Here is a 60948-nt window from a genome sequence, read left to right as displayed (position 1 = left end):
TATGTGATTCGTTCACTTTAATTTTTTTTTTAAAAAGTTTATTATTATCTAACAATAGCATATGAAAATACCTACTTTAAACAAAAAGTCAAACTTCTCTTATTTTTAGAACAACATATCTTGTCTTGTGTCTTTAGCTCTTAAAAGTGACCATATTAGCCGAATCATATTCATTCATAATTTCAAGTATGAATCACTTCAATGCCACGTTCACTAATATCATCCAAAATAGGTAAATTAATTACATAACAAAAAGTTATTAACTTTTTATTTATAAGTTAAAACCAAGAAGTTACATTAACCTTTATTTATTTACTATTTATTTATTCTAATTATTAATAATATTTACTAATATTCATCGACCGGATAAGGAGAAGGAGCATGAGAACAAATGAAGTCGACCACACTGGAAACCAACTCATCAACACTCACAGAAGCAGTCGTATCCACAACGATCCTAGGCACATCACCCACGTCGTAGTCCGTACAACCCGCATACCCATCCAATAGCTTCTCCATATCTCGCCACGTGGACGGCTTGTGCCAGCAGCTGGCTCCCTCGGCTTCTCCGCGCCGCTCGAGCCGCCGGCGCCACTCGACCTCGTCCTTGGGCTTACACTCGACAATCACCACCCGAGCCGCGTGAGACGAGGCCAGTTCAAGGAGGCGATCGAGGTGGGCGCGGCGGGAGAGAGGCGAGACTATGACGACGCCGCCGAGGCCGAGGCGGAGCTGGGTGGACGCGACCTGCCAGGTGGCGCAATAGGAGAGGTCGTTGAGGAGGGAAGAGACGGCGGAGGAGGAGGAGGTGTGAGGTGAGAGAGAGCGTTCGAGAGAGAAAGTGCAGTCTCTGATGTCATCTTTGTCTAAGAGAGGAAGTTTCAGAGCTGAAGCTATGGACTCACCCAAGGTGCTCTTCCCTGTTCCCGGATGACCTTTCATTGCTATTATTATTCCCATTTTCTTCTTGTTTTTGATGAATTTCAATCCATTTTTTTTAATGCAGAATTTATAGTTCTTGAACTAGGACCCACGTGTCAATCTCATCCCAAGATTTTTTTTAGTGGGGATAATAGTATAATTTTTTAGATAAGGTTTTGGCTTTATACTAAAAATTATTTCAGATATTTTGTTCCTTAAATGATACTTGCGAGTGAGGATATAAGAACATGCACATTATCTATATATAAGACAATTTTTTCTCCCAATATATAAGTTGAATAAGCATTGAAGAGTTTTTTTTTTAATTTTTTTTTTAAATTTAGAAGTATTGGGCCAAAAGAGCTCCCCCAAATTTCCCCCACCAACCTATATCCATATGGTGAGTACACATATTTCCAGCATAGCCTAATTTGGCTCATTCTATTGGTATACAGCAAATGTCAAATGGAGACTTTAAAGAACGAGATCTTTAACCGGCACCATTCCGTTGCCGGTACTTATGTGAATCTCCCTTTGAACCATTTGATGATGATTCATGAGGGTTTGTAGGTGCACCACGCCTACCCACAATAGAGCTACCATTAGGTGTGTTGGTCAAGCTTCTTTCGTTGCTCGAATTAAAAAATGAGACCCCATATAGACCATCGGAAGATAGAGTGCAAGCTATGGCATATACTGAGGCCTGAAGAATTGGAGGCAGCATTGTTTTTGGGTTTTTAACCTACATAGTTAAAGATTGCACAGATTAGTAAACATGAAACGAAACTAGTTCAAGTCAATAGCTGAAAACTTAAAGACACAATAATAAGCTAATCAATTATAGATTAATCATAGCACCTTGAATAGAATTGCTGCAGATAATCGCTCCCTCAGCAAGTATATCTGAGCAACATCAAGTGCTGTAGACTTAAAATAAAGCCACCGATCCGCTATGACTACAACTGAATTTTCAGGCGATGACATAACTTTGTCTTCATCTTTGTCGCTTTCATCTTCACTCTCATTGTCACTTCCAAAATCATCGTTATCATCATCATCAACTCCGTCATCTAAGAAAGGAGCAACAGCAATTTCTGTTGAAAGAAATAACAATGGCAATGGTCCAACAACGGTACAGTTCCTGATGAACATACCACCATCTCCTCGAGTGATCTCATCATACATAACTAGAGGACTATCAGTCTCTTTGAAAGATAATGTGGAGTTAACGGATTGAGGGTGCAAACGAACTTTATCATTACTGGCAGTGTTTACAAATAACCTATTATTTGACTGATAAGGTGGAAGCAATCTCCCCACCATAGGATACAAACCAGCCACAAGTACAGCATGGAGTATACCTGGGTTACGGGCATTCAGGCTGCAACTTGAGATATTCTCAGGAATAAGCCCATTTCGGATAAGTTCGTTTTGGAGCTGTTTCCGCATACCAGCCAACATAGACATGGTGCTTGACGAGACAAAATTCTGAGCGCAAAATTGTGCCTCTTGGTGCCTATCCTTTGCAGTCTTCCAGCACTCAAATGCAGCTACGACTGCTAGCTGATCACTATGGCCTCCATACATTGAAGCAAACTTAGATTTAGCATCATTAGCTTTTTTCTTTTCATGAGGTAACATGGGAAGAGTAAATGGGTCTTTGTAATCAGCAGCACATGCCAGAGTCAACGCAGGGTCCAGGCAGTTCATCAATACCGCAAAGAAAAGCATCTTGCATGTTACTGGATGAACAGGGAGGGAACCTAGCTTTGCTCCAAGTTCAGTAAGTTTCTCTTCAGGCGACAAAGCTCCAATGTCTTGAAGAATAATAATAGCATTTCGTATGGTCTCGAAAACTGGAGGATCCAATGTCTTCTGTAAGAAATCATCTATCTTACAATCTGAATCAAGCAGCTTCACCTGTAAGTAAGAAACAAAAATTCAAGTTACATATTTAAATTTTACAGTAGTAGACTTAGAACACACCAAACTGCAGTTCATTACAATTTATGTGTGCGTATACAAAGTGGGAGGAAATAAAACAACACAATGTAAGAATTAATAAATGCTTTCACAGTTTCTCTGTTTTTCCTTTGGGTGAGATGTGGAACCGGAATCTCTATGCTACTTCATATCATCTAATAAGTGGTGATACTCAGTCCAGTAAGTTACTCTTAACTAAAAGATAAGGATAACCAAGAATCTTCAAATATGATTTTATCACAAGCAAAGGCATTTCAAATAATACAAGCAACTCAAAAACCTTTTTTTCCCTGAGTCAGAGATTTAACAATATGAAAAGTACTTCTCAGTTTAATTTCCTCCGTTCGTGAATGGTACTCCATCATTTAATCAAATATATATCAGAGAATGGGAAAGTTTTTTTGGAAATATGCGCATGTTGAGGGGATATCTTTCCCAGACCTTAGCAGAAAACGGAAAAGTTTTTTGGTATTAGAATGGTTTAGATTTGAGCTAAGATGTTACTTTGTTTTGTTTTTGTCTGACAGTGGTTGTTACGAGATCATTTCTGATCCTACTTCTTAGTATTAAGCCCTCCTCATAATTGGTTTCATTATTTAATGAAATTAAATTTGCACCTATCACCAAGCCCACATAATAAACAATTAGTAGAAAAAAAAAACAATCTTGTTCGGCCACTATTTTTCGTTGCTCCTTCACGCTTAAGATCGTGTCCCTCTTACTGATACTCAGTAAAAAATAAATAAAACACACACAATCAATCACATCCAAACAAATCTAGTTTAGAAATTCAATAAGTACACACACAATCAGGTTTGCTAAGATACAAAAAGAAAATAAGTACCTGCAAACAAAGTTCCTCAATTGGCATCCTCCTAATTTCAGGAACTTGAAAATCTGGTAAACTTGCTGCTCGAATCTTAGAATAAAGATGATAACATATCCCAGGCTGACAGCGACCTGCACGTCCCTCTCTCTGCCTGGCACTGGCTTTTGAAACCCAAGAAGATTGAAGGGTCGATACATTATTATATGGATCGTAACTTTTTTCTTTCATCCTACCACTGTCTATAACATACACAACATCATCAATAGTTATGGCAGTTTCAGCAATATTGGTTGAAAGAACAATTTTACGGCAACCAGGAGGTGAGCGCTTGAAAACCTTCTTTTGCTCATGGGATGGAATCATTGAGTGAAGAGATAATATATTAAATTTGGAAGTATCCTTGAATAAAGGGTTCATAAGTAATATGTCGCGGGTTTTATTTATATCATCCCACCCTGGGAGAAACACAAGAATAGCTCCATCTTCTGAATCAGTACAAATTTTCATCAACAATTTCCCAATGAGAACAACATCAGTGTGTTCTGAGTTGATTTGTGCAAAATAATTGTCAACCAACTGTTTTTCTTCCAAGGAGCTAGAAAGAGAATTTTGCATATGCTGTTTTAGTATCGCAGCAGTTTCTCGTTGGTCTTCTTTTTCAGCCAATTCGAGTGCAGTTGTTCCATCCTTGCCTCGTAGATGGCAGTCTGCACCAAAAGATAGGAGCATGCAGACATCTCCAACTCTACCCTTTCCAGCAAACACCATTAATGCAGTCAGACCATTCACAGAATGCTGGTAATTATACACTTTTTGGGTTCCCTCAGAAGAAACCAATTCTAGAAGGGGATCAAACTCATCATTTAACCAAGCCAAATTAATAGCATCATCTAAAACAAGCTTATCTTCCTCTATTAACTCAGATTCTATACGTGTAGCACATAATATACTATTATCAAGGTGATTATTGCCTTCCGCTTGAAGGATAGAAAGTACATCCTCCAAATAGTAAGTTTTGACCTAAACAAGAAGAAATATATAAGATATTGAATCTGAAATCAATATAATTTTTTTTAAAACAAAAAAGAAAAGAAAAAAGGAATTAGTCTTATAAGTTTTTACAGGATAAGTGAACCCAGGAACACGAATTATTGGGCAACCACCAAAATATTGTGAAAACCGATCAGCATCAAGAGTTGCACTCATCAGTATCTGTAGGGTGCAAAAGCATACAATAGAGTCAATTTTTTATATTAAACTCACCAAAGCTAGTAATAAAAAAAATCTAAGAAAGATCATCAGGGTCTAAATTTCATAAATGATAGAACTAGAGGACAAGGATTTGAACAAACCAGACGCAGATGGGGGTATGAGGGAAGCACATCTCTGCAATTGAGCACAAAAATAAGAGAAAATATTCTAAAATCAGATTATCAATTAACACCTCCACTCAAGAAAATATTACATTCACTCCTTAATAACAATAACTAGTTTCTCATAAGAGAAATGAGGTGACAAAATTTACACTCAAATTTAGACATAATGATGTGGCATATTTTGTAACCAATCAAGCTTTTCCAAAGTCGCATCGCACTATATTTATGAATAGTTAGAAAAAATGCCACATTAAAGAGTAACGCTTGGGTGTAATTTTGTGTGTCTCTAGCATAGCTTTCCTATTTACAATAATAAGCTTCTACCATTAAGAATCATATGCACACCCATAGTTAATTAAATAAAGCAATAAATTGAAAACTAAAGGTCATTTACCAAGTATTTTATACCTCATAATAGCAAGCATGAAATCAGAGTAGCGATCCCGTTCATGAATTTCATCCTAGCAAAGGGAAGTTTAGATTAATACCACATTAATCCTTATATATTTAACCAGACCATAAGCAAGTAAAATATGGAGACCATCCAATAATACACTGAAAATCTCATCCAATAAACAAGTAAAATTTAAAAGTTGGATACAAATATGGAGACCATATACAGGTTCTTACAAATAGTTAGCATATCATAATAGATAATACCCTCACCTCACCACCACCTACACAAACAGATATTGATAATTCTGAACCCTTATAGAACCCTCAATATTTTCATCTTACCTTCAACATATCAGAAATTAATAGGTTGCCTTACTAGTCACATCAAACTAATTCTACAGATATTTTCCTGAAATTTAATAAAAATGAACCTTAACATAGATCAGGGAAAGTCATTGAAAGAAAGAATCTACACATTAAGCACGAATAGTACCACAATAATGTGAGTAATCTCAGAGATCTCTTGGTTTTTACGTCCCATTGTTGCTTGGGTGTTGACACCATTAGAAACTAGAATCCTCGATAAAATCCCATTTGTGCAGAATACAATTGACGAGTGCCTCCCACCTTTACTTTCTAATCGTATCTAACAATGCCAGAAAGATACATATCAGTAAGACAGTAAGAGCACTATGCATATATGTTTAGCAACTAGTACATATTAAGAAATACGGAAAATTAAGGAATTGATTAATTTGTAATCTAAAAATATAATTTTCTGGATAGCGTGCATTGGAAATAAGAATTCATAATTACTAGTTGAAAATAAATTTTGAAAAATGTGACTCGTAACACTTAATGATAAAAAAAACTTTAGGGAATTATTTTTAACACTTATTTGGATGGATTTTAACTAATTAAGATATTATTTTCCTTGATAAAATCTATATTTCACTATCTATTAATAATATATTTTTTGTTAGCTAATTAGTTTAGGGGTCATTTCTCACAAACCCATCCATCACTTTCCCAAATCCCCATTCACATCGTTATCGTGGCCTCATTTTACACCAAAATCATGGTAAGGTCCTGGCTCATTCTTGTCAATAAGATACAAAACCTCATGAATGTACTTTTTTTACCTAAAGAAGAAAAAATAAAAAAAGTACATTCACTCAACATCAGTGATGGACCAGTCTGTGAGAAACGTTGAGTAATGAGTGAGCTTGTTGGGTATCAAGTCCTTGAAGGTGGAAGAAGACAGCAATTGATCTTGATAAAAAATTATTTTTGTGTTTTGGTCCAAAGATGGTTGGGCAGAGAGAAAATTATATTTTGACATTTTCATTTTTAGATGCTATTTAAGGATTTGGGTTTCAAAATATAAGTAACCAATCAAGAATTCATATAATGCATTTATATTTATACATATATATATATATTTGTGATAATATATGTATCCGTGCACAGAAAAAAAAAATATATATATATATATATATGCACCTGATGAAGTGGCCCTACATACTAGAGAAAAGTGTATTGTCATTTACCAAAAGTGATCATTTATTGGTGATGACTCCCAATCTCAAACTTTACTGTTCCTTCTCATATATCAGATTTTTTGGGTGCATAGTAAAAAAAATTTATAAAGCTTCTTATAAAAGATCCTCTAGTTTTAATATTAACCACGATTTCTTTCCAATAGTTTTCTTCAATTTGCGACTAAGAAAGAGCAAACTAGTCCATCAAGACAATCACAAACACTATTACCTTGTATCCAATATCCTCGCCAATATTTTGTCCTCTTTCGGAAGAGATTCTCTCAGCAACTAGATATAAAAAAAATATAAAAAAGCTCAGAACATTGTACAGCTGAAAATGTAAAAGAAAAGAGGAAAAAATCTTAACACTAACTAGAAAGTATAGGTAATAAAGTTGAAAAATAAACCTGACATGGCAGAGATACGTCGAGGTTGTGTACACACTATTTTACAAGCTTCACCCTTGCCCCACATATAGTCCAAAAGAAATTGGGGAACCTATACAATAAAAGAAAATAAAGATTTTAAAAAACTTGACTATAGACAGCAATATATCCGACAAGGGCATACTTGAGTATAGTCAGATTCAAATTCAGGCGAATTAAAATGAGCAGCCTCATCTTTGACTAAAAAGAAAGGTGAAATTTGGGTTTATATCAATGACGAATGAGCCTGATAACAGAAAAGCAAACCCCACAATTCCAAAATCCCATACACCTTTTTCCAAACTACAACTCTTTACAGCCACTTTGCATAATCATTGTTGCACTAACTAGATAAAATGCGATGCAAGTAGAATTATAAACAAAATACCAATCTCTTATTAAAAAAAAAAACAAAACAAAACAATAACATAAACAGTAATCTAACATCCAACAAAAACAAGGGTTCGAATTTTGCGGTAGCTTCGTAAGCAAGAACTTGAACGAATAATGACAACACAAAAGCCCAAAGTGTATGCAAAGTTTAGAACAAAGGAAAAGGCAGCCTAACTAATTTGCTGAAGCATCAGTAGGTTTCTCTTCTAACAAGCAACTTTGGTTTAGTTCAGAACATAAATGCCAAAGGGTTTGACAAGTTTTTGCAGCCTTATTTTCATCATTACAATAGCATTATTCCACATATATATTCATATACCTGTCCTACTTAACAACAAAAAGACAAATATGTCTTAATTACTGAAAATTCTTATTTACATCATTACATCAATATTAATGAATACTACAACGATAATCAATGGTTTATATCAAGTATTTAATGAGATCAATGGTTTTTTTTAATATAGGTCAAAAGCATGTTAAGAAAAAAAAATCAAAGCAGTGAAATCAGAACCTGCGTAGTCTTCCCACACCCTGTCTCACCAGATACAAGAACTACCTGCTTGAAAAGAGAGAATAAACGGAAAATCACATGTACTGTAATGAAAATGCATAAATCTAAATCACAGCACTTGCCCTAAAAAGAAGAAGACAATAATGAGTTTTGGTAATGAGCGCAAAACTCACCATAAGAATGATCCTTTTTTTATGCAGCATACAAAGAAACATGTGTTATATTGTGCCTAACTAATATTCTGGACTACTAACTTAAAATGCATGAAACTGCAATCTATAATGAGGGAATGAGTAGACAGTTCTGCTGCAATCTATAATGAGGGAATGAGTAGACAGTTCTGCTGCAATCTATAACGAGGGAATGAGTAGACAGTTCTGCTGCAATCTATAATGAGGGAATGAGTAGACAGTTCAGCTGCAATCTATAATGAGGGAATGAGAAGAAAAAAAAGAGTACAAAGTAAATCACAAGGACGCAAGTATAACCTGGTGAGATTCAATCGTTGTTGTAATCATATCTTTAAAAGAAGCAATTGGAAGTTTGAACCTTTCTTTAGTAAGCTGCACGGATGAAATTACAGAATCCTTAACACAAAGTACCCAAAACTTTAATCTACATATATGTAAGAATGATAATAAAGGTAGAAAATCTGATAAGTCATTAAAACCTGTGCCAACGCTGCAACATTCTTTATTCTAGAAGCAAGTGATTCAACCTTCTGTGCAAAATCCGCCTTGCTCACTGATGGCCTACGGAAAATATCATCCGCCTTACGACGCGACTTGCCAACTTTTTCACTAGTTCTCCCAATCAATTCTTTCCCCTCTTCCCCATCAACAGGTGGATACCGCATAAAAAGATCTTGCAATGCTTCTTTTGATTCCTCAGAAAATTTCACAACAGTGAGACTCTGAACCTTCGCATCATTCTTCTTTTTAGCTTTGTAAACAGAAATGCGGCGTTGAGCCCCACTCCTACCCAAGATTCATATGCATTTATATTAGGAGAGGATAGAGGTATTGAGCTTATAGATAAGAAAGCATATAATTGTTCTCTTTAAATTCATATATATAACAACTTGCTACACGTCTACCAAGCCAAGTATAGTCAGCACTCACCCAGTACTCTTGGATTTCATGCCCATTTTTCTGCATGATTCGTGCACTAGAGCTCGTTCGTGGTTTGACAGCTGAGGCTCAAATGTATATACTGCATAAAAATTCACAGATTAATATATACATTTTAAAAGAAAGAAAAAACGAAGAAGAAAAGGGAGTATGAGAAATGCAGTTCATTCATCAGTCCAAAGCATAATCAAATGAATGGTCTTTTATCAGTTCAATAAACCTAAACAAGAATAACAAGAAAAGAGAACCAGTCCTTCACCAATCCAAGAAAATATTCTGTTATTATTCTCGAGAATGGATTGGCAATTTCCTACACAGTTTAAAAAGCAGTTCATATCATTCCTATTCTAGTGCCAAGCCAACATGAAGATACCAAATTCCAAATCCGAATTCAAAGCACAACCAAAAAAGAAACCTTACACAAATAACAATAGCACACATATAGTGAAAAGCAAAATATAAAGTTTCTGTCTACTGTTTTCAGTTTTCTCAGCAACCAAACAAAAAATCACAATACGTTTCCCTCCCCACTTAATCAAAAAAACGTTCACCTGTGGCTTTGGAGGATTGGAAGTCGTGTAATGCCCGCATTAGCCGGATCCTAGTTTCTTCAGCAATGGGAGATTTTTTCTTGTTCCTCCCCGTACTTGTGGCTTTATCCTTATTCTTATTCTTCCCCATTTCCCACTCCTGTCTTCTTCTTCTTCTAGGGTTGTCCTCAGTTCAGTGCTCTGTAGTTCTTGTGTTTGAAGAGAGTTCGTTCTACTCTTTAAGCTTCTTTCTTTTTCTTCCTTTTCTCTCTCCCTCCTTAACCTATACAATAACCATACACCTCCGTCTCTCTGCGATTTATATTTTGGGGAAATATTTTCCTTCAATTTTAAACGACATGTCGTTTTGAATTCTGAAAGCTTGCTGTCGTTTCCTCAACTGTATGTCGTTTATGATCGAGAATACCTTCTTGTTTGTTTGTAAGTATATTTAATCCATCGAAGGACCTAAAACTTGCTACCCAAGTCGATTGTACCATACCCCACATGCCTTTCTTGTTGAGAAAGATGTGAAAATAAAAATATATACAAGTAGAAGATATTGTATGATTAATTAATTGATGTGATAATTACATCTATCCCGATGAATATAATTATGTATTTGATAAATTATATTTAAATTTTATATTTTTAATTAAGGATGAAAATTTTCCCTATAGGAAAACGGCGTGATTCGCTTTTAATAGGGTGGAGATTCTTTGCCTAAATAAAGAACGGAGCAGGAACGTCATTTTTTATCCATAATTGTTAAATAAGGCAGGAATGTGATAGCACTCCTTGCCCTGGAGGCCCATTTATCTTTTTTATTTATTTTGTATGTTTCTTTATGTAATTCTATAGCATATTAGTAATTTTTAAAAGATTTTAATTTTATTTTGGACAATATTAAATATTTTGACTGATTAATATGATGTAATATAAATTAATTTTAGCTAATTTATTTTCTTTTAAATAAATAAGTATTTGTAAGGATTCCCCACCTCAATGAGAATTACTCGCCCCGTCCCGCTCTAATCGGAAATATGTGGGAATGTGAAAGGGAACGAGATTAAAATTATTAGTGGAGATGGGGTATGAGCCAATTTCCCACCCTCTTTCCATCCCTATGTCCAATATTCTTATCTTGAAAAAAAATTATTTTCTCAAATTAACTTTTTATTTTCTTAAGTCATATCTACTTGAGAAAAGAAAAGTGGCAATTGGTAGCAACGGGTATTTGGAGAATAAAGCATCTTATGGTAAAAAAAGCTTTCGATTGATAGTCATCCTTCTTGTAAGGGAAAGAATAATTCCCTTACAAAGCATATCCTAAATTTCAAGCTCTTTTTGACTATTTCTGATGTGATGTCATCCGACCCGCTTGTGACTTGGGTTGGGCTTGGAACGAAAGAGCCTACAGCCCAATAAGATCTAAAGGCCCGAAGATTAAAAAAAGCCCAGCCCAACTGAAAGCCCAATTACAAGAAATCACAGAGAAATAGAAGAGATAGAGAGAGAAACCCATCTGAACATCTCCTCCTCCCTCAACAATCTACATAACCCCACACTGAGTTGGTTTCCTCCACGCAAAGAGAACTCACTTAGTTGTGTTGTGCTGTTCTACCCACAAAGGTATTCCAAATGCTCTTCTTCATTCCTTTGGATACTAATTGATTATATAGTAGGACTCCTATACCATATTATTATTATTATTATTATTATTATTTATAAATAATTATTTTTCATTTCCTTAATTTTTTCACTTTTTTTTTAATCATCTAATCTGGTGTCTGCTCACCTTTATTACTTCCCATGTGCCCACAATAAAGCCCTTACCTCTTGGTCCAAATCCTTTTGTTCATCTTGACCATTGTTGATTGTTCGATTCTCCATCTTTTTTGTTCTTGGAGTTCTTCTTGCCTTTTGATCGGACTCGTTTCCCAAAACACAATCGCTTTCTGGGTATCATTTTATTTTATTTATTTTATTGCAACTACTGAAAAATGGGTTGATTTGATTATTTTCTTTATTTGTTTGATTTGCTTTACTTTTTGCTGAACACATTATAATTTTGGGGTTTCCGTTTTCTTTTCATTTTAAAGTACCTTTTTATGTGTTCTTGCAACTTAACATAGATTTTTACTCCAGATTTAATGTTCTGATTGGATTTTTTTTTTGTCTGTTTTATGCTAAATTATTGGTTTTTAATTGCTTGATTAGCTGGATTCTTTATTTATTGTTTGTTTCTGATGTGGGTTTTAGTTAATTGTTTGTTTAGGATTGTGTACTATTGTTATTAAAAATAATTTATCTTTGTTGCTTCCTCTCTATGATTTAATATGTATATGTGTGTTGGTATATTTACCCTTATGTGGCATAGCTGTTAATGTTGATTGTCACTAATGTTAATGAATTGTGTAAGTTTCTTAGGTTTCATGTGTAAATTGCTTGTTAATTCATGTACTGATGATGTACATTATGCTTCATAGAGTGCAGATCATTCATCTAAGTAGTAATTGTTTCTCATGATTTGGAATCTGAATAGGTTTTTGTGGGATAGGTTTAGTTGACTCCAGAATTAGGAATATGATGTGCTGAAATCGCACCCAAGTTTGTTGTTTGACTTGAGTAGCCTGTCTATACTTGTTTTTGATTGCAACTTCTCTTAAAGAGTTTGTGAATTGCATGAGTTAATGCTTATGAGTTCTGTCTTGGCACGCACTCGAGTTTTTTCTTCCACAATTTGTTCATGCTGGAATGTTTGTTGTCTTTATGTCTGTTGTTTTAGATAACCAAATCAAGTTTTCATTTATATATGATTTTGCTTGTGAACGAAGATCAGAAAGTGTTGGTTACTGTTCAAGCTACCTCTTCGTTGGCCTCTCTAGAAAACTGGGAACTTTATGATCATTCCATTCTATTATTTTTTTCAGGGTGTCTTTCTGTTCTGATTTCATAGCCATTTCTGAAATATCATCCTTCCACTCTTCCTGTTTCTACCCATTTAGTAATATATGGGCTGAGGGGCGCATTTCATGGGAGGTGTAGAGGATGAAGAACCAGCGACAAAACGCGTGAAATTATCCTTTGGAGAACGGAGAAGTCTTTCCAACGGCACATCTCTTATAGACCCCATAGCTGGCTCTTCAAGAGACATGATGGCTCGGCCCCTACCATCTGCAGGGGACGATGAGGTTGTTGGTTCCAAAGGTGTCATTAAGAGGGTGGAATTTGTCCGGATAATAGCCAAGGCCTTATATTCTCTTGGTTACAAGAAAAGTGGTGCTCACTTAGAGGAAGAGTCTGGAATATCTTTGCATTCTGCTGTTGTAAATCTGTTTATGCAGCAAGTCCTTGATGGAAATTGGAATGGAAGTGTGAATACATTGCACAAAATTAGTGAACTGGAAGAAAGAATCATTAAATCAGCCTCCTTTCTGATTCTGGAGCAAAAGTTTTTTGAACTTTTGGAGGAGGACAAATTCATGGATGCATTGAGGACATTGAGGACTGAGATTGCACCTCTTTGCACTAATGGCCGTAGAGTTCATGAGCTTTCTTCGTGCTTAGTTGCTCCTTCATTTTCAGGTTCTCATGCTCAAGATAATGTTAGGCTCAAGTCTCGAACAAAGCTTCTAGAAGAATTGCAGGAACTGCTTCCCCCAACAATTATGATACCTGAAAGGCGATTGGAACATCTTGTTGAACAGGCTCTTGTTTTGCAAAAAGATGCTTGCTTTTTTCACAATTCAGTGAATGAACAAATGTCGTTGTATACTGATCATAGGTGTGGGATCGATCAAATTCCTTCTCGAACTCTACAGGTTAGAAAAGTTTACTGATTTTTTATTGTTATCTTTGCACCTACAAATATGTAGTGTTTGTTAATGTTGTCTGGAATTTCTAAACGGGGAACTATCAGTATTAGGACCAAATAAGATTTGAGATTTGACAATGTTGCACTTAAAAAGTTAACTGTATGATCTTAGTTGACCTGCTTTTCCTCCCCCTCTCTCTGTTGATTTCCATTTAATCATTCTTTATTTGATCCCTTTTCTTCTCTTTTTGGTGCAATGGTTTTGAGATACTTTATCATGTTTCTGCTACTCATTAATTTGTTTCATTTCAATTATTCTTATTATTCAGAGTTTAATTATCTCACGCATTCTTCCATTTATTAAGATTGGAATTTGGTTTTAAATATCACTGGAATAGTCGGTTCAGATATCTTATGCTGCTTGCGTTGAAACAGATATTACAAGCACACAGTGATGAAGTGTGGTTTCTACAATTTTCGCATAATGGGAAATACTTAGCCTCATCATCGAATGATCGATCTGCTATCATTTGGGAGGTAAAGAGTCAGTATAAAACTTTTTGCAATCAACTTCCTCTTGCCTTCTAGTGTTGTTTTTTCTTCTTTGTTATTGATAAGAACTTTGAGTGTATGTATCATTGTATTTGACTACTCGGAACAAATATTATATGAATGTTCATAAAGTGAGGAAAATGAAGAACTATTGCTTGAAAGAATGGCATCTTTGAGAGAGAGAGAGAGAGAATGGTAAGATCCTTTAATGTTTTTTTTCCTTTTTCCTCTCTCATAATAGGATTTATGCTAATTTCGATTCCGTGAATGTTTTATTTGCTAATGGTTTGTGATTCCGTGAATGTATCTCTATTATTTGCTAATAGTGATGTATCTCTTGTCATTAACTTTACCTTCCCTCAGTGTTTAAGTAATTCTTATATGATACATTATATATATATATCTGATTTGGAAGCTTAAATATCTACTTATGGATTAAGTTCAGACCTTTATGTTTCTTTTTAGGTTGATGTGAATGGTGGACTTTCATTAAAGCATAAATTGTCCGGTCACCAGAAACCTGTGTCCTCGGTTTCATGGAGCCCCGATAACTGTCAGCTGCTCACGTGTGGTGTGGAGGAAGCTGTCAGGCGTTGGGATGTTGCTTCTGGTGAATGCCTCCATGTTTATGAAAAACCTGGTCTTGGCCTAGTGTCTTGTGGATGGTTTCCAGATGGAAAATGGATATTCTCTGGTGTCAATGACAAGAGTATCTGCATGTGGGGATTAGATGGGAAGGAACTGGAGTGTTGGAAAGGGCAAAGAACTCTAAGGATCTCTGATCTGGAAATAACAAGTGATGGGAAGCAGGTTATTAGTATTAGTAAAGAAAATGAAATACTACTTCTTGACAGGGAGGCTAAAGTTGAGAGATGGATTGAAGAAGATCAAACTATAACCTCGTTTTCATTATCGAAGGACAATAAACATTTGTTGGTTAATCTTCTGAACCAAGAAATCCATCTTTGGAACATACAAGGAGATGTAAAGCTTGTTGCCAAGTATACAGGTCATAAACGCAGTCGGTTTATTATTAGGTCTTGTTTCGGTGGAATCGAGCAAGCTTTTATTGCTAGTGGTAGTGAGGATTCACAGGTAGTTAATTGGTTTTCCTCATCTTTCTGTGTTCAAATTTCTTACTTATATATATTTGTCCTTTTGAGCCTGAGGCAAACCATTTCACCTATGAATCAACTCGTTTGCATGCATTTTCTTATGCATGGTGTCAAGTATTATAGGCACCTTGGCTATTACACTTTCTGTAACCCTTTTCTTTGAGAGCAGAAACTTTTTCTAGCTGCAGCAGAATCAGATCATCCATGTTAACTACTTTCTTAAATCACATAGACAATAACACAATGCAAAACTTTGGCATTAAAGATTGTTTGGCCACATGCTAATAGATTGTTCTTGCAGGTTTATATCTGGCACAGAGTAACAAGAGAGCTCATAGAGGCATTACCTGGCCATTCTGGAGCTGTTAACTGTGTAAGTTGGAATCCTGTAAATCCTCACATGTTAGCCTCGGCTAGTGATGACCGCACAATCCGGATATGGGGCGGCTTAAACGCTCAAAATGTGAAGCGTGGTGGTGGTGGTGCTGCTGCTACTACTGCTGCACACAGCAATGGTGTCCATTATAGCAACGGAAAAACTTGAATTGAGGTCTAAGAAAAGCATATATTTGGTTACTATTTCTTTCTCTGACCATTGCTTTCTTTCTTCCTTTTTATGTAAATACTTTTATCATTGTCAAAAGAAAAAAAACTGAAAATCAGACATTCATATCAAACAAGCTTTGTGGGCTATGTAGCAATTTAATGATAATAAGTTTACTCTTTTAATTTTCAATTTTTCTTTCCTCGTGAAACACTTGAATTTCAGAGGCACCTTTAAAATGCCTATTCTTATTCATAATATATATTTTAAAATTTATATATATAAAAAAAATTATTGGAAGACAAAATATAAATTATTTGTCAGTTAGCTTCAATGAATTCTAGAATCTAGCATGCATCTAGACTTCTCCAATGTATCACCAATTTTCCAGAAAGGTAAAATCATATTTATTGCCAAACTGTTAACTTATTTATCAATCACTGCAGTGCTAAGGAACATGCCCATGCCATTCATATATTATTCATAATCCTGCTCTTCCAACATACATATCATGCCTCCAACTCTAGCATGAAAATATTACATTTATATATATTCATGGAGCAGGTAATCATATAATCACATTCATATATGTTCATGGAGCATTTAATCATATAGTCAAGAACTAGGCTCTATCAGAATCTCATGCTCCTTAATACAATGTGCAGGTAAAGTATTTATATTTTATTTAAGCAGTTAAGCACATAACTACATAAATAGTTACCATTCACTGAGTAAAACTATCTTCAGTGATGAGTGTACATGCCCAGCTTGTCTTCAGGAACCCATAAACCTTGACTCGCTCTAATACCAAATTGTAACGCCCTAAACTCCAGGGACCGTTACGGTGTGCATTTTAAACAGTGCTAAACTCGCTAATCGAGTCATTTAGCCATAATCGAGTAACTAAGTATGATTAGCAGTTTAGGGATTAAAATTTTTGGTTAAGATATAACATTTCACTAAAACGTTTACCGTATACATTGGGATCCAAAAAATATAATTTAAAGGTTTATTATAAGAAAATATTTACAACCAGCCGATCTAAGCAGCAAAATAGGGTTTAATCATAGTTCCTCTTTCAACCATTGGTCGTGGTGGTTGAGCAGCTGCATATGTATACATCGTCACGCAAGCTTTCCAACTCAAGGATGGTCCAACTTTCTTTTGCCTTTACCTGCACCACATAGCACCCGTGAGCCGAAGCCCAACAAGAAAACTCAATATGCTCATGAATAGTAATAACATGTCATCAAGTCATAACGTGCATGCCTAGCAATAATAGCCTTAACCACGCATACAAATAAGTTCTGATAATGATGGGTATCCAGGATAAGGAATCCTGCCCTCCTGAATGGATGACTATCAAGTCTATCCTAATCAGATAAGTGATTTGACATTGGTGGTTCCGGTAACCATGCTGGGCTTATAGCCCTAAATAGAAGAGTGACAAGTGTAAAAGTCACTAAGGTAAGTTCCGTTCCCACTAACCCCATGACGATACGGTCACCTGGGCTTTACAAATAAGTGATCCTTTCAGTAGCTTAAACAAGATAGGTATTTGATGAAATAGTCACCAACATAAACCTACCGAGTGACCATAGAGTCACTACTGTAGGTACCGCTCCCTTAGCCATGTGACAAAACAGTCACCTAGGCCTTTGGCCCTGACTCTGAGTAACTAGTCATAGACTAGACAAGCGATTATAATTTTCATCGAACTTAGGGTCGGTCTGGCATTAATGCTCTGTATGAGTCATTCAATGTCGATGTTCATCGAACTTAGGGTTGGTCCAGCATTAATCTTTTATCGGCTCTGCGTTCATGACACTTATGTCGCTTCTGAATCTTAGGTCAGTAACACGCACAAGTAAGAAATGCTACCAGGCATATATCATATGTCAAATATCCAAATACAGGGCATTCAACATGCTTACTTAACAATTGCTAGCATAATTAGAATCATGCACAAATACAGAGAATCAAGCTCTGATCAATCTCACATTTAACATTCATGGTATGTCCTAACCACATGTTTCTCATGTATCACATGCATCACATTTAAACACTCGACATGCCTCAATAACAACCACGCATGTCATATATATAGGGTGCAGTTTTCTTACCTTTGGTCCAAGCACAGGTTACCAATAAACGAGCCACAAGCACAATCCTGATTCCAAGCCTCTAGTGATAACTTAGTCACAACCATAATATAAAACCTCATCAAAATGAGTAAATAAATACTTCCAAACCCAAACCTAGCCTCTGGGAAGTCGAATCCTACTCAACAGGGTAGTAGGAACGATCCTAGGCCCTTAGAGTTAAGTTCCCACGACTAAAAACCAAATATGGGAAAAAATGCCCTTTAACGCCGCGGCCCGCCTCCAAACAGAGGCAGAACCCTTCTCTGCCTGAACTTAGCGCTGCGGCGCGCCACCTAGCGTCGCGGCTCTAACAGCCCATCAGCAACCTCCACCTTCTTCATTGAGCCTGGGCCGCAGCCCAACCACAAACCAGCCATTTTCCCTCGTTTTCTCCATTTAAAAACCTTCCAAAAACCTATCCAAACATCCCCAAATCCCAAAATCAAAGTTCCCAAACATCCCCATGATCCAAAACCAACAAAACCCAAGCTTCAATTCATTCAAAAACTCATCAAAACACAAAATCTAATTCAAGCTTAAAACTTTAAAAACTTAGAACTTAAAACTTGGATTACCTCTGATTGAGTTGTTTCCCAACTAAATCCTCTGGCTAATAAGCTTCTAATCTTCCCTAGAATCGCTATGCCTCGACCCTCGCTTGAATCCGAGTCCTAGAACTCAAGCTTCCTTCAAAAATGAGATCGGGAGACGAAAATGGAACTTTGAGGGAGAGAGAATGTTTTGAACGTTCTTTCTATTTCTTAATAGGTTACTTCAAGCTTAAGTAACCTCAAACAAATCCTAACGCTCGGGGTCCCGAAAACGTCCCCGGGGCAAAATAGTCAAAACTTCCAGAATTTCTCCCTGATCTTATTAACTCCCAATTTATCATCAAATATTGATTCTCATTATCCAACAACCTGGTAATGCTAAATACCCCTTGACTCACTCTGAGTTAAGAATAAATCCTGTTGTGACTTTCCCACTAGGTTACCTCCTAGGATCGTCTCGTGCTGAGTAACCCTAGTGTTGACTATGTTTTTAGCCAACGACGTGAGAACGTCAAAAACGATAAACCTTTAAGAGAATTTAAACAACACAGACAGTTTAATCAAGAAAAGTAAATAACACAGAAGATTTTATAGTGGTTCAGCCCCGATCAATCGGTAATAGCCTAATCCACTTAGAGTTGTGATTATAGATCTGTACTCAAGATCAGATGAACTGAGCCAACTGAGTTTCTTCAGTACAGATTGCAAAAATACAAGAATTCTTTCAAATGCCAGCACTTTCTCTCTCTAGAATATTCAGACCCAAATTTTCCCAAAAGTCCAAAAAGAAGAAGAAGAACTCCCTCTCTAATCCCATAAGCCCTCTATTTATAGACTTAGGGTCATACATCTGATATCCCCTAGAATCGGGATATTTTATTATATTTATTACATTTAAATTACAAAAAACATTCAAAATGTAACAAAACCCCCAATTTGTGGGAAGAATGAGAGATTCTCGCGCGCCAAGACCGGTTCTTGTTGAAGCTGTTTCTGGGAATCTTGACTGAGTCCTCCTCTAGCTAGTTGATCCACCTCACCTCCACTCTGGTTGATCATACACTTGCTGGTCGGACATACACTTGCTGGTAGGACATGCAAGTGCTGGTCGGACACATGCATGCTGGTCATATGCAAGTGCTAGGACATGCACTTCTCTCCTCTAACATGACACTCTCCTCTAGCATGCCTGTAATGCCCCAAATTCTCCGATGTGTTTAACGGTGTGAATAGTAGGCCGGGAGGGCCATACTTGCTTAATTATGTTATTAATTGATAAAATGCATGTATATGTTGATTATATTATAATATGATGTGAAATGCATGCATGTGAGTCCATATTTTTAATTACAGGGGTGTGATGGTAATTTGGCCCGTTGAGGGTAAATTGTTTGTTTGGATGCATGTTGATGATATGTTTTAAGGCCACATTATAATGTGGATTTGTTCGAGCTATTCGGCATGAGACGATCTTTAAGTGTTTAAGTAGCGGTTTAGTCATAACGGGAATAAGTTCGAGGCTCGGGGTGAGTCTCGGGATGTTTTAATGATTAGAACGTTGCCGGGAGTAAAAAGGGTAACGGGACATAAATTATTGGTGTTTGGGAATCTTGAGAATAGCGGGAATTGGGAAGCGTTAATTATGATTAACGATATAGGTTCGGAAGTACCAACTTTGCCCTTGGGAAGGCTTTAGAAACTTTTAAAGACCTAGGGGTATTTTAGTCATTTGGGTTTGGATTTATATGGCTTTGGATGGCTGTAGAAACAGAACAGAAAAACAGAGCAAGAATTACCCTTCCCGTACATCCATTTCTCTCTTTCTTCCTTTGAAGTTTTTGGTCCCAATTTGAAGATACAAGCTAGGAAATCAAAGTTTGGAAGTTGTAGACTCGGTTCATCCATTGAAAAGGACTTTAATTCCATTTGAGGTAAGGATTCATCCATGAAAAACAAGCCATACTCTGTTTTACTTTATAGTTTTCAACTTATAGTTTTGGTGTGGATAGTTGGAATCAATGGGAGTTTTTGTGTAAGATTGATTGGGTTTTGATGAGGGTGTGATGTAGATGAGGTTTAGGGGTTGAATTGGGTGTTTGGTGAGGTTTTGGATTGGTTTGGAGGGTTTGGTTTCAAGAAAAATCGCAAAGAAGATGAACCAGAAAGTTTCTGGTCTGTTCTGGGCGCAGCAGCGCCACTTGGGGCGCAGCAGCGCTATTCAGGGCTCAGAGATGGGCTCTCTGACTTAGAAATAGGGCTGCAGCGCCACTCACAGGGCTGCAGCCCCTTTTGATGGGGCTGCATCGTTAGTCCATTTTTCAGCAAGCACATTTAAGGGCTCGGAATGATCCTTAAGGTTCGGGGTTTGGTTCATTTGCCCCGTTTGAGTATTTTAAGCATCCCAAGAGTGGGGGATTGATCCCGGGAGTGTGATTTTAGATTGTGAACCATATATTAATTTATTTTATTAATGGATTATAATTGGTTATGATTAGGTAACCGCTAAGGAATCTAAAGGTTGATCGTTCTCAAGGGTCGTTCTTTTACTCATTCTAGCTTGAACCAGAGGTAAGAAAAATGCACCCCAAGTGTGACATGCATGGAGATTCATGAGGCATGTTGGTTGTGTTAATATGGACTTGGATTGAATAAAGAATGTTTAGCATATGTTGCTCACTTATGCATGGTACTGACTCATTAGTCAAATTTGGCAAAGGTGCTAGTATCAACTGTGAAGCTGTGACTTATTAGTCAGGTTCAGCAGTGGTATTGGGCACTGGTCACACTGCGCTGACTCATTAGTCAGGACGGCCTTAGCGTGTATCACGCAAGCCAACAGAGATTGGATCTAATCGACCATCAGCATTGAATGACTCAAAGAGCATTAATGCCAGTCCGACCCCGAGGGTCGATGATTGAAATAAGCGCTTGGAGGCTAGTGGCTTACCTAGCAGCCACTCTCCCACTTGAGATTGGTGACTTGCTTGTCAGTCACTCAGTATGGTTTACCAGAACCTGTTGAAGGTTAGTGGCTTACCTAGCAGCCACTCTTCCATTTGAATTAGTGACATGCTATTCAGTCACTCAGTATGGTTTATCAGGACCTCATGAGTTGTGTTCTCACTTGTTGGAAAGCTTTATGCTCAGTGTGATTATAATGATACTCATTTGATAATGTTATTAAAAAGTGTTATGTTTTCTTGCTGGGCTTTGGCTCATGGGTGCTATGTGGTGCAGGTAAAGGAAAGGAAAAGCTCACCTAGCCTTGAGTGGAGAGCTGAGGTGGTGATGTGTACATATGCGGCCGCTTGACCACCACGGCCAAGGAATTCTCAGAGGAACTAGGGGGTTTACCCTATTTTTGCCGCTTAGGTCGGCGGGATTGTAAATTTTAAACAGTAGTGACCATTTTGTACTGAGAACAACTTGTAAATGTTTTATTTAGCTCTGCAGAGCAGTTTGTAATGAAAATCTCCATTTCCTTTTTACTGGTTTTATATCTTAACCTATTAATTACACGTAGAGCACATTTTTGACCAAAGGACTCGAGTAGCGAGTCAAATTTCCGGTCCACCGTTCACCGTAACTGTTCTGGGGTAACCAGGGCGTTACAATGCCATGTCTCCCCTCTAACATGGCACTCTCCTCTAGCATGCCATTTCTTTATTTGGACAACCATGCACTAGTTGTACATATGCATAAAGACCAAATTCTTGGGCTCTCCTCGGACCACACCCTTGGGGTCTCCTCGGACCACTCTCTTGGGTTCTCCTCGGACCAAGGTCCCTTGGGCTCTCCTCGGACCAAGGTCCCTTGGGCTCTCCTCGGACCACTCTCTTGGGTTCTCCTCGGACCAAGGTCCCTTGGGGTCTCCTCGGACCAAGGTCCCTTGGGGTCTCCTCAGACCAAGGTCCGACCTCACCTTGGCCTTTCATCGGACCAAGGTCCGACCGGGCACTTAGATTGCTCCTCGGATGTACTTGGCTTGGACGTGACACTCTCAAGCAGTCAAAACTCTTCATCAGTCTACCGGGTCACTTTATCACAACTCTGAGGAGTCAATGTATTTATTGACTATTTAATGTGTCTTTTACGAACCATGTACTGCTATTTGTCACATCTATTGCCACGTCATCAATCTCCATTTTTAGGGATAACACCTAGCATAACCAAATAATAATAAAGCACCACACACATATCACATATATGTCAAATATGCTCGAAATGGCCAAAATATAAAAATCACCCAATTAATCATAAATGGGTTCACATGCATATTTAATACACCTAAACATGCATATTATCATTTAATAACATAATAAATCAATTATGGCCCTCCTGGCCTCCTAATCAAGGTCATAAACTTTATTAGAAAATTTGGGCCATTACAATCACTACTGCTCTCCCCAGGGTGCCTCTTGTTCGCTTTCTTTTTGCTCGTAGGAACTTCAACATTGTCGTACATATCGAAAGCGTCTTCAGAAGGCATGACTGCAAAACAAAAACAAACGATCAAACAATGTAATTTAGAGGAGTAATGGAATAATGAAAAGGGAAATTCTAAGTAATATACCCGAGCTATTATTACTGATCGATATATAATCTATAGAACTACAGCTACAATCACTATCCGCCTTGAAGAAGTCCGAATTAAATTACTGGTTGTAAAATTAAAGTTACCATCCCTATCGAATATGTGATAAGGGATAGGCAAGTTATCTAAGAGCAAGAGATCTATACCGATCTCGTCAGAGGATTCAGATATAAGGCTGGTGTATTCTGGCAGTTTTTGTTTCCCCCTCCCATGGTGGGAATGGGTGGCAACAGCCCGAGGGTTGCTAGGTGGTTCTTGGATGGTCACTCTCGTTGCCCGTCGCCTTGGGGGTTGTGACACATCTTGCTGCTGCTCGGGGATTTCCTATCCGGTACCCTCTCTAGTGGCACTTCCCGCGGTGGATTCCCTCACTTCCTAGTGAGGTTCCAAAAGGCCAACCAGCCTTAGATTGCTCTTAGTGACCAGCTCATTGATACTCTTTTCAATGTTCGTCATGCTGGCCAGGGCTGCGACCTTCATCTCCATCTCTGGAGTAGGGCCTGGTCGGTACCATGGACCTAGACACAACACCAATTTGCTAAGGACAATGAAAGGAAAAACTAACAACAATCATTGACCAGAGATTGAAAAGTTTACCTCCTCGTGTGAAGGCCAGGTTGTCGGTGACCAGATCGGTTGTGAGGAAGTACTCTTGGAAGTACTTCCCTACATTGGACTTGTGGGTGACATCGCTCAGAAATGTCCGAGCAGATTCTTGGTGGTAGAAATGGAAAAACCACGTGTTGTTTTGGTTGGGGTTGGACTTGAGAACGAATAGATAGTTGCTCTTATGTGGTGTAGGTACAGGCTACTTTTTAGGGTTGTAAAAGATATAGAGTGCTGATAGTACTCTATATCTGTGGGTGTTATTTGAAAAGGGGCGACCTCGAAGTAATTGGCCACCCCTTGAAAAAATTTGTGCAAGGGCAAGATTGCCCCTGCCTCAATGTGAAACCTCGACCAGGCACTGAAGGCGCCTCTAGGCACGTTTTCCCTTTGGTCGAATGTAGGTTTGACTAAGGTAATCCCAGGAAGACCGCACTTTGGGATATTTTGCCACCATCCTAGCCGATATGACACTAGGAGGCACGACGTATGATAAACGAGTTTTAGGTTCGTTTATGGTCTAAGTTTTTAGGGTATTTTTCGTTAGTTTAGGATTATTTTATTTAGGAATTATGTTCGTTTGTTCATGTTTCAGGTTGTTAATGCTAAAGTGGTACAAATAGTGAAAAAGAGTGAAAGTGGAACAAAATCTAGACGGATTTGTGCAATTTTGGGTACTAAGGGAGCGTCGTAGCGCTAGGAAGGACTTTGAAGAAGGAATGTTTCTGACTTTAGCGCTACAGCGCTAGGAGGAAGTTTTTCAGGAAGTTGGTTCTGGAAGTAGCTCTATAGCGCTACAATAAGAGCGCTATGGCGCTAGTGCCCCAGATTTTGGAACATGTTGCCTCTGACAATAGCGCTACAGTGCCAAGAATACAGCTATAGTGCTGGTGACGCGATTTTCACATTTTTGACCACTTTTTGAAGGACAATTTGGTCTTTTCACTTGGAACTTTGGAGGGATATTTAAGAAACATGATGTTACGAATTTAGCAGTTTTTAGATTTTCGAAAACCCTAGATTAAAACGGCTGCTGGATTGATCTTCTTGTTTTTGTTCATCTGGATTCTAAGGTTACTTTTATGAATAATTATTTACAGTTCATTTTCATCATGGTATTTATGAACTAATTTCTTTTAATCTAGGAATTAATGTAGTCACTGAGATTCTATTTAATTTAATTATGAATTTCTACTGATACTTCTTCTCTATTCTAATCTATATGATGTGTGTTTAATGCTAGTAAATACTTGATCACTATTTGCTTGATTTAATGGTTTTAATTCAAAATTCGAAAGATGAGGATTGAATATGCTATCATTATATAGACATAAGATTCATATTGGACGAAAGGACCTATATGACTTGTGTAGTAATTAGGTTTCTATGTTTAATGCCTTTTATATGTTTAGGTTTATCACAGAAATGTAGAAGACTTGCATATAAATTGAGATCTTATATCTTGAAAAAGAATAGGAATTGATTATATTAACCTGCTATTAGAATAGAAAGAAGAGATTTAGAGTTCATCATTAAAATTAATAGAAAAATCAGTTGATGAAATTAATTCCTAGGTTGTTTTTATTATTGATTTTTAAGTGGTAATTTATTGCTTTGGTTCTAATTCTTTAATTTTAATTCATAGTTAATTGTTCATTTAAATTTTGATTAACCAAATAGAATTCGAAAATCAATTAGTGGTACTTGGGAGATAGTCTCTGTGGGATGATATCCGTTCTTACGAAATTTATTACTTGACACGACTACGTATACTTGCGTAGCTTTAAAATTTCGCAACAACGTACTAGTTAACTTCTTCTCAAAGGCCATCGCGAGGCCGAGCTTTGGGTTGAATAACTGGTGGTGCAAAAATTATAGGTAGAGGATCATTTAAAGGACCCTCGGTACAGGAAGTAGGTTGGTTAGAAGGAGAATGGGTGGTTTTCTTTTTCTTACGAGCTGTGTATTTAACATGACCCATGTGTGGCTGATGGTCTGAAGGACTGGTCATGGGATTTCAACACGAAAACGAAGGCTCAAGGAAATGAAATGACAGTTGTTCTTGATCCTCAAACAGCAACGCGAGAAGACCGTCGTCTATTGGCCTCTCACCTCCCCAAGGATCGTGCATGAATATCTGAGAAGAGTAAAGGGGAAGTGAGAATCTAAGACCAATAGATAGAAGAAGAAGAAGAAGAAATATGAGGATAACGTTGCTCGTGTATAAAAGTTAAGCTTTTATACGACCAGCAGCATCCTAATATAAACGCTACAAACATGCAAGCAGTTTGGAAAAACAGATCAAAAAGTAGAAGTGAAAAGTTTTTTCAAGAAAACTTTTCGACTCCGAAAACAAGCGGGAAAAACCTAGTTTTTTAAAAAACAGTAACATCAAATTTTCACTTCGATTTCGAGCCCTAAAACAATACTCCTATGCCCCCACGATTATTTTCTAAACCTCACCTAGTGTTTTTTACTACCTAAAATTCCTATTCTATCATGTTTCTGCTAATATCTGTACGAACCCGATTACCCAAAGATTTTTTCTCAAGAACATTAGAGGCCCAAATCAGAAAATCCATGAAATTTATTCTAGATTGCATAAAAGAGAAGGTGGGTTCAGAACTTACTTGCAGTTTGCAGAGGAATCACGAGGGTTGTTGCTTGGAGTTGATCGAACGCGTCTCGGATCACCGAAGTTTTCTGGATTTTTCTTGAGAAATTTTGTTGAGTTCTTGAGGAGAGAGAACGATTCGGTAAAAAGTGAAAAGTGGGAAAGGTAATATATTTATACTAATCGTGGTGCAGTTAAAAAGGTAATGATGGGAGTAAGATTTAGATATATGGGAAATCACATTAGCCGTTGAAATATTTTTGGAAAATTGTAAAGGTCATAATTGCTTACTTTTTCGAAAAGGTGTTGACAGATGTGACAGGTCAGACGAATCGTTGGTCGAGTAAGTTTATTATATGTTGATCGCAGTAAAATAAATTTGGGGGGCAAATGTTTACCCAAAAAAGATTCACCTGATGACATGGTGAGACTAGTATGCACGTGGGATGCGCATGACTATTTAAGTGGTTACGTTCAGGTCGACCATCGACTAGAAGAGAATTCACTCAGCAAAATGTATATTTCGTAGGCGACCAGGACTGGTCGTAATATATAAGATATTTTCTAAAGATATTTGATCTTGCATTTATGTAATAATTTTAATTTCCATTATGAATACGGTGTGCTTGTATTAAATGAAATCAAGGTCCATTGGCCCATAATGAGATCATTGAACCTATAAATAAGACTCAAAGGGTTCATGAGAAGGATCTTTGGGGGAGACTGAGAGAAAGAATTATTATTTTTACACAATACTTTGTATCTTTTGTTGAGCTTGTGTGTACGCCCTGGTTTTCCCACGGGCTGTTAGCCAGCTGAGATACGGCCTAATCGTGAGGTACGACCTAATCATATCTACCACGTGAACATCCCCAAGACCGGAGCTGCCATAGAAAGTTCCTACCTCCTCAGCTCGAGGTAGCCTAAGGGTTCGCCAAGATTAGACTGAGTTTGGACTCTGAAGGCCACAGGTCGAGGGAAGCATCCAGCTCGTGGTACGAGCTAGAGTTGGAGGCTGTGACATTTTATAAAGTCAACCACGCAAGGTAAACGTGCATATATCAGACATCACGTGTCTGATATATCCCTGACTTCTCGGACACGCAACATGAACGTGCGCATTCAGACATCCACGACTGGGTTGGGCCGTGCGGCCCATTATCCCCCTTACCTATTGATTAGACCACACTTCATGTGTCAGGTTTTAGGAATTAATCATGAATGTCACAGAGTTGACATGATAGGTAAGAAGGTCACGGGATGACCTTCTTACCAACTCCCAGGTGCCCTCTCCTATAAATATGGAGACCCTGGGAGTTGCAAAGGGTTGGATTCTATTGTGTAAGAAATACCCTGTAAAAGAATACCAAGCATATAGCAATAATATTGACTGGTGGAGTAGAAAGATTTTAACCTTTTAACCACCTAAAACGTGATTGTGTCACCAGCCCATTTTTAAAAGATCATTCATCTATTTCGGTTCAACATAAGCACTAATCCCCTCCTCTTATTTTCTTAATTACCTGTTGGCGAAGAACCGCGTCAACATTGTGAAACTCAATAAACCCTAGTTTACTGATCACAGGTTTTCATTACATTAATAAGAACACTAAGTGGATGTAGGTCATTACCATTACTTGGGGCCGAACCACTCAAAATATTTGTGTCATTTGTCTTTTTGGCTTGAATTCATCTTACTTTTGTTGTTTTACTTGACTCCGTGTCATTGACCAAATCGAGGGTCAACAACTTACAATAAAATTGTAAACGACGAGTTTATTTTTTACTATTTATTTTAATGAAATTGCAAACAACGAGTTTACAATTTAGTAAAGTAAAAGTAAAGTGAGCTCATATCATGTAGAGACAATGCAAATTTTTATTTAACGAAAATGTAATTAATGAGTTTATTTTTTAATTATTTAAATGAAATTGTAAGTAATGAGTTTATTTTGCAATAATTTATTTTAAAAAATTCTAAACTTTCTTAATATTATATTTAAAATTATTAGTATTAATTGATATAGCAAGTTTTTTATTATAATTTTTGAGAAAAAATTGAAGAACAATAATAATTTATATTTACAAGTGTGAATAAATAAATTATATTTATTTGAGATATTAAGAGATTATGAGAGTAGATGAAATTGAGAAATATGAAAGAAAAAAAATCTAAGTGTGAGAGTTTGAAACAATTAAACTATTCAAAAGGGACTATTTGACAATTTTACTATAAAAATAGATATTTGTAAGGAAAAATAAAAAAAGTAGAAAATTTTATGGAGTGATGTGAAAAAAGAAGCATTTGTGGCCATTTCTGCAAAACTTAGTACTTTAGCGCAAGCACCCACACCAAGAGACGCCAAGCCAAGGATGGAAGAGCATAGCTTAGGATGAAGCAACTTTTATGTAACATATTTATTAATAACTCTTTTTTTTTTCAAAAAATTATGTATTTGGTCCCCTGATGTAATTTCATGCCTCCGTCCCTACTAGGGATGAAACTTTTTTCCGTAGGGGCGAGGCCCCATGGGAACCCACCTTTAATAGGGCGGGGATGAGGACCATTTTTTTTTATCTCCGAATGTTAAACGGGACGGGGATAACACTCTTCACCTCAATGGGGCCATTTAATTTTTTATTTATTTTATTATATATATATTTATTTTTTATGTTTCATTATGTGATTTTGTAGCATATTAGTAACTTTTTAAAGATTTTTAATTTTAGTTTTGACAATATTTAATAAATTGAACTATTAATATAGTGTAATATACATTAATTTTATGTAATCTAACTTGTTTTATTTTATTTTATTTTTAAATAAATGGGTACTCGAGAGGATTACCTATCCCGCCCCCGATGGAGAATATACAGGGATGGGGCGGGGATTAAAATGGTTAATGATGATGGAAACAAAGGGAACCGCCCACCAATTACCTACCCTGTTTCTATTCCTAGTCCTTACCTGAGTCGAGCTGAGACACCATGTGTAACACACAGTACCCCTTTGCACACGGGCCTTAGTTGTTCCATGAGCTCATCGCCTCCACACAAGTGTGGCAGACACCACACCTACTCATCCAGTGCACGATCGTCTCACGAGTATAAATCTTGCGCGTGCACAAATTTTGAGACAGAGGTATATAACAATTCACTCATGTTGGCAGGCCCTCGAGACTAGCTGCCAGACTAGTAGCACACATTGAACCTTTGTCCTTCTCAAGCATTGTGCACCCTCCAATGCATGTCTACTAACAAGTCCCACGAATGACTTCCCGTGCCATCTTGTGTCAAGACTAGTGGCCATGGCGCACCAAGATGTCTCTTGGAGGTTTGGGCCACGTTCCATGCAAGAGACATACCGGCAAGCCAAGGGAACTATACCCATAACCCTCTGGCAGCACACTCCAACGCACTATCGGGGTGACCCGGTAATGTCCATGAGTACTCCTACTCATAGAGACATATGAGTCCCCTCGTGGTTCTCATATGTTCGCCCTACTAGCCCTCCTAACTAGTAGAGAGCTGACACCAGGTTCTCCCCCTACAAAGAGTCTTCTAAGCTTTTAGCCTTCTACGAATAACATATATGATTTTTTTTTGGAAGACATATTTGGCTCTCAGCTCGCCAATTCTTCGAATCTTCCAAACTCGATTGCACCATTGCGTTAATTGACCCATCAATATGGGAACTACCAAGTCAAGTCTAATTCCGGACAATATTGAAGATATTTACGAAAACGTCACTGTCGTACAAACTAAGCATCAACATGCTCACCAGCTTATACCTTCGCGTGCGCTTCTAACCGAGCACCAACCTAGCTTGTAACAGACCCGCTCTCAAGGCCGACATGTTACACCAGACACCTTGCCTCCTCGTTCAGTGCACGCTATAAATCTTGAGTGTGCACAAATTTTGACACACTTAAATGCTTCTTGCCACGTGTCCCATAACTTCAAATAACAATAATAATGTTGATTTAAGTATTTTAAGTTGCATTGCGAATAAAACATTATTACCATATCCATATCCCGATTCTATTTTTCATGTGTGTTTTTATACTACTTGTTGCAACAAGCATTTTGATTATCATGCTTTTTTTCTATGCGAAACCTCCACTCCATTTCAAATTCCACCACAAAATTCTATTAAAAGCAAATTAAAAGAACAAAAAAACTATCATATAATAAACATAAACAATTAAAAGCTTGTGAAAATTTTAAATTCCAAAGAACTTAAAAACTAGTAAACTTTGCTAACCTTCGAAGTAGTAGTCTTTAAAATCCTTAATATGAGGTATATTTAAGAAAAGCTTAGTGCTATGAATGGAGTCCAATGGACTTTAATATATGAAGCTCACATTCAATACACTGCCCTTTTCCTGAACTGTGAAAATCTTTTCATTGAGAGAGAGAAAGAGATTTGATCAAATAAAAATGGGGTAGTCCTTGAGAAAAAGAAAAGCAATAATAAATGTTTCAGTATGCACAAGATCATTAATACAGCTCCAAATATCCAGCTCCCTCAAACATTTTAAACCGATCGATTCTTCTGCAGAGACTCTTGGAAAAACCAAAACGAAAATGGTACAAAAGGAATTAAGACTAGACGATATATATGATCACCATGATCTTTCATCATGATAAAAGAAACTAATTGCTCATGCATGATCATCATCATAATCTTGAATTGGTACTTCTTTTTTTACATATACAAACTCATGATGATAATTAATTCATTTTAAGAAAGAAAAAGTAAAATAAAATTAAGCAACACTGAATGAGCTTGCAGCATCCTCAACGAACTTCCTAGCACCCTTAAACCACCTCTTGTCCCCGGCTTGGGCCTTGCAAATGTAAAGCTTGCCATCCTTGACGGTGGCTGTGATCAGTTGGTGCTTCCCTCCTTCGTCTCCATCAGCTGTTCTTGTCAACACTGACAAATTGTAGTACTGCTTCCCGCCGATCACTGGGGTCGAGCTCTCCAATATGTTTGCTGTTGCCACTGCATCCGAGTCGAAACCACCCTGCACACCCCATCATACAAGTTAGTATCAGATCCCACTTATCATAACTTAACAAGTCATGTTGTTCGTTATTAGGTTTGAGTATCTCAATTCAATATGACAACTTAAAGTGTTCAACCACCCCTGAATATGCCATATATATTTTGTCGTGTTGGAGCAACAGTCTTATATATAAAAGACCTTGTTATGGCTAATCATCATATATATGTAAAAATATTATTATGTGGGAAAGGATTTTTACCTCAGAATCAGTTTTGCCGAAGTAGGCTTGTTTTCCGAGCAAGAAGTCCACCTACAAAAACCCCATCATGCCTTTAGAATTAAACTTGTTATACAATAGCCTATAAATATATATTTATATTCGATGATTGAAAAGAAGACTTATATATATATATACATATATAAAGATTTTGTATAACCTGGGAGAGAAACTGTTCGGGAGAACCGTAATCAGTGATGGATTTCTTGTCAGTTGGGGTGATTATGACAGAAACATTACTGGTGGCGTCGAAGTTGTCCTCGTATCTAAGAACTTGACCTGGGAATTCCCTTTCTTTGCTTGGGTTCCATTTCGACGGAATCGACAACTTGAACCCATCTCCATTGTACGGCAAAAAGTCTGTGTTTGTCTTTGGCTTTCCGAAAATGTTGGCTGCAGTACTCAAATCATCAATATCTAATCTTTCTTTACATTTTTACAAGTGTTGTATTAAAGGGTGAGATGTATATATATATATATATATATATATATTACCAGTTTCACCGTAAGCAGCGTCAGCAGGGGAGACCTTAGAGCCAAGAGCAGCAGCACCGATGAGGACAGTGAGAGCCAAACGGCGAGAAACGACAGAGCTGTCATCGTCGTTGGTGGCCTGCTTTTGGGCACGGCAAACTAGCTGAGAAGGGGCTCTGACGCATGGCACTAATTGGCGCTGGGAGGAGGAGCGAGCTGAGGCTGCGGTGGTGGTGAGAGCATGGTGGTGGAGAAAGCAAGAAGTGGAAGCCATTTCAGTCTAGTATTAGCTCAGGTACCTCTCTGCCTTAGAATATGAGATTAATGGTTCAACTTCTCTGTGGTGTATCCAATTAATGTCAAGCAAGTAAGAACTTTGTTTTGGAGTTTTGCCTTTTGTGATATGTGAAGGGAAATGGCTCGTTTCTTTTGGATATTGGATCATGGAGAGATTAGATTTTTGATACTGGATAAGCTTCTATAGGCTCTCATTGGTGCCACCTGTCATCCATTCATTTTCAATGTACACTAGCTTCTAAGGGGTCTCTTCAATGGTCTCTTATTGAGTACAATTTTTTTAACTAAAAAAAAAAAAGGGGTCCATGAGAAGACCTAATAATAGACTTACATTAGTCTCTATCATTAACAATGGTTTATTTTGTGTATTGTGACAAAGGAAGTTTTAGCTTATTCATTATGCATTATACTAATTTGCAGCATTTTTTTTTTGTATACTTGGTATAGTGGATCCTAATAAGTAATAAAGTACTGGTGATATGGTGAACTGCATTAACTGATCTTATCTGGATTTTCATGCTCTATTTGTAAAAACAATAAAAATAAATAATTTTAGGTGGTGGAAGATGAGAGTGTTCAATGCCAAAATGGCTTTGGGGCTGAGTCTCTCAAGTGAGAGTTGTTGAAAGAGCAGTTAGGCTTTTTGTTGGGTTGGGTTGGGTTGAACAAGATTTGGGCATTGTTTGTTGGGTTTTTCTTTGGTCAACTACGAAATAATACAGAGGAAATTACATCTTTTATGAGTTTTTTAATAAGTTTAGAAAAATATGGTTTTTAAAAAAAAATTTATTTTATGACTTTTTTAAAAAATAAAAAAAAATCAATGTTATGAATTTAGTTTCTATATTTTTGTATAAAAATCGATTTATGTTATAGTATTACTCTTAATTAAGTTTATTTAAATTAGGAGATTATGTTATTCATTTAAATATTTTTCATTTGATTATTTTTTTATTAGTATTATTATACAATATTGACTTAGTATTTTAAAAAAGAAAATTAAAATATTTTATTATTTTTATATTGTTTAATGCTTGTTTTCCATAATTTAATGTTACATTTTCACAAATACATTATCTCTTCAATTTCTCTTCTTATTGACGCCTTATTTCTCCTCCTTCTTTGCCAAACTGTTTTTTAAGAAAATTTCTTATTAAGTCGTCACCCTTTCAACTCAAAATATTTTATTATTTATTATTATTTTTTATTCTTGTACTTATTTTTAAAAAATCAAATCAATTTGTTTGTTCTAACTTCTTTTTTTTTTTTACATTTTTTAAAAGATCATGACTGTATTTTTTTTCCTTTTGGGTTAAATAACTAATAACAATCACATTTTCATATCAGATATTTTTTTTTTCAAATTTGAATGTTTACATTAGGGTGACTGGTTACCAATTCATGTCTTTTATATCTATTTTTTTTTCCACATTTGGATATTCCTATCAGGGTTACTTGTTACACATTCAAGTTTTCATATCTATTTTTTTTTTCCAAATTTGGATGTTCCTACTAGAGTAACTGATTACCCATTCACATTTTCATCAGATTTTTTTTTTCTTCAGATTTGAATGTTACCATCAGATTAACTGGTTACCCATTTACGTTTTCATATCTATATTTTATCTTTCTGAGTTTGGATATTCCTACCAGAGTTACTAGTTCCTCATTCAAGTTTTCATATATATATATATATATATATTCCAAATTTGGATGTCTCCACTATAATTGGTTGCCCATTCACATTTTCATATAATATTTTTTTTTATAGATTTGAATGTTCCCATCACGGTAACTGATTACTCATTCACGTTTTCATATTTTTATTGTTTTTCTTTCCAAATTTGGATGTTCCTATAAGGGTTACAGCAAAAAGAAAATATCGAAAAAATTGATCTGATTTTTTTTTACATATAGTAAGAAAAACTATAAAAAGAAACAATTACAATAATAAAAGATAATAAATAATAAATAGTAAAATAATTATGTAATGTTAAAATATATGTGTGAAAGAAAGAAAATTGAAGGAGAAAATAATACAGATTTTTACATAAAATACTAATTTTCGCTAAAAAATTACGTTTTTATGCTCAAACATTTTTTTTTCAATTTTGCAGTTTTAAGAATTTTTTTTTACATTTTTACGGTTTTGTCTTTTTTCTTTTTTTGTGTTGTTTTCAAGTTGTTTTTATGTTTCTTTTTGAGTTGATATTTAGTTGTTATGATATATATATATATTATTTTTTAGTTTTTTTGTTGGTCCAATGAGTTGTTTTTAAGTTACTTTTTAGTTGATTTTCCTAAAAAACATATTTTCGTAATTATGAAACTTTGAAAATCGTATTTTGAAAACTTGAGTGCGTATTTTTGAAGAAAAAAAATAGGAACTGTAAAAAAGTAAAAAAAAAACAAAAAAAAAATGTGTATTTAAGAAAAAATCTCAAAAGAATAAGTACAAAAAAAAAAGAAAAAATGGAAGGAAAATAAATGAAGAAAAAAGAAGGAAAAAAAATAGAGGAAAGAAAACTAAAAAAATATAGAAATAAAAACTAAACAAAAAAAATGATGAAGGAAAAAAAGATGAATGAATAAAAATGAAAAGAAGAAAAAGAAAAATAAATAAAAAATGGAAAGGAAAAAATTGGTAGAAAGAAAAAAAGTTCATATGTGTGAAAAAAAAGAAAAAAAAATAGAAGGAGAAAATAATAAATACCAAAATGAAGAAAAAAAATAAAGAAAACTGAAAAAATATGAAAAAAAAAACAAAATAATACAAATGAAAGAAGAAAAATAAATAAATGAATAAAAATAATAATAAAAAAGAAGAAATATAATGAAAAAATGGAAAGAAAAAAAATGATGAAGGAAAAAAATGGTAGGAAAAAAAAGAAAATATAAGTAAGGAAAAAAAGAAAGAAAAAAAACTAAAAAAATAATAAAAAATAAAATTAAAAAAAATATATCTTCAAAATCAAATAAAACATAATTATGATAAAAAAATGTGGCATAATTATATATTTTTTTAAATTTATGAGAAAGAAAATTCCATAAATATGAACTTATAAATTAATTATTAGAAATTTATTAAATGAAATATTTGTTGACATGTTTAATATTTGTGTCATGTTCGTATTTACTTTAATTATGTCATGTCATAATTATATCAACACGAACATGACACGATAACGCGAATTATCATCCCTAATTATAATATTTGTAAATGATTAATAATGTTTTAAAAATTTAAAAACTATTTCATTCAATATAATATATTATTTTATTTATTTATCACTAATAACTAACAATTAGAAAATTGTGATTTAAAAGAATATAAATATATCAATAAATTATATTTGTTTTTGTTATATTATATAACTTAATTAATTATTAGAAATTTATTAAAGGAATTTTTTTTTAAAAAAATTGTATAACAAAAAAACACATTGAATAAGTAATAAATTATAAAAATCGAAACTTTTTACTTCTATTGTTTTATTACATGCATATACACATATTAGTAAGTGGATTGAATTATTTTAATTAAAATTTTAGTACGGATAGCACGTAGGTTGCACGTGTATTCTCTTTTTTTATTTGCAAACATATGTCATCTTTTGTTTTTTTTTTACATATATTTTATAAATGACCAAATATTAATAAGTTATTAAAAAAAATACTCATTGATAAGAATAATAAAGTACAAGGTCATAATATAAGGTTAATACTCTTTCAAGCAAGTAATCTTGTTTTGTAACGTATATCTCTTACTCCTTTGGTTCCTTAATTATAATTTATTTTCCTGAAATTGTTGCTTTCTCTTAAAAATGTCGTTTTCACTATTTTATATCGTTTTTATAAAAATATGTCGTTTTTACTAAATAATGTCGTTTTTTGAAAAAGATGTCTTCTTATGAAGTTGTTGTTTTTTACGAATGACATCGTTTCTTTGAAATTACGACGTTTTCCTAAACAGTGTCGTTTTCTGAAAATATGTCGTTTCCGAAATTTTTTGTTTTTTGTCTTTTATTTTTTTTTATCGAGTAATAATAAATACATATTTTCCTCTCTTAAGCAACATCTCAAAGAAGTCAACTTCACCGACAATGGAGCTCAGGTTTCAACCGTCAGATTAACCGATAAACGGTGAGGATTTTGTTCAAATTTAGGACATTTTTCCCGAATCTCAAATTATCATCATCTCTCTCCATCTGAGTCTTCGTCTTCTTCTCCAACTCGCTCCTTTGTCACCGACTGAGTTCCTCAGGTACGGCTCCCCTTGTATCCGTAACTGCATATATTGTTAGGGTTTCTCATGCCTGCAATTTATCTATTTATTACTTATTTGCTTTATTTATTTTGATATCTAGCTTGAAATATTAGAATGTATGATCTACGAAGTTTTATCACCAAATTGTTTGATTATCTTATCATAAAGTAGCTGGAGTCAATGGGTTCAGGGAGAATCACCTGGGAGTGATTGGATCATAGCCTTTTCTTTTTTCTTTTGTAAATTTGGTAATTTTTTCACCATAGATATACATCTATATATATTTATGTGTATAGGTCGGACATAGTGCGATCATTTGGGAATTGGAGGTTTATTCTATATTATTTGATTACGAGAGATCTCACTTGTTCACAGCTTTTAAGAGTTGTTTTTCTGTGTGTGTGTGCGGATCTATCTTCATATTTAAGCTAACGAAGAACCAATATATAGATTTATCTTTCGTCTTCGAAGATATTGGGTCCAGATAATTTTATTTGACCTTTAAGTTACTATTCCTGTGTGATTTTGTTGCCCAGGCAAAGGGGCTGGGCAAGTTATTTGAGAAGTGGATTTTGTGTAGACACATTTTTGGGGTGGGGTCGTCCCTTGTGGGACCATAGCCAGAGTGTATAACATACAGAAAAATTATTTGGGTCTTGAATTAGTTGCTACAGTAATGGCTTAGTAAACATCAGAACTGTAACTGACAGCATTTTGCTTGGCATTGGTTTTGAAATACTTAATGTCCACTGACCACTTCTCATCTGCTATTATGAAGTTTGTGAAGGTTGGGATATGTGTGAGAAGTACAAAGATATTGAACTCTACAGGTTGGTTATGCTTTGTAAATTTCAGGTGGTGCTCTTGTAATGATAGTTAGAGTAATTATGGTCTTCTGGAGATACGATGGACTTGAATTGTTTGGTGTATAAGTGAATGATTTAACTTTTTTTTTTTTATCATTACCTAGGCCAGTAGGTTACACTAGCTTGTTTGAGTTAAGATGAACTGAAACCTATTTTGTAGCGTAGTCCATCTTTCCTCATGGGAACTACTAAGTGTAGACACTTGTAAGGACTCTCTCACACGCAACATTCCAGAAATCCAATGATCAAAGATAATAAACATAAGTAAATAGATGAGAATATGTGATTGGTCCATGTGTGTTTCATTTCTTGATCATATAATTATATTAAGCCTAGGACTGCTAAGTTTGCACAAATGGAGTTGATGATTTAATTCTAGTGAAAGATCTTTCAAGGTGGATTTTGGACTTGGATCTCTATGGACCTTAATCATGTTGTTTTTATTTTATACTTCTGAGGACTGTTCCTTTTGTATTAGAAAGATTATGGAGTCCAGCCCCTTTTCTATTTATAAAGTAAGGATTTTTTTTTCCTTGTAAGCTCTCACATTTTTTCTTCTTTTATTCCTTTTTCTGTCTTTCCTTTTTTTGTTTTTGTTTCCTTTGGATATTGATTTGCTTGAAATTTTCCAATGTGAATGCTTGGTATAATTGAAGGCTTACTTGAGGGGAAAGAAATGTATAGAAGTGTTAATAAGTGTGGCTGATGATTGCTTTTTTGTGCTAATGAATGTTTAGCACCTCTGGTTGTAATTATAGATGATATCTTATCGTTTACACTATATTATTAATATACATTTTCTTTTTAAAAGGAAAGTGTGGTTAATGATCCTTTTTGCTATCGTAAAGGTGTATTTTCACTAATTAGGTTCCTCTATATCCTTCTTTAGCATAGTTAATGGGCTCTATCAATATAGAACATACGGTGACCAGTTTTTTTTTCAGGGTTTTCTGTACAAAAGAGGTGTTTATATCAAATTTGGCTTCAAAGATACAAGTTATCAAGAGGTAGCACTTGTGGTTCTTCTAATGCACACATTCTCTTGGTTGTCTTGAAAGATTTATCCATGGATCTATCCGCAGAAGAGCTCCAATCTTTGTCAATACCAAATATCCTGAGAGAATCAATCTCAATCCCCAAACAGTCCCCAAAGACCTTCTACCTCATTACCTTAACTCTAATTTTCCCACTTTCTTTTGCCATCTTGGCCCACTCGCTCTTCACCCACCCACTCCTTGCCCAGCTCCAGAACCCTTATGCTGACCCAGCACAGACTGGTCACAGATGGAAACTTCTCCTTGTCTTCCAGTTCTGCTACCTCATATTCCTCTTTGCTTTCTCTCTCCTCTCCACCGCTGCTGTCGTCTTCACCGTAGCCTCTCTCTATACCTCTAAGTCTGTCTCCTTCTCCTCTACCGTGTCTGCCATCCCAAAGGTCTTCAAGCGCCTCTTCGTCACCTACTTATGGGTCTCCCTCTTGATGGTTGTCTACAACCTTCTCTTTGTTGGTTTCTTGATTCTGTTGATTGCAGCGATCGATATCCAGAACCCATTTTTGGTTGTTTTTTCACTTTTGGTCATAGTCTTGCTGTTCTTGGTGGTCCATATCTATATCACTGCACTGTGGCATCTGGCCAGTGTAGTTTCAGTTTTGGAGCCCATTTATGGCTTTGCCGCAATGAAGAAGAGCTATGAACTGCTGAAGGGAAAGACCCGGGTTGCAGCAATGCTTGTTTTCGTGTACTTGGCAATCTGCATGTTTATTGCGGGAATATTTGGAGCAATTGTAGTGCACGGGGGAGCAAAATCTGGTGTCTTTTCCAGGATCGTGGTTGGTGGGTTCTTGGTGGGTGTTTTGGTGATTGTGAATTTGGTGGGTCTACTGGTACAGAGTGTGTTTTACTATGTGTGCAAGAGCTACCATCATCAAGGGATTGATAAGAGTGCTTTGTATGACCACCTTGGTGGCTACCTTGGAGAATACGTCCCCCTGAAAAGCAGCATTCAGATGGAAAACTTGGACGCCTGATCAAGTGACAGTCACATAGGTGATGGGAGTGCCAATGTCAACGAGTTAGTGTGTAAAAAAAAAAACACATAAGAAAAAAGTAAAAAGAAACAAATTGTGGACTGCTGTGATCTTCGTAGTTGCATTTCTCAAATGGAATAAGACATGTCCTTAAGTCCTCACTTTTGATGAATTTCTCAAGTGAGTTATTTTCATAATGATTGTGGTAAAGGAATGGTTCGTATTCATTTACTCATACTTATGGGCATAATTATATTGGCTTCTCTTTTCTATGGCCCTATATGATCATGTGTCATAGATTTTGTTAAGCATTAGATTTCTTAGTTTTCAAGTCATAAATCATATTTGTTGATGCTTCTGGAACTGGAAATTGCGCAAGAGTAGCATTGTTCTCGAAAGCATGTTGCTTTGTTACATTGTTCAAGTTGTGGAGATTTGAGGTGGGTGTATAATAATAATAATAATAATAATAAAGATTTGTACAATTTACAGTTAATATTAACCAAATTCGTCATGGACACATTTTGTTGGCCTAACAACCAAAAAAGAACATGAAGGCTAGCAATAAATATCTTTTGAAATTTTATAATTGTGATAAAAGTGAATGTTTTTTTTTTCATTGTTACTATTATTATTATTGGGTTAAAGAAATGATAAGAGTGAATGTTGAAGGGATTATTTTGAGTTGTTAGCAAATGGCTTAGGAATATCTAATTCTTAAACCCACTAGTGTCAGCTTTGCCAATTGACACCAACTACCATTCACTACTATTATTAATTTATATTGCCTTTTCTTTTAATAATATTATATCGTATTTTCTTTTAATTTAATTTAGTTCAAACTGTTGTTCGTTGTTGACGATGATGAAGTTAATAATGGTTATATAGCGGGGTCAATAGTAAAATTAGACTAAACACTACTTGTGTGAGAGATTAGTCAAACTTTTACAGCCGTAAAATTTACCGACTTTTTTGTTGAACAAATATATTAAAATTATTTTTAAATTTTAATTTTTTAAAATATTGGTTTGTAATATGATATGCCCAAAACATAGTTCTATGTGGAGAAATAATCGCTACTAATTTAGGTTTGATATAACTCAACCCTTTCTTTAACCTTGATCAGCCAACATTTACTGGTTGGAGTTTGGACTAATTAACTCAGTCATTATTATTATTATTATAAGTCACGTGCTCTATTAGCCATCCCGCATACCTACCCCATAATTCTCAATCACCACATGCCAACAACATACAATTAGAACAAAATCAAAATAACATTTTAGCAATTTTGACAATATTTTATAGTACTTGTTTACTGACGCATAAGCATTAAATAAAAACTATTGGGATGGTGTATTATTGGTATTCAACACACCACACGAGATGTCTTATTATTATTATTATTATTATTATTATTATTGGTGTAATTCATCACGAGTGTTGAATGTTTGCAGTGCGGGTGGTACGGGCTTTTATTAATTATTGGATCATACTACATATGCAGTTTGAGTAATTTTCTAAACCGAAACCCGCACCGCAAAAATGCAATGTAGTGTGAGCGATTTATACTTATCGCTAAATAATTTAACAATTAGACATTATACCTAATGGAGATTCATAATAAAGCTCATAATTAAAGAGTGTTAAACAAAACAATAAATATACAACAAACTAATAATTTTTTAGCAAAACAATATAGATACAACAAGCTAATAACAAATAAAAAATGTGATATATAAATAAATATTTTGATTAAAGAAAAATATTTTTAGGTTGAAGTAGAATATGTGTTAGCATCCTATAAAACATTATAATTTTTCTACATATTGTGTGTATTATACTATATATATAAATGCATTAAGTTTAAATGTGGTAAAATAGAAGAATATATATATAACGATGCAGTGCGGTGCAGTTTGAACTGCATTTATAAAATTCAAAACTACAAACTGCATCACACCGCGAATGGTTTGAAATAGTAAATTTTGGTGCGGTGTGGTGCTGTGTGAGCAGTTTGTACAGTGTGGACGGTTTGATGAACACTCTTACAATTCAATATCGGGTTATACATATTTTAATTTAATAAGTAATATTGGAAACTGCTAACCACTTATAATGTATCGCTTTATGTGGTGTTAGATATCTTAAGGTGTCAAATAACAATGCTATTAAATAAATGACATGCATAGTCTCGCAAAATTAACCTCATATAAGCATGCTTGAGTGTGTACCAATATCCGCACCACATAAAAAAAATGCACTTTTATCGTAAAAAAATTAACTTGAATATTTAAGTATTACTAATATAAGAATTTGGATACCTTCACACTCCAAATATATTTCAATAAACAATACAAAAATAGTGTACGCATTTAATATATATTACCATAGAGCATGATTGAATTCTTCATATTAATTTCTGGCATAACTTAAATTTTAAAAAAGTTCGCAAGTAAATTTTAAGTTTTAAAAACTTGCGTAGGATGTTAATAAATTTTTATTAAGAAATTTACTTTTTTTTGGTCTAATAGTAACTTAACTTGTGTACTTTGTAAGTGTAACACAAAATATATAATAATATTGTGTTGGAATTCGGATGAGCACTCGAAAAGTGCTAAATTCTAATTGGTTTTGGCTTGTGCTGTGAGCACTTAAGCAAAATTAGAATATAATCGATCTTGATTTAGGAGAATTCAAAAGTTACCAACTAAAATATAATTAGTTTCTTTTGGCAAAAATATATAAATATTTTCTCAATAAAGTGAAAATATATATATTTGTATAAAATCAAATGACAAAAATGACATTCTTTTTTTGATAATTTTTTATAAAATATCTAAAAAATTTCAGCAAAATATCAAGTATGAGTTTCTATGAAAGATACATTAAAATACAAATATGGAGTACTCTTGGGTGCACTCCAGGCACTTTTTGATATTTTTGGTTTGAGTAATATTTTCGGTAATTTTTTTATAATTGTGTATATTGTAATTATTTAGAATATTATTATTTATATATTTTTTTAAAATTCTAAATAATTTAGTATATACTAAAAATAAATTACTTTTTATGCACATAAAAATAACAAATAGGGATATAAAAAAAACTATTTGAAATTTATTTTATAATTGTGTTATAATATTATAATAAGAGGTAAAATTCATAGTTACGAACCTACAATTCATCTATGACAACAATGGCACCAACTTTTCCTTTAGAAAATCACGTGACGTACCTGAAATCCTTAATTTATTATTGGAAAATATAACTTAAAAATGTGTACGTATGTATGTTATAAAATAATTTGTTTTGAGTGGGGCCACGTAGCATTTATTCAAGAATAGTTATAGAGAGAGACCTTGAAATTGATCTAAGAACTTATCCTGACTTTTTGTATTTTTCGTATTGTTTTGGTTATTCTTTCTGAACCTGAAAAGTGATGTAAGATATTTTGCTTTATATTAATTGTTGCAATTTGCAGACTTTGTCTCATTGAATAATTCCACGTAAGCCTCGACACATGAACCATGTGCTACCAATAAACTAGCTATAATTTAATTTTTAATTTAAAAAAAATAAAAAATAAACTAGCTAGTTGTTTACGTTGAGTTATCAAATTCACATCATGAATTGCCATAAATTCTACACAAAATCTCCTAATATCATTATTGAGTTATGTTACTTTTTATAATATTCTCTAAAGCAAAATATGATTACATGCTGGAACATAAAATAATTGCTTTTTGTGTCATGGTACGAATTCAAAGACCCTACTCATAATCATGATGGGTGTATAGTTATAGCTATAATTCGAGCCATCAAGGGTTCGATTACCAAATCTTATTATTTATATTTATAAAAAAACATGTTTTTTTATTAGTTAATGTAATTTAATTAAATATATATTCATATTAATATAAAAAAATATATATTATAAATACATTATATATAAATATCGTGTATGTACAAATAATATAACTGTGTAACTACATAAGAAATTAGAATAATAATTATCTTCTATCAATAATAAATAAATTTCTTCTCAAATTATAAATATATGATTTAAATAATACAATGAATATTTTATACATTAAAATAGTGTAATTTATGATCTAAACTGTTATTATAAATATATTTAAAAAAAACTATAAATAATGTTTAAGTTAAATTTTTTTTTTTAATATGTTTATGTCATTCTTATATATATAATATTTATTTATTTATTTAAAATTTATATGATAATCATAAAAACTTTATAAATATATTTAATAATTTTTTAAAAATAAAATTAAGCAAATGTGTATTGCACATTACTCATACTTAGTATCTTTATATATTGTAAATATGAGTTTTATGAAAATTGTTGGTTCCATTAGATTTAACATTTTTTTTATCGTTTTCTAATACTGTTAGTTTTAAAGTCATCTAAATAAGATAAATAAAAAAATATAGTCATCTAAATAAGGTAAATAAATTGAAAATAAAAATAAAAAAATAATAAATAAGCCATAATAAATAAACCAAAACATAAAAAAGACCAAAATTTAAATTATTATGATCACTAAATTTTAAATTAATAAACAATATCAAATAATTTACTTTGAAACTAGAATACATCATATATTTATATGTAAAATGTGTGTATCTAATAGATTCTTAGTTTAACTATTTTTTAAATAAAAATTATGATATTATTTATTTCTTTTAAAACTATAGACAATGTTTTGTCTTAATTTTATAAATATATTTGTGTCCTTCTTTTATAATATATGACATTGTTTATTTATTTAAAATTTAAATAATAATTAAAAAATATAATAATTTATAAATAAAACTAAACTAACAGGCATTGTACATTATTTATAACTAGTCTATATTATAAATGTGTAAAAGCTATTTTAGTAATTTGTTTGGGTATTAAATTAAAATATATGCTTATTACTTCAATAAGCTATTTCTAAAGAAGTCATCAAGAGTATTTTTTGTAAAAATGTTTCTTCATAAGCAAAAATAAAAAATGGGAAGTGGAGCCAAGCAAAGCCTAAAAAGCCATGAAACAAATTTATTTTTATTCTTACTTGTAATTCCAATCCTCTTCTTCCTAATCATAATGAATATTAATAAATCACAACTTTGTTTTTATGTATATGTTTCGTTGATTTGATAAAGTTCAAATCAGAGTTGTGTGTTGGAGTCACTTGAGTGGAATGGGATGGCTAAATTTACCACTAGTACTCATAGCATGTTATGTAATGTCTCAAAGACAATTTTATATTTAGCAACTTTATAGCATTTTCAATAGAGTACTATAAAAGTGGTGTATAATAATTTTTTAGTCTATTTTTATAAAATTATTGTAATATCCAAGTAGCTCAGTTACTTAATTATTTGCTATTTAGTTATGACATGTTCATTAATAGTGTTAATTTAAAATAATATTTTTAGTTGTGGTATTATTTTAATTAATTTTAGAAAAAATGAGATGATTTCATAGATTACCATTGAACTAGGTTATAAAAAAAAAATTGGTATTTGTCTGAAGTTTAGAAAATACTCTATTTAATTATTTAAGTTCCTTGAATTTAAAGATAGTTGTTAATATCTATTATAGATAAATTAAGGATAATTAAATTAAAATCTAGTTAATAGACTATATACATATATGTCGACTAAAATAGGTGTAGCACCCACATTATTTTGATATAATATAGCCAATAATCACATGATTGCATTGCATAACATATCATACAATATGTATAATTTGAGCATATGCATATTCTTATAAGTGTTTTCATGTATAAGTATAAAAGTTGTGTATGTGATGTCTATATGTATGCTCAATATTATTAACCTTGTGGCACTTGAAATTGTCTTTTATGGGTGTTTGATGTGCTCAAGATATAAGAAAGTATGAAAAATATGGACAAGGCATGGAATTAAGTGATGAAAGTGAGATATAGAAGGCAAAATAGGTTAAGTATTGAAAATAGTACAATGTCGATTACTAGTATTTCGGTGTAAAATTGAGTATTTATGGATTTACCAAATGTAATCGAGGTATGATTAAGGTCTCATTGATGATGTAAAAATGGTTTTAGAACCATTAGATCAATTCTTGATGGGAGGTATACATAATCAGTGGTATTGATGCAAAGTCAAAACGAGCTTAGCATAAGTGCGCTACGCTCGATCGGGTAAGCATAACTATTGGGTATGAAGTCATATAGACCTAAGGTTTGGTGTGAGTGTTTTACACATAAGGATAATAGGCCTAGCAGATGATTAAGTCGAAATTATTGAAGTGATAAGGTTTTCATAAGTCAAAAGGTGAAATGATGAGATGAAAGGTGTCAAATTTTGATACAATAAGGCTAAATCATTGAAAATAAGGAATTTTCATCAACCTTATCACTTTGCACGACCATTATTCTGAAAAACAGAGAGAAAAGAAAACCAAAAACCATTTCTTGGCTGGTTTGAAGAAATTCTAAGGAGATTCAAGTGAAAGCAAAGCCAAAGAAGTAGATTAAGCTTAGTTCTAACCTTTTTATGGTAAGCTCTTGTACTTGGAAGTTAAACTATGTTTTTGAATTTTTCTGAGAGCTTATATATGGTTTTTTTTTATCCTTTTTAAGATATTTCTTGGGGTTTCCAAGTGGTTTGAGGTTTAGAAAAGCTTGAAGAGATTGTTTTCGCCGAAAAGTTGCTCGGTAAGTGAAATTTTGTGTTTTATGAGGTTTTTGGGGTTCTTGGAGTACAAGATGATTTTTGGTTATTTGATTGAGTTTATAAGAGAGTATATATGTTTATAAATGTTTGAATATATGTGGAGACTCATTTAATTTGGGTGATGATCTAGGAGATAAGAATTTTATCAAAATCGGTATATAATAACTTTATGATGAATCATGTTGGTATTTGGGATATATGGTTATGACAGGTTATTTGATGTTGATTGTTGGTTGATTTTGATATTTGAGGATAGCTAAAATTAAGGGGAAACTCTGTCAAAATTTCTCTAAGTGTCTAAGATAAATCTAACGCTCGATCTAGGTGGTTTAAGGCATTTTAGGCATGATTTTGATATGATGTTTTATGGGTATTTTTAAATGAGAGTTCAATGTCTTACTGCCTTCATTATGATGAGAAATCCATGCCATTGTCAGGATAAGCACATCAATACCTAAGACACCACTTGTTATACGGTGAACTATATTTTGGACAAAAGGTAAGTAAAGTACTCAACTGCAACACAAGAATTATGTGTTATGTGAAAGTATGCATTATATGAATATTTTGTGAGTAAGTGGTATTAACATACAGTGATACTTCATCATAAATTTTTATGCATGGCATAATAGTGATATGGTAAATTATTATATGATATAAGACCATGCATGATATTATGATGATTAATTATATAATGCATTTGCAAGTTTTGTGCAACATAAAAGAAAGTTGTTATAAGAAGTTTAAGTTCAGTGCCACTGTTTTGAAAAGGCAAATGAAAGTGTTAATAAGTGTAAACGGAGGCCTATAGTAGGCTTATAGTGGCTGCCCAATAATTTGGGCTAGGTTTTAGTGAACCAATTATATTGTTTGCCATGTTTCCGTTTTTATTTCTCCTCCATATGAGTTATTGTTATATGTATTGACACCACAGTGTGTGGCCGCCTTAACTCTTGAGCCCGACGGGGCAACGATGGAATAAGGTTTTTAATGTGCCCTACTGTGGTGATGGCTAGCCGGAGGAGAACCCATGGGATTTTGTATTATATGTGTAACAAGCCCTGCAGGCATTGACCAATTCAAACAGTGTGCACAATATTAAGGTGCCCAAAATTTAAAAAGAAGTTGTGTATGTCCATTGATATTGGGTAATCATTAGCATTGCATGCATTACTTTGCTTACTGAGCTTTAGGCTCACAGTTGTCTTGTGTTGCAGGTAGAGAAAGAAATATGTGAATGATATGAGGAGAACTGAAGCATGGTCCTGACCCTGATTTGTACATATGAACACATCGACCTTTTTGTGGGTTATTTCAGTTATCAGTGTGATGTTTGTAATAAAGTGTGAAGTTATGTTTTGAAAATAAATTGGGTTATTTAATACTTATGTATAATATGTTTGAGACCCACTTTATGTTTAATGTAAATAATGTGAAATAAGTTTTCAAGTTTAAAAAAAAAAAAATGTCCAGACTTCCGCAAAAATAAATTATGATATAGTTTTAAAACGTAACACCTCAAATATGGTTTTAACTAAAATAAATGAAGGTGTTACAATAGGTATACATTGATTGTTTTTCTTATGTTCAAAGAAGTTGGTAGTATTTAGTATTTAAGTTAATTAATAGTGGAATATATATATGTATATTTTCTTTGATATTCAGAATTCAATTTGAATTGAGTTATTTGGAGCTAGTCTAAATAATTAGATGGTTGAGAGATTCTAGGTAGATTTGTTAAGATATTTAGAATTTTGAAATATGAATCAATGGTTTATATTATTTTGGTGAGAATGTGTAATGGGGAATCACGTGCATGTAGTAATAATAACAATAAGATAATTGTAAAAGAAGTTGTTGGCATAGATAACTATTGGTATTGAAAAAAAAAAATTATTTTACTATTATGAAGAGGAGATTTCGGCTGGCTTTATTGAAGTAAAACAAAATAGTTAATAGATATTTTTATGGTTTCAAAATTGAATAAAAGTGGTTAGTGTTTAAGTCTATATATATAGGCTTTATTAGAAGTGAGTCAAATATTAAGAAAGAGAAGTTGGAATATTAAATAAGGAGAAGAGAAAAGGGGGATAGTTAGTCGTAGACCTTTCCAATTTTCTTTGGAATCTCAAATTTAAGGTAAGGTTGTGTTACATTTTGATTTGTGGTTTAAATAATTTTCTTAGGAAGTTACTGATGAGATTTATTTATTTTAGAGCCCTAGCTTTGCGATCTCTCACGTACATTCGTAATCTTTGAGGTAAGGAAAATTAGATAGTTTAGTATTATGATATTATTTATGTTTGTATGACCTAACATTTCAGGTACAATAAAGGGGTAAGTGTGTCTGGACCTAAGGTGTCCAATGATGTATGACGGACTATGTCCGGTAGGCTCGGTTGCCAAAACTTTATGACGGACCTATGTTCGATGTATGACAGACTTTTGTTCGGGGCTTTATTGCCACCCCTGTATAAACACTTATCTTTTTATTATATCTGATCTGTTATTTTTAGTTATGATTATGATATATGACCTATATTTATGATTATGAGTTATGACCTATGATGTATAATCTATGATCTATGATCTATGACTTATGACTTAGAGTATGACCTATGATTTATAGATTATGATTTAGAATTATGTCTTAAGATATCATATGATCTAGATGTTTGTGTTTGAATGACTATGGTGAATATATGTTATGTTTGATTATGTGACTAACCCTTGTTTGTATTTTCTTTACTGGGCTTAGAAGCTCATTCCTTACGATGTTGTTATTTCAGGAAATTAAAGATAGAAAGGTTGGTGGCGAGTGAGACCTAAGAGCTTCGTGATGTATTCGTTGGGGACCATATAGTCGAGCAAGATCGAGCGGACCAAATTATTTACTTATTAAAAATTTTATTTTAAAGTTTGTTTTATTTAAATATTGCTCATTTTTTTGTTAAAGAAAAATATTTTATTTTATTTTTATAAAACCATATATCCATGTATTTATTTTTAAAGCTTTTATTAAATAAAAGAACAATATTTACGATTATGACCCAACACTGTCTTCTCTGTAATCTATGAGAAATTAGGGTGTTACAATTATACTCCAATAATAATTTAAAATATATGTCAAATTTAGCACAAAGTATAATATTGGTTAAATTTGGCCCATAATATATCTCATATTTTTTTAATCACTTATTTGCCAATTATTAATATAAAACAGTTAATTTTTATATATTTTCAATAAATATTAATAACTATATCAGTTTTTTTTAGCTAGTTTGTGTATTAGAATACAAATATAAAAGTAGGTGAAATATATAATTGAAACATATTTTAAGTGAAATTTGACATAAATGAGACAACATTGACTAGAGATAGTATTAGTGCATGATTATAATATATTTGATAGTACTATCATGCATGTAGGTAGTATCATTATTTTTTTAATACAACTTTGGGAACCATTCTTGATGGGCGGCGGGGCCGTGATGGGTGTAAACATTTATCACCATTTTATTAACAAAACAAAAGAAAAGTAATGAGTGGAGTCTTTCGTTACCGTTTTGGGTAGCCGTCAACGGTGGTCCAACTTTGTCATAGTCGCAGGTTATTTTCTAATTTTCCTCTTTTATTATTAATAATAATTAGCTTTATACTTTTCTCACCTAATATTTTCTTAAATTATGTATTCCACAATATTGTATTATGATAAATTAATTTTTAAATTTTATATTATATAAAATAATTTAAATAGACTCATAAATTTAATTTTAATAAAAAAATTTAAAAATAACACTACATGCATAATAATTATATTTTTATTATGAATTATTAGTTTTGAAAATTATTTGTGCTTTTAATTAAAAAAAACTTTGACTAAAATCAGATTTAAGGATTTATTTGAACCATTTTATAAAATACAAAGTTTAAAAAATAATTTATCAAAACATAAATTCCAAATAAATTATAAAACAAAACATATGATTCAAAAATATATAAACTCATTATTATTTTCTTATAAGAAAAACAATTAGCACTATGATAATTGTAAGAACTAACAATTATGTATTCCATTTTATCTAGAGCTCTATATATGGGGTTTGACTGGTTCGATAAAATTGGCACGAGTATGATATGTCACGAAAAATATAAATTTGTTAATATGATATAATATTGTTGACTGTATACTAAGTTTATGTCAAAATACCACATGATGAATTCGAAAGAGTACATTTAAAAATTCGAAATAAATTTGATAATTTAATATTAATAAAAATATCTATAATTTCGAGTATTTATAATTCGCAATTAGCCTGTTAACTAATAGAAAGATGGGGGATTCAAATTTACATACAGAAAATTATCATTAAACATAGGAGGATTCTATGAAAGGGCTTCAAAATGTGAATAAGTTTTTACTCGTAAATAATTTTCGGCACAATTTTTTTTACGATCGTGTATATTATAGTTATTCAGAATATCCTGCAAATTTTCAGAAAATTTCGAATAATTTACAGGGCTGAAAACTAGGTTCAAACATTCTATTTTCCATACGCATAAAAAAATTAGTCATGCGTGCAACAAACTGTTTTTAAACTAATTTTCGGCACTATAAATTATTCAGAATTTTCTGAAAATTTGCAATATGCTCTAAATAACTACAATATACACGGTCATAAAATTGCGCAAAAAATTATTAACGGGTTGAGAACATAAAAGAGCTCCTACCATTAAAAATTCCAAACATATAATTAGTGATTTAGGGAAGCTTTTGAGTTTATGATCGCAAAAATGTAACACGCAAGTATACGTGGTCTAATCAAGTAATATATGATAAGTTAAGTGTCGATCCCACGAAGACTGATATTAATCACCAACAATTAATCTCTAATTCTAATTGATTTGCTTAATAATTTCATATTACAATTAAAATACTTACTACTAAAAATTAGGAAACTACTAACACTTGAATAAATGCAGTAATAAGAGTTGATTTAATTTAATAGATGCAAAAGTTAGGGCTTTAGTTTCATCAACTTTCCACTTATGATTTCTACTCAATTCTCAAGATATCTTAATTCTGTTGTAGTAGCAGATTATAATTATATTATAGTCTTATTAGGATCTATAATTCTCTACAATATACTATGCCCTACATCTCTGTGGTAATCAATATATTGCAGGCTTTAAGCACATAATCCCTAAACTACACAACTCATAAAAGTACTTTCGTCTAATATGAAATTGTGATTATTTATCTATAGCATAATTATCCTTTTCTTTTCAGAGATTAGGTTAAAATCATATGGACATGTAAATGACGATCAAACATTCACAAGCATTAAGTGTACGATAAATAATCCACAGCAGAAGAAAGAAATTCAGAAAAATTTCATTAAGAAATCATAGTTTCAAGAAGAATCCACTAAAACCCTAATAAAAAGATTAGTTCAAAGCAGACATACTAACATCAATCAAATTAAATATAAACATAAACATGAGTAGAGAGATTACAGAAGAGAATAAGAATTTAAACTTTAGGTCTCAATGTTTTTTCTTCTGCCTCCAATGACTTGTTTCTCTCTAATTCTGCATAATCTTCAAATTAACTCTAAAAACGTTCTTTTAAACCAAAAACATAACAAAGACGAAATTCACGTGCAGCCACACGCGCCGCGACCCTTGCATTTGGGCGCCGCGGCGCGCATCCTCTATCCCGCGGACCCTCTCTGACTTCAGCAAGCGCCGCGGCGCGTCCCCCAGGCGCCGCGGCCCTTCAAAATTCCAGGATTTAGGCACTTTCTGTTTCTCCCTTGCGCCGCAGCTCTCCATTCAAGCGCCGCGGCCCCTAAAATTCTTCCAAAATCTCAATTCCAAACTGCAATTCCACCAATTCTCTCCGCGAATGAGTCTTCAGCTCCCTTCTTATCAACTTTTAGCACAAATTGCTCAATTTCAACTGATTTTTCAGTCATTTGCCAAACTTCACGATTTCCTCTCCTATTTCCTGAAAACATACCCAAACAAGCGTAATACCGCAACACACTCCACCAAAAATGACTCAAACTTATCCTAAACACATGTTAAAACTAAGCTAAAAACAGACTCATCAGTTTAGAAAGGAAACTATTTGTAAAGTAGTTATTCATGTTTTGTAGTATAAAATATTGTTGGACTATTATATGGTAGGAGCTTCAAAAAGAGCCTCACCGGTGGGACTCTTTTGTATTTCTGACCGTAAATAATTTTCGGCGAGATTTTTTTTTTAATATCGTGTATATTGTAGTTATTTAGAGCATCCTGCAAAATTTTCAGAAAATTCAGAATAATTTACAGTGTTGAAAACTAGGTTTAAATATGCTATTTTCCACGTTCATAAAAAAATTAGTCATGCGTGCAACAACTTGTTTTTAAACTAATTTTCGGTACTGTAAATTATTTAGAATTTTCTGAAAATTTACAGGATGCTCTAAATAACTACAATATACACTGTCATAAAAAAAAATCGCGTCAAAAACTGTTCACAGATTGAGAATACAAAAGAGTCCCACTGATAGAGCTCTTTTTGAAGCCCCTACAAAAAAAAAATTCCAATATTATTTTTTAAAATAAATTTTGAACATCTTTTACAAAATATTTAAAAAAAAAACATTCCTTCATGAGTGCATATGCGCTTTAACAAAACGCAAACGAACATTTTACAAAAAACTACTTGCACAAAGGTGAACTTTATAAAATAACTTTTAATTAAGATTAGGTAAATAAAGAATAGATAATTAATTAGTGTTAATTCATTAATTAGTTAAGGGGGGCACACACAATTTATTTCATTATTTTAAATTTAAGTTGACTTGTAGTCTTCCATTTCCATGCGTTTCATTTGCTCAAAGGAAGAAAGAAACACAGTAGAGCTAGCCAGACCCATATTTGTACGTAATCGTCTTCTTCTCCATTTTGCTCTTTCATTCAACTGCATACCAACCACCCTTTTGCCTCTGGTTCGTTCTTTCATCATCGGTTTTATATGAATACGTTTCTTATTTATCTACTTATCTTTCTGGGTTGATTTTGTTGATAACTTTTGCTATCTTCTTCCTTGAATTGGGTTACTTTTATTTTATTGTATTTTTTCTTTCGTTGATAGTGTAAGTCGTTCTGCTATTGTTTGTTTAAGCTCGTCTGTGAAATTTGGTTTCTGGGTTTTTTTAGTCTTCAAGGAATCTTTTGGTTTTGGGATTCTGTTCTTTTGAAAATTTACCGTCTTTATCGTACTTTAATGGCTTCCTTGATTTCAGTTTTCGTATTTGATCTTTCACTACTCTTCTGTTTTTTTTTTGTTTTTTTTACACCCTCGAAAACCAAATCTGGGTACTTCAAATTTTTTGTAGTGATGAAATTTCAGAGACCTCTTTTGAGTGTTCCATTTTTTTTTGGTGTTTTTAGTTCAAGTTAATAAAAAGCTCGTTAACTGCGAAAACTTGTCTGTGTGCCAGTTTTATGTTCTTATATTAAGTTACAAAGTCAAAGGCTTTCACAAAGCATAAACTCTGCTACTGTTGGGGGTCTTAGGCAACTGATTTTATGATTTAAGTTCTGGTAAATTTAGTTCCTAAATACTTTGTTTGCCATTTCTTACATCTTTGCTGTTGCTTATTGTGAATCATCTAAAATTTTTGTTTCCCATTTCTGAGATCTCTGCTAGCTTTGCCCTTTCTTAATTAAATTAGCCTAATTAGGCGTTATGGCTAGCAAATGTTGAAATTCCATGTATGCCCTTTTTTTTTGTTAATTTCATTTTTAATTATCAGAAAGTCATACTTTTTCCATTTTCATCCAACTCATAGCATTTCCATCAGTTGATTCTGATGAAGACTAGTTTCCAATTGCTCTGCAATGGTCTTTTTGGTTTCATTATGAACAATGTAGCAAATAGAACTTGTTTGATTTCCTTTGTTATTTTTCATTGAATGCAAGTCCCAAGTTTTCATACCCTTAAAATAACTCATTGACCATAGTTAATTGTGTTTCTTGAATTGAATAGAGGGAACAATGTCTGAGAAAGCTGAGAATCTCTTGAATAGCGTTGCGGAGACACTTGCAGAAAGAGGTTCAAAACATAAATCTGTATCATTTTTTACTGAAGAAACTTCAGAGACAGTCTCTGCTAAGTTTAATCGATTGTTTGGTCGCCAGAAGCCTGTTCATCATATTTTGGGTGGTGGAAAATGTAAGAATATCATTCTTTTTTAAATTCTATGCTGACAATTAATCTTATTCTTCCTAACCTTAATATATTTCCTTTAATTCATGTAGCTGCTGATGTGTTGTTGTGGAGGAACAAAAAGATATCAGCGAGTGTTTTAACTGGTGCAACCATTATCTGGGTGATCTTTGAATGGCTTAACTATAACTTCCTAACTATTCTATCCATGCTTCTGGTTCTTGGCATGATTTTTCAGTTCATTTGGTCAAATGCATCAGGCTTATTGAGCAGGTGCACATAAGCTTCTATTTCTATACTTATTTTCTTGGTTCTGTAATGGTAAAGCTGAATTTTGTGTTTGTTGCTATTATTGTCCCCGGAATTAGGTCCTCTTCTAAAGTTCCCCGCGTTAAACTGCCAAAGGAGTTATTTGTGAATGTTGCTGTCTCAGTTGGTAATGAGGTCAATCGAGCATTGGAGTTCCTTCAGGATGTCTCATGTGGAGGGAATTTGAAACAGATGATTGTGGTATGTTTAAACTATCAATCTTATTTGAATATTGGTTTATCATGGAACATTGGATATCGTACGAAGAATGTCGTGATTGCAATTTCTTCAGGGAATATATGAAAATGGATTGGGAAGACTATTTGTATTCGTTACATCTTTCACACCAGCAAGCTCTTAATTATATTGTCTCATGGTGATTTAAGTATTTTTTAAAATTCTCTCAGGTTGTATTAGGCTTGTGGGTTGCTGCTATGCTAGGAAGCTGGTGCAATTTTCTCACTGTGCTATATATTGGTGAGAGTTCTTACTTGTGTGCTATTGGCAAATATTATATGAAGACCATTTTACAGCTGAAGATTTAGGATTTGGGAATTGAATGAAATAAGTTATAATGGAATGCAATGATAATAAACAAAAAAAGTTCAGAATGACTGGCAGAGGACAAGGATTCTTAAGTCTTTTATGGGATATTGATGCTCATTCTACTTATAAATTGTAGTCCATAAGCTATTCAGTGAAGGATGATATATTTCTCCTTATTTTAGTTTAGATTTTTGTCCTTTTTTATTTTTGTACGGTATTATTTTCACGCACAAAATACAATTAGAGTCATCCTGCAAATTTCATGAGGTTTAGAATCATTATAAATTAATCATACTCAGCTATTTCTCTGTTTTGTTCCTATGTTAGTTTGGTTTGATAAGGCCACCTTCCAAGGGATTGACCAAGACTTTATATTTCCCAAAGATTAGCAGTGTCTAATTTCATATTTGAGTTTTATTAATGGATTCTGATGATTTATGGGTTATGAAAAAAGAAAACTGAAATATCATGTTTACATGTTCTTTTTGCGAAAACACAATGTAGACAAACTTAAGGGCATTTCTCTTGTATCTCATGCATCTTGATTGATTTTTTTTCTTTCTGTAATTCGCCACTAATACTTGTGTTTGTTTCAAAAGGTTTTGTTGTGCTCCACACATTTCCAGTTCTGTATGAGAAGTACGACGATCAGATTGACAACTTCGTTTACCAGGTCTTAGAGCAGTTTCAGAATAACTACCGAAAGCTGGATGCTGGTGTTCTCAGCAAGATCCCAAGAGGAAGCTTTAAGATAAAGAAGGATGAATAGATATGTCTAGTTACATAAATAAACCTTAGTTACTTGGCCATTTCTTCTCTTAAAGGGTTGATTTATAATACTTTATAGGAGAAACCAGTAAAAAAAAAAATCCCCTTCCCATTCCCTGTTTAAAAAATGGTCTAATTGATGTATTTTTAAGCTAAATCATTATTTATAATATAGAACATCTTGTTGTTAAGTTTTGTCTCTTGTTCAGTGAAAAACTCTTTGGGTTTACATATATTCTTGTAAATTTGGTATTCAAAATCAAATAGCATGAACCCCAACAACAGGTGGGAGAAAAATGGAATAAAAATAGTTAAATAGCATTTTTGTGAAAATCACATTGGTATTGTAAATAAGATTGGAGTACTCATTTGCTAGAGTAAATCTTAGATTGTTATTTTAAGATTAGGTTTGGTATAGCAATGATAGAGTATGGATCGTTGGCATTGTTGTTTGAAGATTAGGTTTGTCTTGTGTTGTTAGAGTATAGGAGTGTGGGCCAATTTCGTGAATGAGTGAAATAATATCCTATGAGACTATTTTAAGTCCTAATCGTTATGCTTCTTCAAATTCAGGTTGAAAATATTGATGTGGATGGAAATAGTATAGGAAATATTTTTCATGAAAGTTCACAGATATCACAAATCTTTTTAAAAACTAGCAACACAAAATTCATTATAATATATATACATTTATTTAAATAATATTTTTAAATTTAAAATAACCGGTATGATTGAATTTTGTAAAAAAATAATATTTATGGCATAAATACTTAGGACAATTCTTCTATAGAAATTTCACTTTAAGCTCTACCGATAGGACTCTCAGTGTTTCTCAACTCGTGAACAGTTTTTTGGTGCGATTTTTTTTTATGACTGTGTATATTGTAGCTATTTAGAACATCTTGCAAATTTTCAGAAAATTCTGAATAGTTTACATTACCGAAAATTAGGTTCAAATATGTTGTATTCCACGCGCATAAAAAAAAGTAGTCATGCGTGCAACTATATGTTTGAACTTAGTTTTCGGTACTGTAAACTATTCAGAATTTTCTGAAAATTTGCATGATGCTCTAAATAGCTACAATATACACGGTCATAAAAAAAATTGCGCTGAAAACTGTTCACGGGTCGAGAACACTGAGAGCCCCACCGATAGGGCTTAAAGTGAAGCCCCTATAGGAGAATTCTCCTAAATACTTAATGCTTTATACTTGAAGCAATTTTATAATTATTATTTATTTTTTTTACGGGAAAAATACTCAAACAAGAGGCATCTAAGCCTTTCTACTCTTTCTCTAAGAACTAGTTTTGTTTGCCTATAAAATAATCATCTTTCATCTTCATTTGTTTGAAGAATATGTTTGAGAATTAGACTCTCTCTTTCTCTAAGAGATTTTCCATTGAGACACTTGTTGACTGTTTTTTTAATAAGTGAAGAGTTGTTTTGTGTGTAAAATTTTAAGTGAAATCTTTTACTACTAGAAATATATAGGTTTCTACTTCATTTTTTTACACAAACAATAATTAAAAACCAAAGTAAAAACTTCTAAATGAATTTTTACTTCGCTTGTGGGAATGTTGTTAAAAAAAAAAAATAGACTACTACTCGTTTTCATAAAAGACGAAGTAAAAAGAGCAATAAGATGAAGGCTGTGTTTGGTTGGTACATCGAAGAGGGGAGATTTCCACTTTGTTTTTTATGAAGAATAGAAGTGGAAAAGTGCACGTACCAAATATGACCCTTAGTTATTTTGAGACCCTTTTACTTCGGTTTATATATAAAAACCGAAGTGGTCTACTCCAATTTGGTTTTTATATATGAACCAAAGTGAAATGGTTTTCAAACCCCTTTCCCCTTCTCTTCGGCCCCATTTCCCTCATCTCCCTCTCTGAAGCAGAAACCCAGAAGCCAAAAACACCATTTATGGTCGTACGATTGACGAGGGTTTGGTTTTCTACCCTTTTTTTTTCCACCATTTCTAACCAACTTTGGGATTTCCTACATGATTTTGATCAGATTTTTGGGGTTTAAATATGTTCTTGAGCTTCAATATAGGTATGGATCGTTGATCAATCTCTGGTTGTATGGTTTTGTTTTTAATTTTCTATATTATTTTCAGATTTTTTTTGTTTTTATATATATATATAATGTTTTTGTTTTCGTTTTTTAGCTTTTAATATATAATGTGTTGTTTGTATATAGGTTTAGAGTTGATTTTGAGCATTAAAGAATGTTTGAATCCAAAAAACTTTGTTTGTGTTATTTTTTGATATCATTCAGAATTTCATATTTATTTTTTGTAATATTTTGTGTGATTTTATATTTATTTATTTTTCTATTTTATATAATGTTATCAATTATGTATAAATTAGTGAATTTTAAAATTTGTGAGAGAGTGGACTTCCTATTTCAGTAGTGTTGTTGCTAATGTTATAACTTAGAGAATATAGAATGCTTGGATTATTAGTAACATTTGGTTTTGTTTTCTATAACTAGCTAGTTTGATATGTTGTTTGTTAATTATGTAACTATTTTTTTTGTTCAATATTTTTAATAGTCTTGTTGATTTAGTGGTGATCTTGGTGTTGATTTTGGGTGACTTCAATTAAGAGTAATATTGGAGGTGTGCAATTTTGTAATTTTAGTTATCACTATTGCAACATTTATTTATCAAATTAGTGAGAAGGTTATGGAAAATTTGCGTGTTGTGGTGATATAAAAATAAAATTATATGTGTTCATTTTTGTGTTGAATTTGTAAGTAATTATGAAATTAGAATATGCTATAAAAATAAAGGAAACTCTGCCGAACTTTTTCTTAGGATTTACTAATTGTTGTCTTTAGAATAGTCTAATCGTTGTGTATTATTTTCCTTTATTTATTTTTTAAATTGTGTTTCTTAAATAAATTCTCATTCTGCTTGTACAAAGTCAAATATTAGGCTCATTTTTTATGTTTATCTCAAACTTTTATGGAACGAGGCCTATATTCTTTACTTTCCCGTTAATATCAAAATATTCGTAATTAGTTAAACAAAAGTAGACTTGTTATAATCATGAAGCATAAATTCGTCTAAAGAGAAAATAGAAAAAGTCATGTAATAATTTTCATTTGTATTGTAAAAGAAATTAGTAGAAGTATAAAGTTGTAGTGTGTTTTTGATAAATTATAACTTAAAAGTGCTATTAATTGAAAAAAAATAGTATAGTGCTTTGTAATTCCATATCAAATTATTAATTATGTAAATATAAAATTACTCAAATAAATAATATTTTAAAATATTTAAAAAGTTACAAATTTTTTTATAACAAAATAAAAATATTTAATTTTCAAATGTTTTTATAATCGATTTTTTAATTAATTTTAACTTTTATATTTCTTTATTTCTAATAGTTTTATTTAAAAAATGTATATAATAATAAGTAGTAAATATATAAAATAATTATCAATTCCTTTATAAATTAAAATTTGAAGTTGGTTAAATTCATAGTTTAGGTTTAAATTCTAAGAGCAATTACAACGCTATTGCTTAGATGAGAGCTTGTTGACCAAGACTCTGACAAACAACACGGTCAAGCATTGGAGTCTTTGGTTGCTTGAACAAAATTAAGGCATTGTTGCCTCTATCAGGCAACTGTGCTTTCCCTTTTGTATATATATATATAAATGGGACATTTTACATATATCACATATGTGAATTTTGTTACCATTTTTTTCACTATAAGAAAAAATGCTTTTAATAACACAAAAAATGTGTTATCAAAACATACCATAACACTTTTTGATGTGTTAAGACTGACTATGTTATCGTAGGTCAGGGTACTTTACATAACACTTTATCATTGTTATACAGATGTATTATTATACTTGTGACAATCAGAATCCCGTGATCTGTAAGGGGAAAGACCGGGTAAGCTGTACAATTGCACACCGTCTGGGGAAGGTCAAGAGTGATGATTCTAAGACTGTGTAGGTATGGGACTACGTAGTTGAATATGGTTTAAATGGATTGATGGGTACTATCTATATCAACAAGATGCATCTTCTTTTCGGTGGCCCATCACTTGAGAACTCCAAAGTTAAGCGTGCTTGACCTGGAGTAATCTCATGATGGGTGACCTCCTAGGAAGTTTTCCCAGGAAGCGTGCGAGTGAGGACAAAGCACGCTGGAAAGACTCGTGTCGGTAGCCCATCACTTGAGAACTCCAAAGTTAAGCGTGCTTGACCTGGGGTAATCTAGGGATGGGTGACCTCCTGGGAAGTTTTCCTAGGAAGCATGTGAGTGAGGACAAAGCACGCTGAAAAGACTCGTGTTGGTTTGGAGGGCCAGTCGTCATTCCAGAAAGCAGCCATAGTGACGTGGGGCGTCACAATACTATCAACGATAACACACTTTCTGTGTTATTTTAATAAATAGATAAGCATTTAATTATATTATTTATAGTCAATTATATAACATATTTCAATACTTATAAATTTGTGTTATACTATACTTTAGTATAACACATTTTTTGTGTTATATAATGAAGTTTGCATAACAAAATTCTTTACTTATAAAAAGTGTTATTGTA

The 60948-nt window shown here is 33.4% G+C and overlaps 5 protein-coding genes and 1 long non-coding RNA gene across 10 annotated transcripts; 4 read left to right on the top strand and 2 right to left on the bottom strand.

Moving 5' to 3' along the window:
- Positions 1–237: 237 nt before the first annotated feature.
- LOC133817248 (DExH-box ATP-dependent RNA helicase DExH6-like) lies at positions 238–10348 on the bottom strand. Of its 2 annotated transcripts, XM_062249708.1 has the most exons (14): positions 10060–10348; positions 9500–9590; positions 9049–9355; positions 8867–8941; positions 8379–8423; positions 7454–7544; positions 7276–7334; positions 5999–6151; positions 5518–5570; positions 5086–5119; positions 4856–4945; positions 3749–4753; positions 1780–2841; positions 238–1663 (listed from the first exon to the last, which is right to left on the bottom strand). In XM_062249708.1, exons 1-14 carry the CDS (start codon positions 10187–10189, stop codon positions 1412–1414), a joined length of 3447 nt encoding a protein of 1148 aa, XP_062105692.1. In that variant the 5' UTR covers positions 10190–10348; the 3' UTR covers positions 238–1411. The 2 variants fall into 2 exon arrangements, with proteins under 2 accessions (XP_062105692.1, XP_062105694.1); XM_062249710.1 differs by lacking the exon at positions 10060–10348 and having other exon boundaries at positions 9049–9254.
- Positions 10349–11528: 1180 nt separating this feature from the next.
- Positions 11529–16258, top strand: LOC133817250 (WD repeat-containing protein 26 homolog). Of its 2 annotated transcripts, none has more exons than XM_062249711.1 (5): positions 11529–11670; positions 12972–13862; positions 14291–14392; positions 14873–15502; positions 15824–16258. In XM_062249711.1, exons 2-5 carry the CDS (start codon positions 13074–13076, stop codon positions 16064–16066), a joined length of 1764 nt encoding a protein of 587 aa, XP_062105695.1. In that variant the 5' UTR covers positions 11529–11670; positions 12972–13073; the 3' UTR covers positions 16067–16258. The 2 variants fall into 2 exon arrangements, with proteins under 2 accessions (XP_062105695.1, XP_062105696.1); XM_062249712.1 differs by lacking the exon at positions 11529–11670 and adding an exon at positions 11788–12000.
- Positions 16259–31027: 14769 nt separating this feature from the next.
- On the bottom strand, positions 31028–32736 carry LOC133817247 (oxygen-evolving enhancer protein 2, chloroplastic-like). The gene is made up of 4 exons (XM_062249707.1): positions 32360–32736; positions 32025–32257; positions 31847–31897; positions 31028–31605 (listed from the first exon to the last, which is right to left on the bottom strand). The coding sequence occupies exons 1-4, from the start codon at positions 32610–32612 to the stop codon at positions 31345–31347; spliced, it is 798 nt and encodes a 265-aa protein (XP_062105691.1). The 5' UTR covers positions 32613–32736; the 3' UTR covers positions 31028–31344.
- A 3967-nt stretch (positions 32737–36703) lies between these two features.
- Positions 36704–40079, top strand: LOC133817246 (uncharacterized). Of its 2 annotated transcripts, none has more exons than XM_062249705.1 (2): positions 36704–36899; positions 38713–40079. In XM_062249705.1, the coding sequence occupies exon 2, from the start codon at positions 38835–38837 to the stop codon at positions 39795–39797; it is 963 nt and encodes a 320-aa protein (XP_062105689.1). In that variant the 5' UTR covers positions 36704–36899; positions 38713–38834; the 3' UTR covers positions 39798–40079. The 2 variants fall into 2 exon arrangements, with proteins under 2 accessions (XP_062105689.1, XP_062105690.1); XM_062249706.1 differs by lacking the exon at positions 36704–36899 and adding an exon at positions 37709–37732.
- A 5976-nt stretch (positions 40080–46055) lies between these two features.
- Positions 46056–47970, top strand: LOC133817245 (uncharacterized). The gene is made up of 4 exons (XR_009885521.1): positions 46056–46352; positions 46436–46510; positions 46967–47028; positions 47747–47970. It is a non-coding gene; the product is annotated as an uncharacterized LOC133817245 (long non-coding RNA).
- A 5351-nt stretch (positions 47971–53321) lies between these two features.
- On the top strand, positions 53322–56605 carry LOC133817244 (reticulon-like protein B8). Of its 2 annotated transcripts, none has more exons than XM_062249704.1 (6): positions 53322–53461; positions 54574–54759; positions 54846–55026; positions 55122–55263; positions 55470–55539; positions 56208–56605. In XM_062249704.1, exons 2-6 carry the CDS (start codon positions 54582–54584, stop codon positions 56375–56377), a joined length of 741 nt encoding a protein of 246 aa, XP_062105688.1. In that variant the 5' UTR covers positions 53322–53461; positions 54574–54581; the 3' UTR covers positions 56378–56605. The 2 variants fall into 2 exon arrangements, with proteins under 2 accessions (XP_062105688.1, XP_062105687.1); XM_062249703.1 differs by having other exon boundaries at positions 53373–53530.
- The last annotated feature ends 4343 nt before the right edge of the window (positions 56606–60948 follow it).

The sequence above is a fragment of the Humulus lupulus genome, chromosome 2 (assembly GCF_963169125.1).
Source record: "Humulus lupulus chromosome 2, drHumLupu1.1, whole genome shotgun sequence".
In the NCBI taxonomy this organism is placed as follows: domain Eukaryota; kingdom Viridiplantae; phylum Streptophyta; class Magnoliopsida; order Rosales; family Cannabaceae; genus Humulus; species Humulus lupulus.
Note: the sequence above shows the minus strand (reverse complement) of the source record. Positions and strands in the feature narration are given on the sequence as shown.

What these genes read in the sequence shown, in the direction of transcription:
- LOC133817250 (XM_062249711.1), top strand. Translation starts at nt 13,074, where the DNA reads ATGGGAGGTGTAGAGGATGAAGAACCAGCGACAAAACGCGTGAAATTA. An exon ending in GATCTGCTATCATTTGGGAG is followed by an intron (nt 14,393 to 14,872) that starts GTAAAGAGTCAG and finishes GTTTCTTTTTAG; the next exon opens with GTTGATGTGAATGGTGGACT. An exon ending in GTGGTAGTGAGGATTCACAG is followed by an intron (nt 15,503 to 15,823) that starts GTAGTTAATTGG and finishes TTGTTCTTGCAG; the next exon opens with GTTTATATCTGGCACAGAGT.
- LOC133817248 (XM_062249708.1), bottom strand. Translation starts at nt 10,189, where the DNA reads ATGGGGAAGAATAAGAATAAGGATAAAGCCACAAGTACGGGGAGGAAC. An exon ending in AGATTACTCACATTATTGTG is followed by an intron (nt 5,571 to 5,998) that starts GTACTATTCGTG and finishes TCCCTTTGCTAG; the next exon opens with GATGAAATTCATGAACGGGA. An exon ending in TTCCTGGGTTCACTTATCCT is followed by an intron (nt 4,754 to 4,855) that starts GTAAAAACTTAT and finishes CTTCTTGTTTAG; the next exon opens with GTCAAAACTTACTATTTGGA.
- LOC133817246 (XM_062249705.1), top strand. Translation starts at nt 38,835, where the DNA reads ATGGATCTATCCGCAGAAGAGCTCCAATCTTTGTCAATACCAAATATC.
- LOC133817247 (XM_062249707.1), bottom strand. Translation starts at nt 32,612, where the DNA reads ATGGCTTCCACTTCTTGCTTTCTCCACCACCATGCTCTCACCACCACC. An exon ending in CCGAACAGTTTCTCTCCCAG is followed by an intron (nt 31,898 to 32,024) that starts GTTATACAAAAT and finishes GGGTTTTTGTAG; the next exon opens with GTGGACTTCTTGCTCGGAAA. An exon ending in TCGGCAAAACTGATTCTGAG is followed by an intron (nt 31,606 to 31,846) that starts GTAAAAATCCTT and finishes TGGGGTGTGCAG; the next exon opens with GGTGGTTTCGACTCGGATGC.
- LOC133817244 (XM_062249704.1), top strand. Translation starts at nt 54,582, where the DNA reads ATGTCTGAGAAAGCTGAGAATCTCTTGAATAGCGTTGCGGAGACACTT. An exon ending in GCATCAGGCTTATTGAGCAG is followed by an intron (nt 55,027 to 55,121) that starts GTGCACATAAGC and finishes CCCCGGAATTAG; the next exon opens with GTCCTCTTCTAAAGTTCCCC. An exon ending in ATTTGAAACAGATGATTGTG is followed by an intron (nt 55,264 to 55,469) that starts GTATGTTTAAAC and finishes AAATTCTCTCAG; the next exon opens with GTTGTATTAGGCTTGTGGGT.